Genomic DNA, 72,089 nt, shown 5'->3' on the forward strand with positions numbered 1-72,089 from the left:
GCCATTGTCTAACCGAGGGTGGTGTGGAGTGGAAAAACGATGGATTTGGGCCCAGATCTTTGGACTGGGGTGAATGTGTGATATTGATCCACATTCTGTCCATCATTGTTGTGTTTGCAGGTACCGCTCTAAGTGTACTGGGGATGCTCAGACGTGAGTCCCAGGCACTCCACACCACTGGAATCAAGCTAGCCGGGCTGATGAGAGGTGTTACCTCGAAACCGGGCCGGTCCTCGGATGCTTGTTTCCGTTCTGGGAAGGACATGGCTTTTGTAGTTCGGACTGGACTGTTCCCATGGGGCACAGGGTCAGCGCTGATTTGCATATCGCCATTGTCTAACCCAGGGTGGTGTGGAGTGGAAAAACGATGGATTTGGGCCCTGTCAGACGAGGTCTTCCTCAGGATCTGTCGAGTTGATATAGGGGCCCACCTCTCGATACCTCCAATTCTGATTGTAGTAAATACACAGAATATTGAAGTGATCAAGCGGGGGGAAAAGGGTGTTGGGAAAGGAACAGCAGGGAAGGAGATCTGAAAAGGAAAAGTTAGTCAGGGGAGTTGGGTAGGGAACAGCAGGGAAGGAGATCTGAAAAGAAAAAGTTAGTGCTGCAAGTCTATACTAATATTCTAAGAACTCTGCAACAACTTAAAGAACTAAAATTTCACCCCTCAATAAAAGACCTTTTGTCTTTAACCTGGGTTTAACTCCAAATCAACATATATGAAATCATTCCTTTAAATTAAGCATTAAAAGAAAACACATTTGGGTCTCAGATTCAACACTGACGAAATGACACCTTTCTTGTAAATAACCACTTTACAAAGACAGTCAAAAATGTCTCTTCGCCTAGTAAAACATAAACTTTTACATGGATAACCTCTGATGCAGTTTTTACATAAATAATCTCAAGTTCAAAACCTTCACTTGAATATCCTTTCTTTAACTAAATAATTCTTTCTTTTGTAATGTCAATTCGTACTGCGACTGTTATGAATTGCGACCAAAGAAACCATAAGAAAAAGACCCAACAAGATAGAGCCTAAGCTCTCAGAGAATTATTTCACAGGGAACAAAGAATGTGTAATTTGCGCAGATAAAAGACTCAAAAACACATTTAAACAAGTTTACTATAATGTGCTTTAAATGTTGGCCCAGAAAATAGCTTAAAATGTCCTACCTGTAGAGTACGACCTACTCTACTGATACACAGGGCGTGGCCGAAGAAACCTAGGCCTCAGAGATCCAACTTACTGGTACTGCAAAGGATTCCCAAATACCTCCACAGCAGGTTGCGCCTTCCCAAAGGACCTTCAGCAGGATTGCCAACCACTTCCAGAAGCAAAGTCCAAGAAAATGCTTCCAATACTCTGAACTCCACTCAGAGCTATTGGAAGACGCTGCTACTCCCTCAAAATCCTAAGAATAGTGAGCAAAGAGGTCTGGGCGTGGTCGCGCACGTTAACGTGGCTACGCCCGATGTTAAACGCGACCGCTTACCGTTTCTCACGCATTTCGCGTGAGGTTTTCAATACCGCTTGCCAAACCTCACGCATCTCGCGTGAGGTCGCCAAACCTCACGCATTTCGCGTGAGACAGTCAAATCTCACGCATTAGGCGGACTAAAGGGTATGAAGAGCATGTTCCAAGTACATTTACATTACACATCAGCATATACCTCTACATATGTTTCTGTAGGTTGTGCAGACGAACCACCAGCGCCCCCTGGAGGGAAAACTGTGAATCTTCCCACACAAATACCTCGAGCATGGCTCATGCCGTGGGGCGGGCCCTAGACCGCAAGCCGCCCTACTATTCCTGACAGGCCCAGATCTTTGGACTGGGGTGAATGTGTGACATTGATCCACATTCTGTCCATCATTGTTGTGTTTGCAGGTACCGCTCTAAGTGTACTGGGGATGCTCAGACGTGAGTCCCAGGCACTCCACACCACTGGAATCAAGCTAGCCGGGCTGATGAGAGGTGTTACCTCGAAACCGGGCCGGTCCTCGGATGCTTGTTTCCGTTCTGGGAAGGACATGGCTTTTGTAGTTCGGACTGGACTGTTCCCATGGGGCACAGGGTCAGCGCTGATTTGCATATCGCCATTGTCTAACCCAGGGTGGTGTGGAGTGGAAAAACGATGGATTTGGGCCCAGATCTTTGGACTGGGGTGAATGTGTGACATTGATCCACATTCTGTCCATCATTGTTGTGTTTGCAGGTACCGCTCTAAGTGTACTGGGGATGCTCAGGCGTGAGTCCCAGGCACTCCACACCACTGGAATCAAGCTAGCCGGGCTGATGAGAGGTGTTACCTCGAAACCGGGCCGGTCCTCGGATGCTTGTTTCCGTTCTGGGAAGGACATGGCTTTTGTAGTTCGGACTGGACTGTTCCCATGGGGCACAGGGTCAGCGCTGATTTGCATATCGCCATTGTCTAACCCAGGGTGGTGTGGAGTGGAAAAACGATGGATTTGGGCCCAGATCTTTGGACTGGGGTGAATGTGTGACATTGATCCACATTCTGTCCATCATTGTTGTGTTTGCAGGTACCGCTCTAAGTGTACTGGGGATGCTCAGACGTGAGTCCCAGGCACTCCACACCACTGGAATCAAGCTAGCCGGGCTGATGAGAGGTGTTACCTCGAAACCGGGCCGGTCCTCGGATGCTTGTTTCCGTTCTGGGAAGGACATGGCTTTTGTAGTTCGGACTGGACTGTTCCCATGGGGCACAGGGTCAGCGCTGATTTGCATATCGCCATTGTCTAACCCAGGGTGGTGTGGAGTGGAAAAACGATGGATTTGGGCCCAGATCTTTGGACTGGGGTGAATGTGTGACATTGATCCACATTCTGTCCATCATTGTTGTGTTTGCAGGTACCGCTCTAAGTGTACTGGGGATGCTCAGACGTGAGTCCCAGGCACTCCACACCACTGGAATCAAGCTAGCCGGGCTGATGAGAGGTGTTACCTCGAAACCGGGCCGGTCCTCGGATGCTTGTTTCCGTTCTGGGAAGGACATGGCTTTTGTAGTTCGGACTGGACTGTTCCCATGGGGCACAGGGTCAGCGCTGATTTGCATATCGCCATTGTCTAACCCAGGGTGGTGTGGAGTGGAAAAACGATGGATTTGGGCCCAGATCTTTGGACTGGGGTGAATGTGTGACATTGATCCACATTCTGTCCATCATTGTTGTGTTTGCAGGTACCGCTCTAAGTGTACTGGGGATGCTTAGACGTGAGTCCCAGGCACTCCACACCACTGGAATCAAGCTAGCCGGGCTGATGAGAGGTGTTACCTCGAAACCGGGCCGGTCCTCGGATGCTTGTTTCCGTTCTGGGAAGGACATGGCTTTTGTAGTTCGGACTGGACTGTTCCCATGGGGCACAGGGTCAGCGCTGATTTGCATATCGGCATTGTCTAACCCAGGGTGGTGTGGAGTGGAAAAACGATGGATTTGGGCCCAGATCTTTGGACTGGGGTGAATGTGTGACATTGATCCACATTCTGTCCATCATTGTTGTGTTTGCAGGTACCGCTCTAAGTGTACTGGGGATGCTCAGACGTGAGTCCCAGGCACTCCACACCACTGGAATCAAGCTAGCCGGGCTGATGAGAGGTGTTACCTCGAAACCGGGCCGGTCCTCGGATGCTTGTTTCCGTTCTGGGAAGGACATGGCTTTTGTAGTTCGGACTGGACTGTTCCCATGGGGCACAGGGTCAGCGCTGATTTGCATATCGCCATTGTCTAACCGAGGGTGGTGTGGAGTGGAAAAACGATGGATTTGGGCCCAGATCTTTGGACTGGGGTGAATGTGTGATATTGATCCACATTCTGTCCATCATTGTTGTGTTTGCAGGTACCGCTCTAAGTGTACTGGGGATGCTCAGACGTGAGTCCCAGGCACTCCACACCACTGGAATCAAGCTAGCCGGGCTGATGAGAGGTGTTACCTCGAAACCGGGCCGGTCCTCGGATGCTTGTTTCCGTTCTGGGAAGGACATGGCTTTTGTAGTTCGGACTGGACTGTTCCCATGGGGCACAGGGTCAGCGCTGATTTGCATATCGCCATTGTCTAACCCAGGGTGGTGTGGAGTGGAAAAACGATGGATTTGGGCCCAGATCTTTGGACTGGGGTGAATGTGTGACATTGATCCACATTCTGTCCATCATTGTTGTGTTTGCAGGTACCGCTCTAAGTGTACTGGGGATGCTTAGACGTGAGTCCCAGGCACTCCACACCACTGGAATCAAGCTAGCCGGGCTGATGAGAGGTGTTACCTCGAAACCGGGCCGGTCCTCGGATGCTTGTTTCCGTTCTGGGAAGGACATGGCTTTTGTAGTTCGGACTGGACTGTTCCCATGGGGCACAGGGTCAGCGCTGATTTGCATATCGGCATTGTCTAACCCAGGGTGGTGTGGAGTGGAAAAACGATGGATTTGGGCCCAGATCTTTGGACTGGGGTGAATGTGTGACATTGATCCACATTCTGTCCATCATTGTTGTGTTTGCAGGTACCGCTCTAAGTGTACTGGGGATGCTCAGACGTGAGTCCCAGGCACTCCACACCACTGGAATCAAGCTAGCCGGGCTGATGAGAGGTGTTACCTCGAAACCGGGCCGGTCCTCGGATGCTTGTTTCCGTTCTGGGAAGGACATGGCTTTTGTAGTTCGGACTGGACTGTTCCCATGGGGCACAGGGTCAGCGCTGATTTGCATATCGCCATTGTCTAACCGAGGGTGGTGTGGAGTGGAAAAACGATGGATTTGGGCCCAGATCTTTGGACTGGGGTGAATGTGTGATATTGATCCACATTCTGTCCATCATTGTTGTGTTTGCAGGTACCGCTCTAAGTGTACTGGGGATGCTCAGACGTGAGTCCCAGGCACTCCACACCACTGGAATCAAGCTAGCCGGGCTGATGAGAGGTGTTACCTCGAAACCGGGCCGGTCCTCGGATGCTTGTTTCCGTTCTGGGAAGGACATGGCTTTTGTAGTTCGGACTGGACTGTTCCCATGGGGCACAGGGTCAGCGCTGATTTGCATATCGCCATTGTCTAACCCAGGGTGGTGTGGAGTGGAAAAACGATGGATTTGGGCCCTGTCAGACGAGGTCTTCCTCAGGATCTGTCGAGTTGATATAGGGGCCCACCTCTCGATACCTCCAATTCTGATTGTAGTAAATACACAGAATATTGAAGTGATCAAGCGGGGGGAAAAGGGTGTTGGGAAAGGAACAGCAGGGAAGGAGATCTGAAAAGGAAAAGTTAGTCAGGGGAGTTGGGTAGGGAACAGCAGGGAAGGAGATCTGAAAAGAAAAAGTTAGTGCTGCAAGTCTATACTAATATTCTAAGAACTCTGCAACAACTTAAAGAACTAAAATTTCACCCCTCAATAAAAGACCTTTTGTCTTTAACCTGGGTTTAACTCCAAATCAACATATATGAAATCATTCCTTTAAATTAAGCATTAAAAGAAAACACATTTGGGTCTCAGATTCAACACTGACGAAATGACACCTTTCTTGTAAATAACCACTTTACAAAGACAGTCAAAAATGTCTCTTCGCCTAGTAAAACATAAACTTTTACATGGATAACCTCTGATGCAGTTTTTACATAAATAATCTCAAGTTCAAAACCTTCACTTGAATATCCTTTCTTTAACTAAATAATTCTTTCTTTTGTAATGTCAATTCGTACTGCGACTGTTATGAATTGCGACCAAAGAAACCATAAGAAAAAGACCCAACAAGATAGAGCCTAAGCTCTCAGAGAATTATTTCACAGGGAACAAAGAATGTGTAATTTGCGCAGATAAAAGACTCAAAAACACATTTAAACAAGTTTACTATAATGTGCTTTAAATGTTGGCCCAGAAAATAGCTTAAAATGTCCTACCTGTAGAGTACGACCTACTCTACTGATACACAGGGCGTGGCCGAAGAAACCTAGGCCTCAGAGATCCAACTTACTGGTACTGCAAAGGATTCCCAAATACCTCCACAGCAGGTTGCGCCTTCCCAAAGGACCTTCAGCAGGATTGCCAACCACTTCCAGAAGCAAAGTCCAAGAAAATGCTTCCAATACTCTGAACTCCACTCAGAGCTATTGGAAGACGCTGCTACTCCCTCAAAATCCTAAGAATAGTGAGCAAAGAGGTCTGGGCGTGGTCGCGCACGTTAACGTGGCTACGCCCGATGTTAAACGCGACCGCTTACCGTTTCTCACGCATTTCGCGTGAGGTTTTCAATACCGCTTGCCAAACCTCACGCATCTCGCGTGAGGTCGCCAAACCTCACGCATTTCGCGTGAGACAGTCAAATCTCACGCATTAGGCGGACTAAAGGGTATGAAGAGCATGTTCCAAGTACATTTACATTACACATCAGCATATACCTCTACATATGTTTCTGTAGGTTGTGCAGACGAACCACCAGCGCCCCCTGGAGGGAAAACTGTGAATCTTCCCACACAAATACCTCGAGCATGGCTCATGCCGTGGGGCGGGCCCTAGACCGCAAGCCGCCCTACTATTCCTGACAGTACCTCCCCCTCCCAAGAGCGGTCTAGGGCCCGGCTTAGAAGGATGAAGGAGGTGGAATCTGCGTAACAACTGAGGGGCATGAACATTTTCTGCCGGTTCCCAAGAATCATTCTCAGAACCGTAACCATTCCAGGAAACCAGATACCATAGTTTCGTGCCCCTGCGTTTAGAATCCAATATCTTTTGCACCTCATACTCCCAATTGCCCTGAATCAGGATCGGTGCAGGTTTGGGAGTTACACCTTGTCTAGCTGGCTTTAACAATGACGTATGAAATACAGGATGAATCCGCAAGTTCTTGGGAAGTTGCAGTTTGTATGTCACTGGATTAACTTGACGGATCACTCAATATGGACCAATGAATTTGGGACGAAACATGTTTTTGTGTTTAAACTGTAAGTTCTTAGTGGATAACCACACCTTATCTCCAGAAGAATACACTGGTCCTGCTCGATGACGCTTATCATATTGCTGCTTGTATTTCTCTTTACTTTGTAATAGCCTTTTGTGAATTTTCTGATGAATGTTCTGCATAATTTGCACTGTCTCTTGAACTGCGGGTGCATTGGTCTCTTCTTTGGGCAGATTTAAAGGAATTGTTTTTGGTATATAGCCATATAGGGCCTCAAAAGGAGAGGATCCTGTAGAAGAATGAGGTGATGAGTTATAGGCTATCTCAGCAAACCATAGCAAATCCAACCAAGACTCTTTTGAATCTGTTACATAGCATCGCAAATATTGCTTCAGGGTTTGATTTAATCGTTCGGTTTGACCATCTGTTTGAGGATGATGACTGGTTGACATATTTGACGTAATCTGTAGACATTGACACCATTGTTGCCAGAACTTGGATGAAAACTGAGAACCTCGATCCGATATCATTACTGAAGGCAGTCCATGTAGTTTCACGATATTTTTTAGAAAGATTTGCGCTAACTGTCCAGCTGTAGGCAAACATTTACAAGCTATGAAATGTGCGTACTTTGTTAAACTGTCTACAACTACCAAGATAACTGGATGTTGACTGTTTTGCGGAAGATTTGTAATGAAGTCCAAGGAAATATGTTCCCAAGGTCTGGTTGGAGTGGGTAGTACTTGCAACAGACCTTTTGGTTTACTGTGATCCGTTTTGAATCTTGCACAAGTTTCACAGTTTTGAGCCATTTGAGTCACATCTTTCTGCAGAGTTGGCCACCAGAATAATCTTTGTATTTTCTCCACTGTCTTCCTCGGACCCGGATGTCCTGCCATTGGGTGAGAATGTAACCAACTGAAAACAGTTCTTTGTAGTTCTTTGGTTGGTAGATAGATTTGCCTTCCATGAAATGGTAATCCCTCTTTGATAGTTTGATTCTCTTCCTTATTCTCCCATTTTTTCCATTGATTAGGAGAGAAGTTTTCGTGTATTTTCTCTAGGAATTGATCGGCTGATATCAAGCAAAGTACTTTATCTGGGCTTATGATCGCTTGTGGATCTCCTTCGAACCTGTGCAAAGAAGAATCTTTCCTAGAAAGAGCATCAGCTTTCTTGTTGTCTTGACCAGGACGATAAGTTACTACGAAATCGTATTCTGCAAAGAACATCATCCATCTTAGTTGTCGGGGTGTCAACATTCTGGCTGAGCTCATAAATTGCAAATTCCTATGATCCGTGTAAACGGTTACCGTGAATTTAGCTCCCATTATATAATGTCTCCATTCTCTGAATGCTTCTAGGATAGCTAGTAACTCTTTTTCTGCGATGATATAGTTTTGTTCGGCTGAGTTCAATTTTCGTGACATGTATGCCACCGGATGCATTTGACCAGTTTTAGGATGCCTTTGAGAAAGAATAGCTGCAATTGCCACATCTGACGCATCTGCTTCGATTATGAAAGGTTCTTTAACATCTGGGTGCATTAAAATTGGAGCTGCTGTGAACGCCTTTTTTAGTTTCTGAAATGCATCGTTTGCCTCGGAAGACCATTCAAATTTTACCTTTTTTCTCAGCAATCTTGTGATAGGAGCTACTACTGCAGAAAAGTGATCAATAAATCGACGGTAAAAGTTTGCAAAACCCAAAAAACATTGTACATCCCGGACTGAAGTTGGGATGGGCCCCTCAGCTACTGCTTGGATCTTTCGATCAGTCATTTTCATTCCTGTTGGGGTGAGTAGGACACCTAAAAATTCCACTTCAAATACATGAAAGTCACATTTTGTTAGTTTACAATACAAATTATGTTTTTGTAGGGTCTTCAAAACTTGTTTTACATGACCTTCATGTTCTTCCACAGAGTCTGAGTAGATTAAAATATCATCGATATAGACGATAACAAATAGATCTAAAAATTCTCGTAAGACATCATTGAGGAAGAATTGAAATGCTGCTGGGGCGTTACAGAGACCGAATGGCATTACCAAGTATTCAAACAGACCATATCGAGTTTTGAATGCAGTCTTCCACTCGTCTCCTTGTCGGATTCGTACCAAGTGATAAGCCCCTCTGAGATCAAGTTTGGTATAAATCACTGCTGTTTTGACTTGATCCAAAAGGACAGGGATTAACGGCAATGGATATTTATTTTTGATGGTTATTTTATTCAGCGCCCTATAGTCGATGCAAGTTCTTAATTCCCCATTCGCTTTTGGAATAAAAAACAAAGGGGAGGCAGCTGGAGACTTAGAAGGACGGATAAAACCATTTTCTAGATATTGATCTAGATAGTCTCTCAAATGTTGGTTTTCTTTTTCTGATAATGCGTAAATTCTACAATTGGGTACACATGATCCTGGCAGAAGATCAATCTGACAATCATAGCTTCGATGAGGTGGAAGTTTTGCTGCTTTCTCTTCACTGAACACCTCTTGAAATTCTCTGTATGCTTTGGGTAAAATTGTCTCTTTTTCTTCTGCAGTTGCGATTTTACTTACAATTGGTTCCAAGATTTTTAAACAAGATGACTGACAAAACTCTGAGAGGAATACAAGTTCTCTTTTTTGCCAATCGATTAGAGGATTATGCAAGCAGAGCCAAGGCATGCCCAGAATAAACCCATATTGAGGAGCTTGGATCACATCAAATTGCACTTCTTCTAAATGTCTTTGTTTCTTTGAATCCTCACAGATCATAACCACCTCTGAGGTTTGCATTGTAACTGGCCCTCCAGACAAAACCTTCCCATCGACTGCTTGGACAATTTCTGGAGTTTCTTTTTTCTCGCAAATGATACTTAGTCTCTGTACAGTTTCTAGATCAACAAAGTTCCCAGTAGCACCAGAGTCGATTAAAACTTCCATTTGCCAAATCTTAAGAGTCACTTGAATTTGTACTGCCAACCTGAAATGAGCTTTGTAATTAGACACACAAGAGTTTATGGAAGGGTAAGCGATAGTACCCAAGAGATCCCCTTCTAGACATCTCGGGCAAACTAGTTTTCCGACGTTTGATCTGTTTTTTCTAGGATTGCCGCCTTGTTTGCACTGAAGGACTTAGTTTTTGGCTTCATCAAGCAATCCTTCACGAAATGTCCCTTGCGACCACAGTAAAGACATTGTCCATTTTTGCGTCGGGTTTCTTTTTCTTCCTTAGATAATGGTTGTCTAAGAGCTCCGATCTCCATTGGTTCTGAACTGGATTCGGAGTGAGATAGTTGAGTCCGAGGTCTAGGTTCATTCTTCCAATTTGGCTTCTCGCTCTTTCTTTTATCTGACCTTCTTTCAGAGAGCCGATGATCCAGTCGTAAGGTGAGATTAATCAAATCCGAACATGCAGTTGGTTGTGGATCAATTTGTGCAAGAACATCTTTTAACTCATCCCGCAAACCCTGATAAAAAAGAGCAGCTCTCTTTTCTTCTGGCCAAGAGGTTTCGGCCACCAGTCTGTTAAAATGGGACAAATAAGAAATAAGGTCTCTGTTTCCTTGTCTTAACTGCAGTAATTCCCTGTCTGCAGATAAAGTTACAGTTCGCCTATCAAACACCTTTTCAAATTCCCCTACAAAACGTCTCCAGTTATATAATAAGGCACTATCCTGTCTGACCAACGGAACCGCCCAGGTAGCGGCATCTCCAGACAGGTAGGATATAAGGAACGCAATCCTAGATTGAGGAGTAGGAAAGGCTGCAGGCCTGCAAGAAAAATGCAACTCAATTTGTGTCAAGAAGGTTTGCACCTTAGAAGGATCTCCAGTAAAACGTTCTGGGGATGCTAAAGGAATTTGCGGGGGTACAGTAACAGAGATATTAGTGGAAGCTCTAGAACCTGTATCCCGAACTTCATCAGGCAATGGTGTATTCTGAAGTTGAATGTTATCCACTTTCTCAGCCAATAACGCAGTTGCATTCATGGTTTCATTTAGATCAGTTTGCATTTTTACAATTACCGCCATTAAATCATCTAAGGTGGCCATTATAGCAACTCCGACAGATCAGGAGGAAAAGAATTCGTGGGCTCACTATTCTGTCAGACGAGGTCTTCCTCAGGATCTGTCGAGTTGATATAGGGGCCCACCTCTCGATACCTCCAATTCTGATTGTAGTAAATACACAGAATATTGAAGTGATCAAGCGGGGGGAAAAGGGTGTTGGGAAAGGAACAGCAGGGAAGGAGATCTGAAAAGGAAAAGTTAGTCAGGGGAGTTGGGTAGGGAACAGCAGGGAAGGAGATCTGAAAAGAAAAAGTTAGTGCTGCAAGTCTATACTAATATTCTAAGAACTCTGCAACAACTTAAAGAACTAAAATTTCACCCCTCAATAAAAGACCTTTTGTCTTTAACCTGGGTTTAACTCCAAATCAACATATATGAAATCATTCCTTTAAATTAAGCATTAAAAGAAAACACATTTGGGTCTCAGATTCAACACTGACGAAATGACACCTTTCTTGTAAATAACCACTTTACAAAGACAGTCAAAAATGTCTCTTCGCCTAGTAAAACATAAACTTTTACATGGATAACCTCTGATGCAGTTTTTACATAAATAATCTCAAGTTCAAAACCTTCACTTGAATATCCTTTCTTTAACTAAATAATTCTTTCTTTTGTAATGTCAATTCGTACTGCGACTGTTATGAATTGCGACCAAAGAAACCATAAGAAAAAGACCCAACAAGATAGAGCCTAAGCTCTCAGAGAATTATTTCACAGGGAACAAAGAATGTGTAATTTGCGCAGATAAAAGACTCAAAAACACATTTAAACAAGTTTACTATAATGTGCTTTAAATGTTGGCCCAGAAAATAGCTTAAAATGTCCTACCTGTAGAGTACGACCTACTCTACTGATACACAGGGCGTGGCCGAAGAAACCTAGGCCTCAGAGATCCAACTTACTGGTACTGCAAAGGATTCCCAAATACCTCCACAGCAGGTTGCGCCTTCCCAAAGGACCTTCAGCAGGATTGCCAACCACTTCCAGAAGCAAAGTCCAAGAAAATGCTTCCAATACTCTGAACTCCACTCAGAGCTATTGGAAGACGCTGCTACTCCCTCAAAATCCTAAGAATAGTGAGCAAAGAGGTCTGGGCGTGGTCGCGCACGTTAACGTGGCTACGCCCGATGTTAAACGCGACCGCTTACCGTTTCTCACGCATTTCGCGTGAGGTTTTCAATACCGCTTGCCAAACCTCACGCATCTCGCGTGAGGTCGCCAAACCTCACGCATTTCGCGTGAGACAGTCAAATCTCACGCATTAGGCGGACTAAAGGGTATGAAGAGCATGTTCCAAGTACATTTACATTACACATCAGCATATACCTCTACATATGTTTCTGTAGGTTGTGCAGACGAACCACCAGCGCCCCCTGGAGGGAAAACTGTGAATCTTCCCACACAAATACCTCGAGCATGGCTCATGCCGTGGGGCGGGCCCTAGACCGCAAGCCGCCCTACTATTCCTGACAGGCCCAGATCTTTGGACTGGGGTGAATGTGTGACATTGATCCACATTCTGTCCATCATTGTTGTGTTTGCAGGTACCGCTCTAAGTGTACTGGGGATGCTCAGACGTGAGTCCCAGGCACTCCACACCACTGGAATCAAGCTAGCCGGGCTGATGAGAGGTGTTACCTCGAAACCGGGCCGGTCCTCGGATGCTTGTTTCCGTTCTGGGAAGGACATGGCTTTTGTAGTTCGGACTGGACTGTTCCCATGGGGCACAGGGTCAGCGCTGATTTGCATATCGCCATTGTCTAACCCAGGGTGGTGTGGAGTGGAAAAACGATGGATTTGGGCCCAGATCTTTGGACTGGGGTGAATGTGTGACATTGATCCACATTCTGTCCATCATTGTTGTGTTTGCAGGTACCGCTCTAAGTGTACTGGGGATGCTCAGGCGTGAGTCCCAGGCACTCCACACCACTGGAATCAAGCTAGCCGGGCTGATGAGAGGTGTTACCTCGAAACCGGGCCGGTCCTCGGATGCTTGTTTCCGTTCTGGGAAGGACATGGCTTTTGTAGTTCGGACTGGACTGTTCCCATGGGGCACAGGGTCAGCGCTGATTTGCATATCGCCATTGTCTAACCCAGGGTGGTGTGGAGTGGAAAAACGATAGATTTGGGCCCAGATCTTTGGACTGGGGTGAATGTGTGACATTGATCCACATTCTGTCCATCATTGTTGTGTTTGCAGGTACCGCTCTAAGTGTACTGGGGATGCTCAGACGTGAGTCCCAGGCACTCCACACCACTGGAATCAAGCTAGCCGGGCTGATGAGAGGTGTTACCTCGAAACCGGGCCGGTCCTCGGATGCTTGTTTCCGTTCTGGGAAGGACATGGCTTTTGTAGTTCGGACTGGACTGTTCCCATGGGGCACACGGTCAGCGCTGATTTGCATATCGCCATTGTCTAACCCAGGGTGGTGTGGAGTGGAAAAACGATGGATTTGGGCCCAGATCTTTGGACTGGGGTGAATGTGTGAGATTGATCCACATTCTGTCCATCATTGTTGTGTTTGCAGGTACCGCTCTAAGTGTACTGGGGATGCTCAGACGTGAGTCCCAAGCACTCCAACCCACTGGAATCAAGCTAGCCGGGCTGATGAGAGGTGTTACCTCGAAACCGGGCCGGTCCTCGGATGCTTGTTTCCGTTCTGGGAAGGACATGGCTTTTGTAGTTCGGACTGGACTGTTCCCATGGGGCACAGGGTCAGCGCTGATTTGCATATCGCCATTGTCTAACCCAGGGTGGTGTGGAGTGGAAAAACGATGGATTTGGGCCCAGATCTTTGGACTGGGGTGAATGTGTGACATTGATCCACATTCTGTCCATCATTGTTGTGTTTGCAGGTACCGCTCTAAGTGTACTGGGGATGCTCAGACGTGAGTCCCAGGCACTCCACACCACTGGAATCAAGCTAGCCGGGCTGATGAGAGGTGTTACCTCGAAACCGGGCCGGTCCTCGGATGCTTGTTTCCGTTCTGGGAAGGACATGGCTTTTGTAGTTCGGACTGGACTGTTCCCATGGGGCACAGGGTCAGCGCTGATTTGCATATCGCCATTGTCTAACCCAGGGTGGTGTGGAGTGGAAAAACGATGGATTTGGGCCCAGATCTTTGGACTGGGGTGAATGTGTGACATTGATCCACATTCTGTCCATCATTGTTGTGTTTGCAGGTACCGCTCTAAGTGTACTGGGGATGCTCAGACGTGAGTCCCAGGCACTCCACACCACTGGAATCAAGCTAGCCGGGCTGATGAGAGGTGTTACCTCGAAACCGGGCCGGTCCTCGGATGCTTGTTTCCGTTCTGGGAAGGACATGGCTTTTGTAGTTTGGACTGGACTGTTCCCATGGGGCACAGGGTCAGCGCTGATTTGCATATCGCCATTGTCTAACCCAGGGTGGTGTGGAGTGGAAAAACGATGGATTTGGGCCCAGATCTTTGGACTAGGGTGAATGTGTGACATTGATCCACATTCTGTCCATCATTGTTGTGTTTGCAGGTACCGCTCTAAGTGTACTGGGGATGCTCAGACGTGAGTCCCAGGCACTCCACACCACTGGAATCAAGCTAGCCGGGCTGATGAGAGGTGTTACCTCGAAACCGGGCCGGTCCTCGGATGCTTGTTTCCGTTCTGGGAAGGACATGGCTTTTGTAGTTCGGACTGGACTGTTCCCATGGGGCACAGGGTCAGCGCTGATTTGCATATCGCCATTGTCTAACCCAGGGTGGTGTGGAGTGGAAAAACGATGGATTTGGGCCCAGATCTTTGGACTGGGGTGAATGTGTGACATTGATCCACATTCTGTCCATCATTGTTGTGTTTGCAGGTACCGCTCTAAGTGTACTGGGGATGCTCAGACGTGAGTCCCAGGCACTCCATACCACTGGAATCAAGCTAGCCGGGCTGATGAGAGGTGTTACCTCGAAACCGGGCCGGTCCTCGGATGCTTGTTTCCGTTCTGGGAAGGACATGGCTTTTGTAGTTCGGACTGGACTGTTCCCATGGGGCACAGCGTCAGCGCTGATTTGCATATCGCCATTGTCTAACCCAGGGTGGTGTGGAGTGGAAAAACGATGGATTTGGGCCCAGATCTTTGGACTGGGGTGAATGTGTGACATTGATCCACATTCTGTCCATCATTGTTGTGTTTGCAGGTACCGCTCTAAGTGTACTGGGGATGCTCAGACGTGAGTCCCAGGCACTCCACACCACTGGAATCAAGCTAGCCGGGCTGATGAGAGGTGTTACCTCGAAACCGGGCCGGTCCTCGGATGCTTGTTTCCGTTCTGGGAAGGACATGGCTTTAGTAGTTCGGACAGGACTGTTCCCATGGGGCACAGGGTCAGCGCTGATTTGCATATCGCCATTGTCTAACCCAGGGTGGTGTGGAGTGGAAAAACGATGGATTTGGGCCCAGATCTTTGGACTGGGGTGAATGTGTGACATTGATCCACATTCTGTCCATCATTGTTGTGTTTGCAGGTACCGCTCTAAGTGTACTGGGGATGCTCAGACGTGAGTCCCAGGCACTCCACACCACTGGAATCAAGCTAGCCGGGCTGATGAGAGGTGTTACCTCGAAACCGGGCCGGTCCTCGGATGCTTGTTTCCGTTCTGGGAAGGACATGGCTTTTGTAGTTCGGACTGGACTATTCCCATGGGGCACAGGGTCAGCGCTGATTTGCATATCGCCATTGTCTAACCCAGGGTGGTGTGGAGTGGAAAAACGATGGATTTGGGCCCAGATCTTTGGACTGGGGTGAATGTGTGACATTGATCCACATTCTGTCCATCATTGTTGTGTTTGCACGTTTCCTACTTAAGCATTGCATTTCCTATTAGAGTCCCACATTTCCTACTAAAGCATCATGTTTCTTACTAAGCGTAACATTTCCTACTTAAGTGTCACGTTTCTACTAAAGTGTTTTTCCCTAAAGCGTCACGTTCCCTACTAAAGCATCACCTTTCCTACTAATCTGTTTTATAAACAGCAGGGGTTTACTTAGGTCATAAATCTCGTAAGTGTTGAAACACATAAGGTCTTAGTCAATTTGAAGACCAAACAACACATATTATACCAGGGCAAGTATAGGTGCAAGCCACTACACAAAGTTAAAATTCAATTAATGTATTTAATGCATATTATTAAAAAATGTTGATAGTGTATGTAGATCTAGTGAGCTCGTGCTAGGTGTTGACACACCTTGTTCTGATGATGATCTTAATGCCATAGAGATCAAAACGTCATCGACTATAGACATACCAATGCCTCATTGACTATAAACAAATTATCGGAAGGAGTCAAGCATCTTGTTATTTTAAGTTGATGCATGATTTTAAATGTTCACTTATCACTGCATGTTCCTTTCACCTAACTGTGAGCACTAGATCTAAATTCATTATGAAAAATGATTCAATAATGTGCAATGAACATGCACTGTAAACAGCTTGTGAAGAAAAATCTTAAATATGCTTTGGTTATAGAACTCCAACCCTCTACAGCTGATAAGGGAATTGTGAAAAGGGATTACAGCGGCTTATTTGTGACTAAGGGCCATATATATGAAGGTACCCATTGGCGAATCTCAAATAGCGATTTTTAAGAAATCGCTATTTGAGATTCGCAAATTGGTATGTATGTAGAAAATCGCATTTTTTTTGCGATTTCTTAAAATTCCTTAATTAATTAAGAAATACTTTCCCAGGAGGCCCATAGGAATGAATGGGAAGTTATTCTCAATTTGCGATTCGCAATTTGAGAATCGCAAATTGAGAATAATTCAAGGGTGCAGGGGTGTCCGAAGGACAGCCTGTTGCACCCCTGAAATTTGCATGAGTGCACATGTGGTGCACATACATGCCCTAAGGGCATATATGTGCTTCACAGTGCACTTTGAAAAATGCAAAAAAAGTGCATTTTTCAAGGAATTCGCAAATTACCACCAACTTGAAGTTGGTGGTAATTTGCGATTCCTTAAGGCAAATTTGCATTTTGTAATGCTTCTTACATTGCATTTAAGGAATCACAAAATTTGCGATTCCTTAAATGCAATCACAAGATAAGGAATCACAAATGTTGCGATTCCTTATTTTGCACACAGATATGCTTAATACATACCATTTGGCCAAATTGCATTCGCAAACGCCGAATTTCTGCGAATTTCGCCGTTTGCGAATGCAATTTGGCTTGATACATATGGCCCTATGAACTGTAAATGTCATGAATCCAAGAAACTGTGGCAAGAGTAAAACACGAACTATTGAACAAGGACAATAAATATAATAGTGGGAAAAAATGCAAATCTTCTTGCATATTTCATGAATCCAAGTATGAAGAGAGTATCGGCAAGTCCTCACCAGGACAATAAGTAACACATAGATAAGTGTTAACAGTTAAAGGTGAACTACACTCACAATGTGATTTTAAATACGGTTCTATTTATTTAGGGAGATTCCTCACAACATACCGAATAGGTATTTGAAGCTAGGGCAGGAGTGTATTTTTGCATGAGTGAGGGAGAAAACTAAAAGGAATAAATGCCGCTATCCAAGGACAATTCCAGTCCGGTACCCACCTTCATTTTCCCGCACCAGCCCCCAGTGACATATGTACATACACTGTTACTTCAACTAGTGGACATTGCAGATGGATTGGAGGGTTCTACATCACTCTCACAGCTGCAGGAGAGACCCAAAGAAAACAGGTTAGTGGCCTTGACATCACTGTTTGTGGTTGACCAGGACCTGGGAGTGATTTCAGGCTAACCATGATGGAATGAATGTTGGATACTCCAAACAGGTTGTCCTGGTCAAACATGTTACCTTCTAACTTAGTCTCTGAATGGAAGTCAAAACTGTCCAGTGTGGCAAAGCTGAAGGCAGTATCCAGTGAAGTCCTCCCAAAGTGGCAGAGCGGTTAAACAAGGTCCAGTTGAATTTGTTGGTTTTAGCAGGAAAAGCTCAGAGCAGCAGTATTCAAATTTCACACTCATCAAAGTCATGTTGTCAGTCAGATACTTTTTACATCTTTGCCCAAACAACAATTATACCTTTTCAGCTTAGGGCTAAATGTATATCTTGGCTGTATAGATAGTGCATCAAAACCTTGACGGAGTATCTATAACGCCAAGATAATGGTCGGCTTGCCAAATTTAGACCTTAGGTTAAATCACGTCAGAGACTACTGCTCTTCTACTTTGATTAAACCCCTCCGATGGCCCTGTGGATTAAGGGGTGTAGGAGGCAGACCTCTAGTTCTGTCCACCTAATTTAGACGGTCGTTATTAGAGTCCAGTTTTCTCTGCCTGTCACTGGCAGGAAGACCCTGGCAGTCAGATTCAGTGAAAACTGCTGAAATGCTATCTTTGCTATGGGAGAGCACTGCAATGGAGAGGGGATCGTTTGTTTCTATTTTCAAACAGAAAATCCAACTTAGAAATCCCAATAATAAAGAAAAGCCCCGCACCAAACTGTACACAGCAATGACAGGAACTGATGTGATGGCGCTTCCTGCCAATGCTTTAGAAATTACCGCTGGTTTGCTGGTCATTTCTAAATTTGGCGGTATGAGTAGTCTCAGCCTGGAAGACATTAAGCCCTCCGCTATGGCCAACAGAGATTACTCCATCTGCCAACAATTAAATTGGTACTGCACTGTCTTTTTTGAAGCTCAATAATCTTCTGTGGGGCAAACCTCGAACCTGTACCCAACAACGTCCTCTCAAAATTGCATACCTTTGCCTCTAGGTCACACTGAAGCTCCGAAGGTCTTGTAAGTCAAATACATTTTCTGAGTCCCAACTTTTCAGACTATATGTGGCAGTTACTCTTCATCTCTTCTAAGGCTCCAAGGATCTCATAGACAGCACACTGGGGTATGATTTATTCAAGCAGGAGGCTTCTGCAGGGTTTTTCCAGGTTCAGGAGCTTCTGGTCACTTGATTACTACAGCAAAAGGGCCTCTTGAAGCTTGTTGTGTCTCTGTAGCCACACAATAGTACAGCCAACTGACCCTAGGAATCCATCTCTCAGTACTCCCTGCAAGCGAGAGAAGGCCCATTCCTGTTTTGTTCATTCATAGGTTCACATGTGTTCTGATGAGCTGGGACAAGGAGCCACCTTTGTAGGATTAACTAGCCAATGGTTTGGGTAACTCCTGGACACTCCCTAACCAATAAGGCAAAGGTTTCAAAGGGCAAATCTTCCACCTATTGCAGCATATTCTGCATTATTTACTGTACACTAGACCTCTGTGCACTGCTCTTGGTTAAATCTAACATCAAAGCCTTCCTGCCCTTGGAGGAGGCTGGTTCCAAGCCGGGAATGTGCATAGGGAAATGAAATGTCCCCTCCTCCTCAGCTGTAGCAAACTGTTTTTCAGACTACCTCCACCACCACTGGAGTCGTGCCAAGCTGGCTCCAGCTGGCCCTCAAATCAAAGGGCTTCTGTCCCTGATATTCCACATTATTTTATGCAGATTTGTGGAGTGCACTTTCACCGGGGAGGGTATACTAGTGCTGAACAGGTGTGAGTCTAGGCACACCTAGGGCCTAGTGGGAATACTTAAAAAGCCTTCTTCTTGCGGAGTTCAAGAAGTGAGGAGGAGGCTTCTTTTTGTAGCAGCAGGGCATACCATGCTTTAGGAGCAATCCAGGATAATACTCAACCTCAAAATCTGTTTTTTGTATGCGTGGGATTTGTGCAATTAGGATTCTGGACAACCAGAGGTGTTTGGAAGGCTTGTGAAAGCAGATGCAATTGTTAAAGTATGCTGGGCCAGTGTTATATAGTGTCTTGAAAGTATGGGTGAGTAGCTTGTGCTTGTTTGTGAATGGGGAGCCAGTGGAGCTTCGCCAGGTGTGGTATGATGTGAGTGTAGCAAGAGAGGTTGAGAGTGATTCTGACCCCAGAGTTCTGAATGGTCAGCAGCCTTCTGGAGAGTTTGTTGTTTATTCCAGCATAGAGGGTGTTCCTATTGTCCAGCTTTCTTGAGATCATGACATGCAAGACAGTTTGCCGTGTGCTGATTGGGATCCATTTGAAAATCTTTCTAAGCATCTTCAGGGTATGGAAGAATGAGGCGTCGTTTTGATTTTGCTGTCAATGATTATCCAAAGATTCTTCCCGAAGATCACAATGCAGGTCTTGTCAGTGTTCAGCTTTAGACAGTTGGTCTTCATACAGTGGATTATTTCAATCATGCAGGTATTGAACTTGATCTGTGTACTGGCCATCTTGTCCGTGAGGGAGAGAATGAGTTGTGTATCATCAATGTATGAGAGGACATTGATATCATGAGAATAGAGTATGCTGGCTAGAGGGATCATCTATGTGTTGAAGAGGGTCAGGCTCAGGGAGGACCCTTGTGGAACACCGCAGATAAAGTGACTGGCGTCTGAGGTGCACGGTGCCAGGCTTACTGACTAAGTCCTTCCAGTCAGGAAGCAGCAAATCCATTAGGAGTGCATGTCCCTGGATTATGGTATTGTGTAGGTGTTGGATGAGGTTGAGGGCCTCAGCTTCTCCTCTGTCCAGAGCCATGAGGATGCCATCTGTGGCATCGATGAGGGCCGTTTCCATGCTGAGGATGAGTCTGAGAATGTTGTCGAAGCTAGAAAAGGTGGGGACAAATGTGTTATATGAATGCTCAAATAACAAACATCACCCGTTGTCCAAGGAAATCCCACCTTCTGTAAATCGTCCAGTGGGATCTCGATTAACATCCATAGAGGAAACAGTTTGGATTTTCTCTGGATTGACACAGAGTCTGGATATTTCCCAGAATTCCTACCTCGCGTTCAGTAGAACAGGTAGCAAATCTGCCGGACGTCACAGGTACACCAGGGTGTTGTCAACATGAAGGGAGACAAAATATTTGTTCACCCCAAGCGTAATCCCCCATGGTCCCAAGGTACCTTGCAGGGCCACTTCCAAGGGCTCCATGGACAGGGCAAACAACAAGGGAGAAATAAGACATCCTTGCCTGTTGCCCTGTCTCAGCCGGAAGGACTCAGACACCACACTACCCAAGTGTAAACTGGCACAGGGATCAAATAAAGGAGAGGGACCCATTGAATTAATTTGGGGCCGAAGCCCATTGTACCCAGCACATGCCAATGGTAAGTTCAATTGAGGGAATCAAATGCCTACTTTATGTCTAATTGAGCTAGGGCGTATATGTCGTCCAGGAGCTGTGTCAGTATGGACCAAACCAAGCAGCAATGGAAGTAGATGAACCACCAGCACACTACTAATTAGTTTCACATCGATGTTTATTTATTTATTTAACTTATAAGGTGCACAGATACGCGCAGTGGGTTTCCCGGCGCCAGGCAACAGATTAGAAGGAGGAAAAGAGAAAAAACATAGATCATTGCCGAAAGAGCCATGTCTTGAGTCCTTTACGGAAGGGGACATAGGTGGTTTCAGTTTTCAGTGCAGTGGGCAAGGTATTCCAAAACTTAGGACCTAAGTGGGAAAATGAGCGACCGCCCATTTTCACCCACCTAAATCTAGGAATTACAAAATCACCTTTACAAGAGGATCTGAGAGGACGAGTAGGGTGATAAGCTTGGATAAGTTCCTGTAGGTATGCGGGGGCCGTGGCTTGTTTGATCTTGAATATATAGCAGAGAGCCTTAAACTTAATTCTGCTGGTGATCCTGAGCCAGTGGAGGTCACGAAGTGACTGGGAAATAGAGACTCTCCCCGGAACATGGCATAGGAGTCATGCAGCCGCATTCTGCACAGCTTGAAGCTTTCTAAGAGTATCTTGATCAGCTCCTAAACAAAGAAGGTTAACGTAATCCAGGCATGAAACAACTAATGCCTGGACCACCGTCCTTTGTGTGGAGACGGGTAGCATCCAAAGAATTTTGTTAAGCCATCTTAAAATAGTAAAGCAGGTGGAGGCCACTTTTACTACTTGCTGCCGCATAGAGAGATTCTCATCAATGAGAAATCCAAGGTTGCAAACCTGGGCAACAGGCTGGGGTAGAGAACCCATTTCTTTAGGCCAATGTTGAGGGTCCCATGAGTTCCTCCCTTTGCCCAGGATGACAACCTCGGTCTTGTCCCCATTAAGCTTTAAAAAGTTGTTACGCATCCATTCTGAGACCTTAATCAGTCCCTGTTTAAGAGCTGAAATGCTGCCATCTTCCACAGTAGATAGAGAAAAAATTATTTGAGTATCGTCAGCGTACAAAAATAAAGTGAGGTCAGCTTTCTCCACAATAGTGGCCAGGGGTCTAAGATACATTTTAAAAAGTAGAGGACTCAGGATAGACCCCTGAGGTACTCCGTACGCTGAAGAACAATATTTGGAAGCGGCTTTTGCAGAAAAGATATGGAAGGTGCGGCTGTTTAGGAAGGAGACAAGCCAAGCCAAGGCAAGACCCTCAACTCCCAGAGACCGAAGAGATGCGAGAAGGATGGAATGCGACACAGTATCAAAAGCCGCACTCAGATTGAGTAATATGAGCGTGGATGTCTCTCCGTGATCAATGCAGTGACGCAGTCTCTTGGTGACTCCCAGAAGCGACGTTTCGGTGGAGTGATTGTCCCTGAAACCTGATTGAGAAGGATGTAGGAAGCCCGAACTTTCCACAAAATGGGTAGGCTGGTTATTAATATGCCTCCCCAAAATCTTGGAGAGAATAGGTAGCAGAGAGATAGGCCTATAATTTGATAGTTTAGAGGGGTCAGCTCCAACCTTTTTTAAGAGTGGAATGATCATTGCATGTTTCCACTCAGGTGGGACAAGAGCATTTCTCAATGAAGAGTTAAGAAGGTCCTTCAGAACATTAAGGGAGTCCGGGCGGAGTTGCTTCAGAATTGTAATCGGCAATGGGTCGCGAGGGGAGCCCAATTTAATACTTGCCAAACAAAGTGAAAAAGTTGTGCCATCAAAAGGTCGCCAGCCAGCAAGTTTGGCTGCAGAATCAGGCACGCTTCTATACATGGGATCAGGGAGCAGAGCAGATTTCCCCGGGAGGGGAGGGAAACCCAGAGAATCATAGATAAGCTCAACCTTTGCTATGAAGAACTCCGCAATTGAGTCACATTGCGCCTCGTCTAGAATCGGTGGAGTAGGGACAGTGTCAGAGCCTGACAACTTCTTTAACACCGAGAAAAGCTTACGGGGACAATTTTGGGCCTTTGTAACGGTGTTAGCAATATAAGTGGCTCTTGCCAATTTGCACGATTTATGATATTCTTTGAGTGAGGACCAAAAACTCACCGGATTTTGCCGCCACCGCCACGAGAGTCAGAGGGCAGCCAGCACCTTGCAGCAGCAGCAGCCAGCCACCGCCAAGAGTCCCAGAACACCGGACTCCGCGCCGCCGCTCCGGGAGACCACAAATCCCGGCAGGCCTCGCGGCGGCGCGTCTGCAGTGACGCGGGTCACGCTGCGTGGGGGCGCCAGAGCCCTTCAAAGGAAGGAGAGCCCCGCATCGCGGGACGCGAGCGGGACGCCCGGGGCGAAGCCCGGGCAAAGGGCGGGCCCTCTGAGGCCCTCAGAGGTCACCAGTGGTCGGGCGGGCCACCCCACCAACATTATCAATAAGGTTAGTCTGCCAATAGGTTGTCTACAATGGCTGATTGTACCGCTACAAGTAATAATGTTGACATCCTTACCCAGGACGCAGAGTCCCCTGTAATACTGCTAACGTCGTTTGAGGCATTGATAGACACTGCATTCAACGAGATTGTTGAGACTGAAAGGAGATTTTCAATGGGTCCGACGAGCATTAACCAACTACATGCCACCAGCAGTCTCAATGGTAATGGCAATACCCATATAACTCCTGAAATAATTGTTGTAAAACCCTCACATCCCGCTGTTGAAGTACCAATTGTCTTAGACGATGATGACACTGTCACATATATAGCACCAGAAGTGACTCCTGGCCATGCTCCAGTAATAATATCTACAGAGGCTGCTAACAAGGTATCCGACAAAGTTGCAGCCAAGAGAAAGAGGGGCCCTGCTAAAATAACCTACAACAAACGGAAGCAGCCACTAAGGACTGTTAACCAACCAACCCCACAAAGTATGTGGAATAAGGGGAAGAGACAAAAGTTGGTCCAGCATATAGTACCCACACAGGATCAACCGCATCTGGGTGATATGGTCGTTATAAATAACGAGGGGTCAAATTATATATCTATCTCCACCCAGACTGAGCCCCCCCACGGAATTGACAAATCCAGTCACTATTCCAAGTCAGAGGGGAACCTTATTGAGACTATTGTCGATACAATTTTTAAAAATTTGGAAGGTCAAATGATCAAACAATTTAATAATATTTTTAAAAGACTTGATAAATTGGAGAATATAATTAAAAACGAGGATGCAAAGAGAAAAGGTATAGCGAACTTGGACAAAATGAGAGTAGAACGTCTGCTAAAAGACCTTGAATCCACTACTCGTGTTCTTACTATAGGTGACCATGGTAATACCAGGACAGTGGAACAACAAGCTATTAGCAATCCAGTACAGTCTGTTACACCAAAGGTGTTTAAAAGTAAGGGCATAACAGGCAGTAATCCGTCTGCTTGTCAAACCAACACCCCCTTACCCCCATGTAACCCTACACATGGACATGTCACTTCGTCCAAATCCTCTGTTTCCACTAATGATGCAAGCGGATCATCAATTAATTCTATTAGAAAGAGTAATGCAGCGAAGCAGACCACCTTAGCACAGAAGGGTCCTGTTAATCACAGCCAGCACGATAAAAAGATCATGCATGAGGACAATAGGCCTATCAAACATCAAGGCCCGGCCCTACATCTTCCACCTGAGGCTTGTTCGTATGTTTTAGTTCTGGCTGGAATCCCACCGCTTAAGGAAGGTCAAGGAGAATCATGGGTTCAACTTCACAATAAGTGTATAGACTGGTTAACAAAGCACAAGGGAGTGGGTTATGACATTGCAAAAGAAATCATAACCACACGGCGAGTAACCTGGGTCGGTCCCCTTTACAAAAACATCAATGGGGACTGTATCGTAATTAACTTTAGAAACCCGGGCACTGCAAAATATCTGTTGAACTACAATCCTGGTCGTCATGGCCCGTCTACTGTGGTGACCCCACTACCCTTAAAATATTTTTACCGTCCTCCCCACAAGTTGATGCAACCCCCCCCAGTTTTTCCCCTACAGAATAGGTTTGGAATATTCCAGGACCTGGACTCTTTGGATTGACTGCCTACTGAAATCACCAAACCACTTTTCGTGTGTTTTGAGGCAGCACAGTTAGAGGAATCATCCTCAGAGGTGACCCTGTTAACACTGGAGATCTCTCCACCCAGTCCACTAAGCGGTCAACAAGGCTATGTTATACCTAAATCCGCCCCAAGTACTAACCAGGGTCCCTGTTTGAGGAATAATAAAAACAATAACCTAACAATTCTCAGTTGGAACATTGCGGGCCTGAAGTCCAAGATGGGAATTCCTTCATGGAGGGATTGCGTCAATTGTTATGACATATTGATGTTCCAAGAAACTTGGTGTGTTGAGGACCTATTGTTTGAGGGGTATAGTTGCCATAACAGGACTGCTCTGGTCCCTTTGGCTGGTCGCCCTAGTGGTGGATTGTCCACTTGGATAAAAATTTCTGCTGAAGCTAAAATTGACGAACTACAAACAAATTGTCCTAGTTTCATGGCACTCTCGTATACCCAGAGGATAAAACTGTGTTTAATCAATTTCTATAACAACGATTTTTTGTCCCAACCTAACTCTAATTTTATTCTCTTATTTGATTTTATTAATGTAATCATGGATGGACAGGTATACGGGAAATTCGATGGCATATGTTTAGGGGGAGATTTTAACGCACATGTACATTCAAGAAATCCCCCATGCAAAAGAGGTATAGAACTGTTAGATTTTCTTGCTACTAGTGAACTTGTTAATTGCATGGAGCATGCAGGTATGGAAAACCATGCATCCCCATTCCCCACCTTTATTGGTCACGGGGGTGGTACAACGATTGATTATGTTTTTGTTTCACACGCCGTTGCAAAGGCATTAATAAGGGCAGAAGTAGTGTGTGAAATTCACAGTGATCATTACCCAATTGCCATCCATTTATCAATACCGAAGGGTAAGTGTCCAAGACGTGAAATAGGCGCAAGGGGTCTGGAAGTCTCGACAGATAAGTTGAGGGTAATCTGGAAGGGAGCAGACAATAAGGGAATCCTGGCAGGAGTATGTAAAAAATATCCAACTTTGATTAAAGATTGTCTCACCACAGAGGACCATGAGATCAACGTGGTTAAAGCGTTTTCTGAACTCTGTACCGTAATTAAAGGCGAAATTTCCAGACCAGCCTCTAGTAAGGCTGAGGAAACGCCCAGATGGTTCGATGCCCCATGCTCAAAAGCGAACAGGATGCTTAGAACTGCCTTAAAAGCTGAACCAAGGGACATACTGCGGGTAAGGCTGCTCAGAGCAGAGTATAAGCTTGCTTTACGCACCAGATCAAACGATTTACTGAAAACCCACTGGGATTCCCTGGCACGATCTGCTGACCTAAAAGATACCACTGGGTTTTGGAAGGAGGTAAAGGAAATAAGATCTATCGGTTCAAATTTGACCGAAATTAACTGTAACATTACTGGTCCGACCTGGGTTGCACATTTTGGTAAAATCTACGCAACACCAGATAACACTCCTTTGCTGCTACCCCCTCCACACCCAATGTCTATTTCCACACTTGAGGTATTTGATGCTATTTTAGAAAGCGCCGGGAATAAAGCGCCCGGATCTGATGGGCTCTCCATAGACCAATTAAAATGTGAGCCAGATTTTTGGGCTCCATTGCTATGCAATGTTTTTAACAAATTAACTGAAGGAGAGATTCCGGAAACATGGTCACGTAGCATTATTGTTCCCATCTTTAAAAAGGGCGACAGGCTGGATCCTGGGTGTTACCGCCCAATCTCCTTAATAGATAACACCTTAAAAGTTTTGGGACGGATCTTATTTAAAAGGATAAGAACTTGGACTGATGAGAATAACATCCTACATCCTAGCCAGTTTGGGTTCCGCAGTAGTGTCGGAACGGTGGAACAATGCTTGAATCTGAACCTGATCATGGGAAAATATAATATTGCAAAGAAATCCCCTTTATATTTTGGTTTTATGGACTTGAGCTCGGCTTTTGATTTTGTTAACCGCTCCCGGCTTTGGTCTACCCTTCTTGAATATGGTTTAGATGACCATCTGGTACATTTTTTAGCTTTTTTTACATTGTGATCTTAAAGCTTGTGTACGTGTGAATCAAATGGGTGAAGTTTCTGATGATATTAGCATTGGTAGGGGGGTGAGACAAGGGTGTGTGCTGGCCCCTCTCCTATTTATTTTGTACATTAATAAACTAAGCGGCACTTTGAGCACCCTAACTAGTGATGTGCCTTACATTAATGGAGCCCCTATACCCACCCTTCTTTACGCAGATGACGCGGTCCTGATGGGCCGCACTCCGAAGGCACTGCGTATTTAAATTTCAGGGTTTGTCCTTTTTATGGCCGATTTAGGCTTAACAACTAATTTTAAAAAATCATTGATTATGAGCTGTGGCCCAAAAAATCACAAAATTCCCCAGATTACTTCAGGGTCAAATGTTTTAAAAAGCACCAGCACTTTTCCCTATCTAGGGCTCCTATTTTCAAATAGTGGTACGTGGCATGCACATGTTTCTTATGCCAGGAATAAGTTGGGCAAGGCTATTAATTGTGTAACCTCCTTGAGACAACCCAACCAAGCTGATGTGATAACTCCCCTGGTTAAGATATATCAAACCCAATGTATGCCAACCGGCACTTACGGCGCTGAGGTTTGGGGTTATACCAAGTGCTCCTCTATTCAAATAGAAGAAAATAGATTTTGTCGTAAGGTATTGGGGGGGGTTATTTGTTCTCCAAACTATGTATGTCATAACGAACTAAATATTTCTTACATAGAGGATTTTGTGAGATCAAGACCAGCATTGTTCTGGATAAAGATATGGAATAACACGGCTGCTACATTGACCCGTGACATTATTTTGGACTGTCTAAAGTGTGATAGGGGACACCATATTCCATGGCTGAAATCAGTAAAAGAGTGCCTTGCAAGTGTGGGTTTGGCTTCCCTGTTCACATCACCACACCTAATAAATCGCTCCCATAAGACCATCATTTTAAGGGCATTGTATGATTTATATAGTGAAGAGCGGGACAGAAAGAACCAGACTAAATGCACGGTTGTAAAATATTTGGCCTACTCTGAACCACACATTAAAAAACCTGGCCCACCGTACAGATATTTGCGTTTGCATCTTGGTAGATGGGTAAGGGGTTTACTGTTCCGTTTCCGAGAGGGGAGTATAGTTAATCTACTGAACTTCCCGCTGGGATACAATAAACATCTCGAAACCTTAAACTGCCCCTGTAACCCTGACATGAAGCAAAGTCTTATGCATTTCCTGTTCTTCTGTGGTTTTTATAAAAAACTCACTGTACATTATCTTATGCCCTATTGTAAGAAAAATGAATTGACTAATTTTAAATTGGCACTCCGGTCTTTCCAGGTATTGGGATCAGACGAAGTTATTTTTAGGATGAGCTGTTTTCTCAAAGCTGCTGTCAGATCGAGAGTCACCCTTAATATCGATGTATAATTATCGCACACTGCACTTTCTATTTTGCACTTTCTTGATAAAATTTTTTTAAATCTACTTCTTTTTATCTTTTGTAATTATGTGTAAATAGATAATATTATAACAATGTGATGTTCGTCCTTTTTTAACAAAGGTTTTAAAATAGTGTTTTTAAACAGTGCTTTTTAAATAATACTATAAGATATTCTCTTCTCTTAAAATTTTTTTAAATCTATCACTAGGGAGGGACAAATCTGGTATAGTTGTGAAATTGTAATGGATTTTGATTTGATTGTGCTCGTTTTTCCTCGTACTATTCTCCAATTGTAACTATTGAATTGAATGTTTTTAAAATGTTTTTTGTTTGTACTTTTATGGATGTTTTTTATTCCGAATAAAGATCTTTTGACTTGACTTGATATTCTTTGAGTGAGCCTTTATAATCAGCTTTATGGGCAGGAGAATAGGAACGCCTCCATTTGCTCTCAAGGACCTTACATTTAGATTTCATGGCCTTTAAGTTTTCTGAAAACTATGGGGCAGGAGGACGGTGAGGCATGGAGTAGTTGGGCACCAGGGGAAGATAGGTATTAACAGCAACAGTAAGCCAGTTCGAAACAGCAGAATCGAACAAAGGCAATGGCAAACTGGTGTCCGGCAAGTTCTTGGATAGAAGAGCATTAAAAGCCTCAACGTTAAGTTTGCCCCAACGTCTAAAACTCTTGTGCGTATCTGCACAAACCTTGTTCTCAACCTCCGGGAGAGTCAGATGGAATTGAACCGCAAAGTCGTCAGACCAGTCCAGGGGGAGAGCAGAAGGACTGCAATTAAACGGGAGATTGGAGAGAATAGGATCCAGCAGATGCCCTGCCACATGTGTAGGTCCCGAATTGCATAGGAAAAAATTGAGGGCTTCTAAGTCGGACAGAAAAGTTTTACTAATGTTACATTGAGAATTGTCTAAATGCAAATTAAGGTCCCCAAGAATAGTAACATTAGCAGCTTTTAGCAGGAGGGGGGCAATGGCATCAGAAAAAGAGGCGGCCCATGTGCCAGGATTTCCTGGGGGAGGTATATCAAGAGGCCGGACATGGTCAGCTGAGGATTAACAGTAAGTTTAAACTGACTAGCTTCACATCCTTGGAGAGGCAGAGTTTCAAGTTTGCAGCTACAAATAGCCTTGAAAATTACTGCGATGCCACCTCCTTTCCCTATATCTCTGTCCTTTCTAACCATAACATAATCAGGGGGAAGGGCTACAGCAAGGTCAGGCCCTGAACTGGCATGCAGCCAGGTTTCAGTAAGAAACAGAGCATCGGGTTTCTCCAAGTAAAGAAAATCGAAGATGTTATTTTTATGTTTAGGGAGAGACCTGCAATTAATGCTCCAAAATCTGAGACTGCGGTCAGCAGGGGTCGGTGTTTTAAGACTTGTTCTAGTCGGGTGGCATGCTACCCCCATCAACTTACTGCTAGCCATCCTTCCTAGCGAGAATCCACAACTCGTGCATTTAAAGCCATGCATGGGAAGAACACATATTTAGAAGTGATATTGGCCGGTATGCCAATACCTTCATGGATCCTCTACCAGGCTTCGGCACCACCATGATCAATACCAATCACATCGTGGTAGATAGGCAAAGGATGCACATTGTTTCTTCATTTACCTCCAAGAGCCTTTCAGTCATCATCTCTGCATATTTGTGATAAAACTTCAAAGGTAACCCATTCTTACCTGGAGTTTTCACTGATTTGAGGCGTTGGATTGCAGCAAGTATCTCCTCTTTGGAGAGTGAACTTTCCATGGACGAACTTTCCACCGTGAGGAGACGCTGCATGGGATTATCCGGCAGGAATTGTTGCAAAGTTACTGTGGAGGGGTTAAGCTGTTCATGAATGAATGAATAAAATATTTAATAAAGCGCACGGTGGCCGAATGGCTTCCTGGCGCTGGGGACCTGATCAGAACACAGCAGAGGGAACCCAAGGAGGTTTAGGAAGGGAATGCCTGGGAGAAAAGAAAAGTTTTAAGAGCTTTGCGGAAGTGAGTGTAGATGGGAATGGAACGGATAGAGAGAGGAAGACTATTCCAGAACTGGGGGGCCAGGACTGGGAACCGGGTGCCTCCCGTTCTGGATTTGCGGAAGCGAGGAATATGAAGAAGAGAAAGAGAAGAAGAGCGGAGAGTGCGGACCGGGGCATGAGAAGAAATAAGAGAAGTGATGAACAAGGGTGCGGAACGGAAATGAGCCCGAAAAGCTAGACAGGCCAATTTGAAAAAGGATCTGAAGTGGACTGGAAGCCAGTGAAGAGATTTGAGAACTGGGGTGATGTGGGAGGATTTGGGGAGGGAAAGGATAAGACGAGCAGCTTGGTTTTGAATGGCCTGTAGACGGCGGGATTCGTAAGCAGGTATGCCCACGTACAGGCCATTCCCATAGTCAAGGCGAGAGATGACAAGGGCCATGACTATGGATTTAAGTGCATCGGTAGAAAAAAAACGAGAGATTTTCCGGATTAAACGAAGAGAGAGAAAGCAAGACGACACGACGGCGCTAATCTGACTGTGCATAGATAAGTCATGACTGACTTTAATGCCAAGAGTGCGGACAGAGGAAGCGGGCACCGGGGGGGGACCAAAAGAAAGGGGCCAATGTGCAGAGGACCAAGGATTGGAGGGGCCACCAGTGAGAATAATTTCCGTCTTGTATGGATTGAGCTTCAAATGGTTGGCGCTCATCCAATCAGAAATAAAAACTAAAGTGGAGCAAAACTTAGGAAGAGAATCAGGGGTGGAGGAAAGGTCAAAGACGAGCTGGAGGTCATCTGCGTAGTTGTACACAGAGACCCCCAGCTCAAGAAGGGAGGTGATGAGGGGGTGAATATAAAGATTGAAAAGGAGAGGGGAAAGAGAGGAACCTTGGGGGACACCACAGGTGACTGGGCGGGAAGGAGCAGAGAAACCGGGGAGATGGACAGCCTGGGACCTATCCCGCAGGAAGGACGTCAGCCAGGAAAAGGCTGTGCCCCAAATGCCCGCTGCGCTGACATGGTCGAGAAGGATGGAATGGTCAACCGTGTCAAACGCAGCGGACAAATCGAGAAGGACCAGGGCTTGAGGGAGGATGGAATCGGCCTTCCCCTTGAGCTCGTCCAAGACTGCGAGGACCACCATCTCCGTGGAGTGACCCGGGCGGAATCCCGCCTGATGGGATGCAAGGAGGCCATTCTCCTCTATATAAGTGGAGAGGCAGGAAGTAGTACAGAGATGGGCATGAAAAACATCATTAATTGCCTCTAAGGAGTCAGGATAGGGGATCGGGGCTGCCTGTCTGACCAACCGGCATAATAATGCACCCGTTTTATTTCCTTACATTTGGAGCCTCTGGTGATAGGCCGTGTCAGTATGTTTTCCCAGCCTATGCCAATCCTCCAAGAGTGTGGTTTTGACTGCCCGCCACATAAGCAGCTGCAGTTGTTGAGAAGGCAGTAGAACCTTTGATCTCTTTAATTCCTGTTCATGAATGTCAATGCCACTTTCTTGCTGGTGATGAACCCCGTAGGCGGTCTTATTACAGGCACTTTGTGAGACAACCATCATAGCCTCCCAATCTAGACCCCTAGTGCTTGCCGAGCACCTGTTGTTGGCAAAATACAGCTCCAGCATTTGAGTAACAGACTCTGCAAATGGAGGATCCGAGACAGGGCCTCAGCGCGGAGGCGTCAGAGAGGAATCACAGGATGTCCAGGCAGAACTCACAAGGATTGGGGAGTAGTCTGATAGGTATCCAGCAAGATAGGAGACATTATGGACAGAGAGTATCAGATTAGTGAAGATAAAACACCAATCAAGCCAATAATGGGTGTTGGCCACCAGGGTGTATGTCTCTCCAGACAACCAGACATCACAAAGGTTCAAACCGTCTATCATGTCTCAGAGTGCCGAGGTTAAACAGGCTTAGTGTGGTTTCGGGGGGCTCCCAATTTATATGTCTGCAGGATATTACAGTCCCCAGCAAGATTAACTGTTGCATTTAAATATGGTTGCTGTTACAACCTCAACATAAAAATCTGGGCAGTCAATATTTGGAGCATAGATATTGATAAAAACAAATCTCCTTGCCATCTAATGTTCCAAACAGAATAACATAACGCCCCCCTGGGTCGACAACACGATTCCTATGGCTGAAAGGGAGCCCTGGAGCCACCCAAATTAGTTACCCACAGGCATATCCTGAATATGAGGTAGCACACATGCGCCCTCTCCAACGTATACGCAAATAGGGAATACAATCTCCCCAGACATGAGTTTCTTGGAGGAATGAAATTGACACTCTAATCGTTATAAATAGGCATGAATGTGTCTGCATTTCTTGAATCTGGCTGCATCCCTAACGTTCCAGGTAATCAGTTGCAGTGTACGAATAGCCATATGTTAAATGCACATATATTTGTCCACACATTTGGTAATGTCCCTCAACACATAACCTAACAACAAGTTATATCTGACCATTGGGCAGGACAAATGCACAACAGTGAAATCAGCATCTGAACTCATACCCACAATCATGAATTTCTGTTCCCACAGAACTCCCGTCACTCCTTGGGCAGTGCGACCAACCCAAATCTAGTAGTCAGTAAACGCTGCCCCGTTCCCCAAATACTGCAACTCAATAAGAAGAAAATAGTGCAATGAGAAAACCCACCCCCACCCAACCCACTCCAAAACTTAGTGCTATGCAAGAGGGTAGGGTGTCAGACAAGGCGCAAGGCCAAGGCACTCAAGCCCCTCCCCTGTGGCTACTAGCTTCTGGGTTACGGTATCTCCTGCCGTTAAGGTATAATGTCTGAATTAACAGTGACAAGCATAATGTTTACCAGCATCCGTCAAACCAGGAGTCAAAAGTACAAAGTACCTTATTGTATCACTTCCCCACATGGGGGCCCATCCCACCTTCCGGTAGAACAAGGCTAATCTGCACCTCAAATGTGAGTTGACGTGTCACTGTGTGAACCCTGGTCCATTCTTTGTCCTAGAAAGTCTTCTCCTGAGTCCGAGAGTACATTCATAGCCTGCAGGGTGCCGTTGGGCCAGACTATGATTTTCTCTGACCTGCTGTCATCATCCAGGCTTTTCCATCGACCCCTTTGAGACTTGAGACATGTCGACTGATGTTGTGTATGAGGCAGAGACAGGGCAGACTGACCCTGGCCCCGGTCCAAAGAACAGGGCAGGGCATTTAGCTATTCATTGACATCCTTTGGAAAGAAAAAGAACTGGGCCTTCCCCTCCAGCTGTAATCTCAGTGTTGCCAAGTACATTAGACTATATTTCATATTGAGGTCCTGGATGCTCCTCTTGATTACACAGAAGGTCTTCTGCTGTTCTGTGCTCGTTGCGTATGGTCAGGAAATACAGAGATGGGGTGGCCTTTGAACAACAGAAGGGTCACCACGGGTGTTAGTACTTTGTAGGATGGCGTCATGATCACAGAAATTAAACAATCAGGCAATGATCACTCTGAGGGGCTCCCAGTCGTGGCAGAGGAGCCAGGGCCCTGTGCACCCTTTCGACCATTAACATCTTTAAAAGTCTCTTAGGCATAAGGACGGATGTGATCCAGTTGTCCAGAAAAAGTTCAGTAGATTGACCTCCGCTCTTTCTGGGAAATCCACAAATCTTAAATTATTCCTGAGGAAACGCCCCTCGGAGTCCTCCATTCTTTCATCCAAACAGGTAGTCAGTGTTTTGAATTAGAGGATAGTATCTCGTAGAGTACGAACCTCTTGTTGCAGCAATTCTCTATTCTGTTCCTTGGTTTTCACCCGATCAGCCACCATAAGTAAATCAGTGTGCAAGAGAGTAACATCGATAGCTACTGAGTAAATTTTTTTAACGATTTCTTCTCGTGAGTTTTGAATTGCTGCCAATAAGTCCGCCAGTGACAGAGATGTATCAGCTCTGGATTCCGCATTTACAGGTGTGTCAACCAAGGGGCTATCTCTCGGCCGGCCCTCGGGGGGATGGGTTGCGCAAAGTTAATTATTTTATTTTGCTGAGTGGGTTTGGGTCCCTTGTCTTTCACCATGGTCTCGGTAGAGTGTAGCCCACACTGAAAGGGCAAGATGTGCTGGTCAGTAGTCTTGCAGCTCTTTCCTCTACTTGCAGGTGGTTCAAGCTGAATTCCTAGCGGAAACCCTCGGGCCTTGCCTGCCACAGTAATCCAGGATTACATACTTCTGCCTAGAGGGGGGCTACAGCATTATAAGGCCTGCCGGGAGCGGCCCGTAAAATTCAGGGTCTCACCGCATCTACAGTCAGGCAGTTATATCTTGGAAATTCCCACATGAACCACTACTCAATTATCCCAACAGGCGTGGAGCCCCAAGTTAGGATTCCAGAACTCTGCTCTCTAGGGAACCCCCCCCCCAAGCTCAATACCCTACACCACTGGACCACAGCTACTCACTTTGACATAACCCAATGAAAACGAGCAGTACCTGGGCCCCCAGCTCGTAGATGTTGTCCTTGTTGCTTACACACTAGTTGTCGCAGGGTCATCGCCCAGTGGATGGAGTCCCCGCAGTGTACAGGGAAACATCCATCTTGTTTTCCCCAGGATCACAGCCACCTGTCGTGGGTTCTGGGGTACTTCTCCGCCCCTTTGGGATCCTTATGGGTCTACGCAGGTGCCTACACAAACTGCAAAGTACACCTTCTCCTGAAGATTAAGTGTATTGGCGTGCCCAGCTGCATTGGGCCCCACCCGGTCCCTCACAAACCTGTACTTTGCAGCCTCCAAAAAACCCATGCAGACAACTGGGGGCCAGGCACCACGCAGTCACGAGTGTTTCTATAGTGGCCCAGGAGAATGCTACTAATATTTCATCCACTGTTCATAGGCCTGCAGGATCTTCAGCCGCAGCTGGCGTTCAATAGCAATGGCTGGCCCAGGAGCCATGAGCCATGAGCCCTGCCCGGCTACAGGGTTTTCTGGCAGTCCCCGGTCACTGGCCGCATCCGAGCGATGTTTGGCACAATTTCGCCCTGTAGTAATTCAATTGTTACATCATTTTCATAGAGGCTATCTCTCCCCCAACTTTCAGATTGTATTCAGTACCTGAATACTGAATTATTGATGATCTGCTCATTATGTGGCTGTAGCCAGAATTCAGAGGCAATAAACAGTTAAGTCGATCTGCTCTTGATAATCATGACTTTCCTATTCATGAGTAATGGCAGAGTATGCATTAATTCTTTAGCATTTCAATACTAAATGTATCTGTTATGTCCAACTCATGTCCGGGAGTAACAAAGGGCCAGATGTAGGTGGCTAAATACCTGTCGGTAACGCAGAAGAATTTCTACGTTACCTAATTGCTATTCAGCAACTACGTCTAAATACTTATACCCATTAGAAGGTGTATGTTCTTCCCTTCTCTTAAATGATAATGTGTAGACACGTGTGACTCAAAATATGATGCAAAAGTTACTGCTTTTAACTTTACAGACATACTTTAGGCATGCACGGAGAAGCTTAATTCTGGGTAGCAAAGGTGGTAATCTCACACTCGGTAGAACTACAAAGGATAATAGGAAAACAAGTAATACCTGATGAAAATCACATACCCCTGACAAACACTAACAATGGAAGTGCCCAAATACAGCTCTCACACTGAGCTTCAGCCTCTTTCCCTTTTCAGCCAAATAACGTGGAGCCACACACACTACATACAGCTAATATACTCAAGACCATCTCACACAAGAGAAAAAGTAATGTCTCTGAGGAGGAGCCAGAGATGATAGACAACTTTGCAGTGGGTAACTACAGGGAACTGTAATGCCTATCCTTACGCTCCCTCAGTGGAGCAGAAAGAGCAAACTTCTTGCATAATCTCAGAGAGATTTTAAACCCATTGATGTTGAATATACACATTGTTGAGGATATAAAAAAGAATTGACCAGATAGAGGAGGCAGGTGAAGCAGACAGGTGCAGGACAGAAGTGGAAACGGTTCTGCCTGGTGGCAGACCAGGAACCCGCTTGTGTCTCACACAACTCGAGGAGGGTATTCTCTTCACCATGCACACTGACCAGCTGCATGGCCTCCTTGTTCTAGGGAATCCCAATATCACTGCAGGTAGGAATAAAACACTTCTATGTTTCCACTAGATTATGACAACCCACTCATTCCACATCATCTTCAAATAAGATAAATCTCACAGTTTAAACAGATCCACACACTCTACACTTGCCACTTAGTTACAGCTTTAACACCCCTCTGTGGGAGAACATTGAATATACTAATCTTTCAGCCTTCAAGCTTTCCTTTTTACAAGCCCCCTGTCTCCTTCTTTACAGGCGACAGCAGCAGCAGAGACCTCTCCTGTAACAGGACTTCATCCAGAGTTGGCACACCATGCATTCCTCAATGCCCAGACATATATGTCTTGATTCTGTAACTGTCACAACCACACACTTGACAAGTGACCATAATTGATTATTGTAGCTCAATACTGACAGAAATGTATTTTTATGCATATGGCAAAACATTGTCATTACAGAATAAATGTGTAAGTGATTAAGGTTCAAATATGCTAATCTCCATCTTGTTGTCTCCTTTGCCGGTCCTATTTTCCAGCCTGTTGGTCACTTTCCACCACCTCCTTTGCTGCTGCACTGCCTGTGCAGCCATGTGAAATGTTTACAGATGCAAGAAGGACGACAAAGGCAAGTAATATCTATTTCATTTAAGGCTAAGCATTTCTCCTTCTGCATAACAGTTAAGACAGTGAATATGTGATTCAATAACATGGTAAGTACACCATGTTTAGCATGTTTCACCAAAGGTGTGATGGTGAAGTTACAATTCTAATGTCTGAGTCCTTCGTGCACACATACTTTCATCGTGTTGGCTGTTTGCTTTGTAAGTATATGCATATGTCTCCTGCCACCCACTCAATCGACCCATGTTCTCCCTGCAGCCAATCATTGAGTGATATTATTTCACACAGTACTTACCACTTTCTGAGATCACAATATTGTCTGCCTCTAACTGGCACCATTCTCCCAGTAGCTGTCACACTGGACATAACGCTGTGGATATTAAATTAATAAGTAACCATAACATTTTCACATACCCATATACTGGCTGTAGTGAGATATTACATTACTTTGTATGTGTCTGATTCCAAAACTGTAGTCACCCAAAGTTTCCTGGAATTTACACTATCGCTCAGCCATCAAACCACATTAGGGGACATCTTGCAAGCAACAATTTATCCTTCTGCCGTTCATTGGTCAGCTAAGTCTGTGGCGTTATTCCATATACTATTATGCACATCTATTTTCATCTTAATGAACCCCTTTCTCGTCTCTAACAAATGTATGTTCTTTTATCAGTTTATCGACGAAGGGAATAAGCCATATCTTTTTTGATATTCATCAGCATCGACACGTTGTCACGCCTGTCACCGCTGCCCTCGGTTACTCAGCCAGAATTCTAAAGTTTCTCATTATTCTTTGCAGCAGCTGCTACATCAAGGGACGCATATCAATAGCCACCTTCAGGTAGCGCTGGCCAGCAACTGAAATCACTGAGTTAGTCCAGATAGCAAGCACCTGTGCCATTTGAAGGACTCCAAGGTAAGACACTACTGTATCTCATGCCAATGAGCACATACCAAGCACCAGACATTCATGTATGTCGAAGTTGTGTCTCATTTGTCTCTGTTGACGTGTAATGTGTACCTGTAAGTTACATTACAACATGCCTTACTGTGTGAAACATGCCTCTCACCCCCTGACTGTAAAAGTTCCACCTGTCAATAGACTTCCCTTGCAGTCTCAGCCTGCTGATATTGCCATTGCATCCACAAGCAGAGGACGGCAAGAAATCCCAGGAGAAAACTCGCCACTTCTGCGAGCTGCCATCTTTGGAGCCTCCACCATCACAGATGTAGAGGAGATTGTTAGCCTATGCAGGATCAAGCCCCTCTTGCTATTTGCTTCGCTGCAGATGATGCATTACAAATCCTCTGGGGACTACCTTTAGGTATGTCATGGAACTGAAATATGAGGCACAAGTCTTACAAAAATATAATATTTCATTAAGCAAAGAAAGTTTTCTTTTTGTGCCCCTTACAATTTAAGTTGCTTAATATTTTTGTGCACCCATTTTTTCCTACAGGCATCTCAACGTTATTTGTCTAGAAAGTTATTTCTTACGGCTTGAGGACAAACCTTGACTTTGTGGTGTGTATTGTGCATAACAGGCAAAGAATTCTGAAGCTAAGAGGCAATAGCAGGTTTGTGAAAAGCTTCTTTATTCAAAGTCTCCCAGTTTATCCTTTGAGGTACAACTGCACCTTACACTGAGCATTCTACGACTATAGGAATGTTCCAATAGTGATAGCTGGTGAAGGGGTGACAGCACCATGAAGGGAAGGTACGCAAGTTGCTAGAAACGAGAAGGGAAAGAACAGGTAAATATAGAAAACAATAAATACGGTTAGTAATAACACAACTCCTCTCAAAAGTGAAACAATGGAGAAAAGGAACATTCAGTTCATATCATACAAAAGTCTAATTGCCAATTTGGAGCATACAATCAAGTTGAACAATTTCCCTTTGGACTGAAAAACCTCTTATCACTTCATTCAACACCTATACTGTCACTCAATGCCACCTTTCACACTTGGAACACCTCATTAGGAATACAGATTTTTAAAATAAAAGATTGTTTTAATTAAAAAATCTAAATTGAGAATCACAATGTCAAATCATCACATCAAATACATAGTAAAATCATGTCAAGGTCACACGGTGCCCTATGGCAATTAAAAAACATAATCAAAATACATTATTTCTACACAGAAAATCTCACAATTAAGACAAAAATCAAATACTACATGGAAGGAGCATGAATAAGGCAGTCACACTATGCCTTTGCATGGTTAATTTGAAGATATTGTGAACAAGGCAAGGAACAATAAATTCTGGCCTCTGTGCTTCTTGTCCCAGTCCACATTTAACAAAACTTTATGCGTCGACGCGTTTCGGTGGGACCAAATCGATAATGCCACCTTCTTCAGGACTAGCAAGAATATTCCTTCCTTTTGTTTCTCAATTTCAATTAACATATCTAACATAAAACATATACAATTAAAAATAATTTTTTTTACACAATATACATTCAACAAAGCTGTATTGTACTCAGGATTATTTTATCTACCATAGCATTTATGAAGGGTATGAAAAACCAATGTTTTACACAATTTACATATAACAAAGCAGTGTTATACCTTGGAATATTTTAACTACCATATCATTTATGAAGTTTTTTTTTTAACTGGGGAGAAAAAGGGAAATAAACAGAACAGATACTGTTCTCATCCCTATACTTCCTATACAGGTGTTCCACTTCACGCATGCTTATCACACACCTCCACATGTCTATCCACACATTGTGGAAAGTCTACAATGTGACCCCAAATATATGTTTATATTCAAACTGATTTGGGCTAATTTAATTATTACACCCGTTTCTCTGCGGATGCAAATGCATATTTGGATAGGTCCTTATATCGTTCCATTATAATATCCAAGCTAAATTTATGCACTAGATTGAAAAGGCCCATTACCTTTATTCAGCTTGTGATGTTTTAATATATTTAATAGGTCTGATTGGTCCAGCCGGATATCCGTTTAAAAGGCACAAGCCTGTTGAATTAACAGATATGAACCTCAATTAAGAAAACTAATAACAGTATGAATACATAATCATTATCAAAGTAGAGCCCTTCCTGTGGTCCTCACCTCAAGATGTATGATAAAAATCGCCATGTTTCAAACAACTGCGTCTTCTATCAAAAATGAAAAACTGTGATGTCCAGATCTTCTGGGGGATTTTTAGTTTGTCTATAAATATAGTTCAAATAAAAACATGTCTCAATTCCAACCTAGATCTTCAATTACTGAATCAACTGAACTATCTACCTTATATATCTACAGCTCACAGTTGTGACAGTATAGGTGTTGAATGAAGTGATTAGAAGTATTTCAGTCCAAAGGGAAATTTTAGAACTTGATTGTTGACTTTGGTGCTCTGTCTCTTTGGACTTTTTGACATAGATTCGGAAAAAGAAATTCAGAGGGTTCGTAGAGACCCCTTTAAGTTACATCCCGACAGGAAAGCCCCCAGAAAAGATTCTGATTAACTTTCACACCTACGCCGTTAAGGAACTGGTCCTGGGAAGAGCTCTAACAGAGGCTGCGCTTTAATTCAACTCAGTAAATTACCAAAACTGATCAGATCTGGGGAAAAGAACAGCGCAAAGGCAATAAGAGCTTGGATGTAGAATGCCTGAGTTAAGGAGTCTGGGGGCACATGTCCAAATTAAATTTCCTGCACTACTAAAGGTGATGTGGAGAAACAAGATGCATCATTTTAGTTCCCCTAATGAAGTTGACATATTTATGGCACAAATGAAGAAGTAACCCAGGCATCTAGAATAGGCATCTAGATAGGTATTTATACCTGCTGATATTCAAATCTGACATGAAATATGTCATGAGTACATTAAAGTTCAACAAAAAAAGGGGAAAAGGAGGGGGTATAACTTACTAATCAGAATGGGTGAGCCTTTTCTATATTATTTTCTTCTTTGTGTTTTAGTTTCTTTATAGGATAGGGGCCTCTGCCGTTTAGGGAGGGTTCCGAATAGGCATTTTTTTATCGCCAAGAGAATGGTAGGAGGGTTCCTTATGGGTGGGAGGGGGAGGGGGCACAGGGTGTAGGGAGCAAGAGGGAAAAAAACAAAAAATCAAGTCCTCATACGAGCCTAAAAAAGTTAGAGCTACGTGGGAAGGTCTTTGGGAGCCATGAAAAATAAATAGGTCAAATAAAATCAAGCTAATAACTTGGAATCTGAATGGATTGAGAAATAGGATGAAGATGTCCCGGGTTAGTGAATATCTAAATAATAGCGAGGCCCATATTTGTTTTCTAGAATAAACTCACCTCGAGGCCGAGGAACGTAAGCAGGGTTTTGCTAAGCTCAGATGGGGTTCAGGAGATGCTCTGTTGTGAACAAAAAGGAAGCACAAAGGGAATTGCATTAATTATCAGAGGCAATGCTGGCATAAAGGTAGAAAAATTTGACGCAGATCAGTCGGGGAGATGGCTGGTGGCTACTCTGACAGTCTGGGGAGCACCTTGTTATGGGCCTTATGGGCCTTATGAAGACAATTCAGGCAATGTTTCAAACAACTGCGTCTTCTATCAAAAATGAAAAACTGTGATGTCCAGATCTTCTGGGGGATTTTTAGTTTGTCTATAAATATAGATCAAATAAAAACATGTCTCAATTCCAACCTAGATCTTCAATTGCTGAATCAACTGAACTATCTACCTTATATATCTACAGCTCACAGTTGTGACAGTATAGGTGTTGAATGAAGTGATAAGAAGTATTTCAGTCCAAAGGGAAATTTTACAACTTGATTGTTGATTTTGGTGCTCTGTCTCTTTGGACTTTTTGAGACCCTCTCCTTGTTTTCAAGGTATCCAGTACAACCGGCAGGTTGGAGAGTTCTTTCTTTAGACCGTTTTTTAACAGCATACCCAATTGAAAGTAGAGAGTCCAATTATGAACCCATTCAAAACATTTTGTTTTTCGGAGGACCAATATAAAAAGATCATTGGTTCTACTTTGCAAACGGGTCATAAACTTACAGTTGTGACAGGCAATAATGATAAATGGGGTAAAGCATTTAATCTGTAAAAGAAATTAGCACGGAAGAAAATGCATACTGAGTTCCTCATTGAATATCCTAAAGCCGTAGTAATCAATTGGATTACAAGTGAGAAATAAACCCGGCTTACTTACTGAAAATTAAAAATTTCTCGAGATCTGGACGCATATCACGAACAGATGTAGTCGCGATTGGATCATTCCTATTATAGAAACTGCGCAAGAAACGATTGTGATCGAGAAAAAAGAGATTGAGGAATTAGAGAAGTTTCTTAATGAAAGTACAGCATTAGAAGACACTAAAAAAAGGTTAGATTAACTCAATTTGGAGGTCAATGGTTATAGGGAGTATTTGATTAATAAAAAGACCATCAAACTTAAGAAAGATGTCAACAAATTTAGTTTAGAGTTAGTTTACCCGTACACCACAAAGAAATATTTTCAACAGACAACGGAAAAAGGGGAGCAGACAATCCAAACCTAGACCTATCTACTCTAGGGGTGGCAGGAAGGGAGTCACCTTTTCAGACACTTCTGGCTCCAGCAGCGAGGAGGAAGGAACCTCAAATGCAGATCAAGTAATTCATACTCCTCATAATAATTACGGTGATTTTTTAGATCATCGCCAGGGAAGAGGGACAAGGATAAACCAGGGACAAGGGAGGGGTCAATACAAGCGAAATCCCTCCCAGGAATACAGCGGAATACCCACCAGGAGTATCTCAAAACTCGCAACCAAAGGTACTGGCGTCAGAATGTGAGGTACATAATGCTATTCTTATTATCAATCTATCAGATAGGGTACTCACCAGTGATGAAGTAGAAGTACTTGGAAGAGGGTTCACGTTTGCAGCTACGGCCAAAGTTAACAAATTCACTCTTGAAAAAGATTTGAGAGCATTTTTTAGAAAACTTAGATGAACTAGATTTTTTGAAAATAGGGAATATGTAGCTCCAGAAAACATCTCAGGCCTGAAAGGTAAATCTTCTTTCATACCACCTGTGGGCTCAGTGTGTAAGAATGTAGAAATTTTCGAACATGTTGTAGAAACCAAAGTTAAAGGAATATTGAGGGATACTTTTCCGGATACCAACAACATATCTGGAGCCCTTAGAGCCGCACTGAAAGGTTTATTTTATTTATTTATTTTTAAAAATTTATAAAGCGCCCGTTCACTTTGCAGTTTCATGGCGCTAGAGGGATTCCTGGGGAAGAGAGAATATGGAGGGCTATAGACTGAAAGCCTGCTGCAACAAAAGAGTCTTAAGGGCCTTGCGGAACTCCATGTAGGAGGGGGAAAGTCTGATATGGGGTGGGAGGGTGTTCCAGAAGGTGGGCGCAAGGACCGCGAATTTCTGGCCTCCCAATCTTTGTTTCTTGAAGTGGGGAATGACTAGCAGGGATTTGGTGGATGAGCGAAGATCTCTAGGAGGGCAGTAGTTGGTAATGGCGGAGTTGATAAAGGCAGGAGCCGTGTCCGTCCGGGCTTGAAAAGTAAGGCAGCCAAGTTTGAAAAGGGCCCGTTGCTTAATGGGAAGCCAATGAAGAGCAATGAGGAGGGGTGACGAGTGATGAAATTTAGATAGGCCATGTACCAGGCGGGCTGCCTGGTTCTGCACCAGCTGAAGGCGTTGAAGTGCATAGGCGGGAGCACCATTATAGATAATGTTCCCATAGTCGATCTTAGATAAAACCATGGCCATTACGATCAGTTTGAGTGCGGAGGGAGAGAAAAACCGGGATACTTTCCTAATGATACGGAGGGTAAAGAAGCAGGAATAAACAACAGAACTAATGTGGGAGTGAAGTGTCAAATGATGATTAAGTGTGATACCAAGGGTCTTAACTGAATGAGAGGGAGTGGGGGGTGGGCCAAGAGAGGGGGGCCAAAATGAAGGAGACCAAGGGTTGCCACTGCCACCCGTCAGAATCAGCTCTGTTTTATCCGGGACGAGTTTGAGATGGTTCGCATTCATCCAACCCCAGATAAACAGCATGACGGACTGGAAGGCAGTGACACCTAATGAGGGAGAGGAGAAATTAAAAATAAGTTGGAGGTCATCAGCGTAGTTGTAAACTGTGACCTCCATTTGTTGCAATGCAAAAATAAGAGGGAAAATGTAAAGGTTGAATAAGAGGGGGAGAGAGAGGAGCCCTGAGGGACGCCGCATTGCACACTGCGGGGTGGGGCAGAGAATTCGGCCAAGTGGACGGCCTGAGTGCGGTCAGCCAGGAAGGAGCCAATCCAGGCCAGTACTTGTCCTCCTATGCCCGCCGCCTCGACACGGGACAAGAGAATGGAGTGGTCCACCGTGTCAAAAGCGGCGGACAAATCCAGGAGGATCAGGGCCTGAGGGGTGTTGGTATCGAGCCCCTCCCTAAGTTGGTCCATGACCGAAATAACCACCTTCTCAGTGGAGTGGCGGGGGCGAAAGACCGCCTGGCAGGGTGCAAGGTAGTCACTGTCCTCTATGAAGGCGCTGAGTGCCTGGGTGACATGGGACTCAGCTACCTTACCCAGGTAGGGGAGAAGGGATATCGGACGGTAGTTTGCCGGGGAGGAAGGGTCTGCCCCCGTTTTTTTTTAATATAGGCAGGATTATTGCAGTCTTAAAAGAGGCAGGGACGACGCCATGCATGAGGCAATCATTAAGGAGGGTAAGGGCAGGGGATGGGCATTCGGTAAAGATCTGACGGAGAATACGTGCCGGGCAGATGTCAGCTGGAGAGCCCGACTTGACATGACTAAGTAAAGGAGGCAGGGATTCTCTAGTAAGTGGGGGGATAGAGGTAAGGGACAAATTATTGCCGGGAGGAAGGGGGTGGGAAAAACTGGGCGAAGGGTGGGGAATGTTGGCTTTAATACAAGCTATTTTGTCAATGAAAAATTCGTTAAGCGAGTAGCATAGGGCCTGAGAGGGGGGAATCTTGGGCAGAGTTCTGTCCGAAGATGCCAGCTCGTGGACGGTGGCAAAGATCTCACTCGGCTGGTTCTCTGCGGCTAGAATACGCTCCGAGAAATAATCTGTTTTAGCTGCTAAGATGGCTTGTTTGTATTCGCTAAGAGTAGTGGTGTAGTATTGTTTCCGGGTTGGACCATATGCTCTTCTCCAGGCTCGTTCGGCCTGCCGTAACTCCAGTTTCTTGGCTTTGAGGCCAAGGCTGAACCATTTGTTGGCATTATGGGTGCCGTTGATGGTAATCCGCTTCAGGGGGGCCACTGAGTCGCAGGCTTTGGTAAGCCAGCGATCTAGGATGGAAGTCTGGGAGTGAGGGGTCAGGCCCGATAGATCCGGGCATGTGACAGCTAGCGAGTTGCACAAGGATGGAATGTCGACTCGATTCCAATTCCTTGCCCGGGTGTTTTTAGGGCAGGAAGGTGTTGTTTTTTAGCTCAAATCCAAGGAGAAGGCGAGCATGGAGTGATCAGACCATGGACAGGGGGAGATAGTTGGAACGGAAGTCAGGATGTTTAATGTCCATATCTGATCCAGGATGTGGCCCCGGATATGGGTAGGGCCTTGAACATGCTGGGTAAAGTTTAGGCTAAGAAGTAGTTGTGTAAAGTCCTTGGATTTGGTATCCTCAGCAGGGTCAGTGGGCCAGAGATTAAAATCTCCCAGAACGAGAACAGAGGCACTATTGACTGCTAAGGTGGCCAATAGGTCCTGGAAGGCAGAGAGAAAGCCTGGGGATGGTTGAGGTGGCCGATATGTTAGTACGCAGGTAATTGGGATCTTGAAAGAGGTAGAGCGAACTACGAGGCAATCGGCAGCTGGTATCGTGTGCGATGTGAGTGTCTGGAAATGGAGTTCCTTGCGGGTAATAAGGGCTACCCCGCCACCTGCTTTCGCCTCCGAGCGATCTGCGCGGAGCATGGAGTAGTGAGGCGGGAGGGCTGCCAGGATGCTTGGTAGGGAGTCGGACCTATACCATGTTTCAGTTAAAAACAATAGGTCCCGGGAGTCACAGTCTAAAAGATCAAATATTTGCGGTCTGGTGCTTGACGGCTGACCTTGTGTTTAGAAGGAGGGCAGCAATGGGGGTGGGGGGAGGGGCGGGTGTGATAGCCTTAAGCGAGGCAATGCCAAGGTGTTGAGCATGAGACAATATTGCGGAATTCAGTGGCCAATTTTTATTGAGGGCACACAGTTGTTCGGGAGTATATGTTAAGAGTTGCGCATAGTGGCGTGCCCCTGGCCCTGGTCAGCTGTGGACAGGCGCAGATGGGCTTGCCTTTGGCGCGCTGGTGGCGCGCCCGCTGCACCTGCCCGCTGCGCGACCGGGGGAAGCACATTGTATATAGGGAGGAAAGCGGAAGGGGCGTGGCCTGAAGTGGTGGGCGTGGCCAGTGGCCTCCGGGGAATGACGGCGGCAATGTGATGGCCCGCAGCAGCGATAGGATCCGCTGTGCGGGGCTGCCCAGAGCGGGGAAATGCTCAGGAAGGAGCGAGTGAGCAGGTAAAAACACAAATAATCATACAATTTTAAAAGTGCAAGTTCTAGCGTTCTCCCAGCTTTCCGCCTCAGGAGATGGTGTGGCCTCTCTGATTTGAAGGAGGATGTGAGCCTCACAATCAAACCAGTGGATAAGGGGGGTGGGGTGGTGGTTTTTAACACTATAGATTATGACCAGAGGATGATGGCTCTGCTTGGAGTATTAGACCACTGTACAAAAGTTCCCCACTCTAAATTAGAGGCCCTTAAGAAACAAGTGAAAGAGATTCTCCATGAAGCGGAATCCAACAATTGGGTAAGCGATGCAGATTTAAAATTTCTTACTAATGATAATGCCATGACCCCTGCGATCTATGGACTTCCTAAGATACATAAGAATGCAGCATCACCACCAATGCGACCAATAGTGAGTAGGATTGGTTCCCTTCTGGAACCTTTTAGTCACTATGCAAACTAATTTTTAAAGCCCCTGGTAGTCAAACAGAAAACGTATGTTAGAGACTCGGCGCATATGTTCTCTATGGTCGAGGGCACCAGCTTTGATGACAATAATCAGTGGCTGGTGACCCTCAACATAGAAGCCCTGTATATAAACATCCCACAGGATGACACTATTAGAGTTATCAGTGAACTTTTGACCCCGGATGTTGTCAGAGGCGCTAATGTAGATTTTATTATCAAGTGCATGACTCTGGTTCTTAAGATCAATTTGTTTTTATTTAAAGAGGATCTCCATATTCAATGTAAAAGCACGAGCATGAGTGCTACCTGGGCGCCTAGCTTGGCATGCCTGTATGTAGGTAGTTTTGAGGAAAGGGATATATAAAATGAGGCGGCGACCTTCTATGAAAACATCTTGATGTGGCGCCTGGAGGTTGGAGAAACCGCACTTCTTGAATTTTTCGAGTGGTTAAATTTGAGAGATTCAAATCTTAAATTTACAGCCCAATATGACAATACAGCAGTTAATTTTCTCGATATTACCATCAAAAACACTTCTGGTTTTCTTACTGTGGAACTTTTTAAAAAACCCACAGACAAGAATACACTTTTACACTACAGGAGCTATCATCCTCGAGCCCAGAGAGACAACATACCGTTTGGGCAATTTCTCAGCTTGTGGAAAAATTGCACATCACTGGATGATTTTTACAAACACTCTGAAAATCTGAAAAGTAAGCTTTTAGATCGTGGGTATCCTAAGAAGCTTATCAAACAAGCATTCAAATGCGCTAGGTTTTTACAACTGTGAGAGCATGTTGGAACAGAATCATCTTGAAAGCAAGAAAAAATATGAGGTCACTGATAAACGTTTAGAATGTGTGACACAATTCTCAAATGTCAGTAATAAATTGAACAATGCGGTTAACGCCAATTGGAGCATCCTGAATGAAGGACAGGAAATTAAACTTCCTAAACCCCTGTTTGCTTTTAAGTGTAATGACAATATTAGGAAAAACTTGGTGAATACCTATAGAATCAACAGACCCCAAACCCAGGTAACACTGCAAATGGACAGAGCCCCAGGAAATTATAAATGTGGTATGTGCAGCATCTGTGACCATTGTTTGGTCACTAAGTCAGGGACCCACAATGGATTCACCATTTCCGCTAAAAGAATAAGCAACTATAAAAGCAGTAATGTTGTTTACCTCTTGCGCTGCCCATGTGGGCTAACGTATGTAGGAGAAACAGGTAGGGCACTGAGACTACGTATGGTGGAACACAGGTCAGCCTTGAAAACATAGAAATTGAATGCTCCCTTGGTGGAACATTACAATTCAGCCAAGTATGAACATACTGATTTTAAGAGGTATGTAATTGAGAAAATCACAGGGAACATTAGTGGCGGTAATATGGAAATCGAAAGAAAGAACAGGGAACAATGGTATATTTCTATTCTTAACACCATTTTTAAGAGGACTAAATTAAAAAGAGGATTGGATGAAACTTATTGTATAATTTTTTTTCATTCTAGCTCTATCCAGAATGTTGATATATCAGTAGAATGCTCTTCTTTATTACATCACTTTATAAATGGGTCTAGGAGTGCCATTATCTGGGAGTTTACTATACGAAGTAACTGTGTATACCGATTACAGTTTCTCCATTCTTGCATTATAGATGGAGTCTGAGTTGGGTGATTGACTAGAATAACCAGCAGGTACTCTACTTGCTCACGGACTGCTAGTGTTATGCGGCGCCAAATGTGTGTCATTTAAATTGTGAGGGCACTCCGATAAAAGAAAGTGGACATTTTTGGTCTCTATGTGGACAGGGTGCTAGAGCAGACTTTTTAATATTAGTAATACATCTGTTTTTTTTATACAAACACTAAAAGGGTAGGTTTTGCTTAAGTTCATCGTATACTAACTATGTTTAAATACACCTTATAATGTGGCACCGCCATCGCAGATGTGAGGGAGCCCGTCTGGGGACTGATTTAGACGTCCTCGCTTTTAGTATTTGATGCGCACGCTGTGACTTGTATTTATTGCGCTGGCCTCTCGGCGTTAGCGTTTACCCTGCCGGGAAGAGAGACGTTGTGAACAGCCCCTCGTATCTTTAGACCGTTGGAGCTATATAGGTAAGAAGGCGGCACAAATCTGAGGGGGGGGGCAATAAATAGCTTATGTCGGGCACAGAGTATTTAAAGTTTTTTAAATTTGTATAAAATATTGAATGGGGCACGCCATCATGAATCGATGTTCAGGAGTAGGCAATATTTTCTTTTAGTTGTAATTCATTGAGTTTGAGGCAAAAGATGGGGGCACAATCGCTTTGGCTATAAAACGGGCCGCCGTGTTGGCTATAAGGGATAATGTACACTATTATGGACCTGTGGTCTAGCGGGTTGTGCTTTGAAGATTTTAAGTGGTGCACAACCATTCGGGTGGGTTACACTTGCCCTGCAAACTGGGAAGCTCGGGCAAAAAACATGTCGGAGCGAAATCGGGCCAACGTGTGGGACTATAGAGTTTGATGTCCATACTGCAGGACATGTGGCCAAACGGGTGGGATATGGAACATGCTAAGCGGTGTCCAGACACCTGGGTGGTTGCACTCGCCCTTTAACACCGTAAAGACCTTTTGTGCACCCGGTGTGGGGGGACATTTCTAAGTCCTTTTTTTATCTCTCTTCCCTATAGCCCATGCTTAGCTACATGAAATACGAGGTAACGTCTTAAGTACATCTGCCCTTCTCACAATTGAAACTGAGAACAGCGCTACAACTGTAAGGTGAGCTGTAGATATATATGGTAGATAGTTCAGTTGATTTAGTAATTGAAGATCTAGGTTGGAATTGAGACATGTTTTTATTTGATCTATATTTATAGACAAACTTAAATCCCCCAGAAAATCTGGACTTTACAGTTTTTCGTTTTTAATAGAAGACGCAGTTGTTTGAAACTTGGTGATTTTTATCCTACATCTTTAGGTGAGGACCACAGGAAGGGTTCTACTTTGATAAGGATTATGTATTCATACTGTTAATAGTATTCTTAATTGAGGTTCATATCAGTTAATTCAACAGGGATGTGCCTTTTAAACGGATATCCGGCCCGACCAATCAGACCTATCAAATATATTAAAACATCACAAGCTGAATAAAGGTAATGGGCCTTTTCAATCTAATGCATAAATTTAGCTTGGATATTATAATGGAACGATATAAGGACCTATCCAAATATGCATTTGCATCCGCAGAGAAACGGGTGTAATAATTAAATTAGCCCAAATCTAATATATAATATAAACTTATATTTGGTGTCACATTGTGAACTTTCCAAAATGTGTGGATATATATGTTGAGGTGTGTGATAAGCATGCGTGAAGTGGAACACCCGTATAGGAAGTATGGGGATGAGAACAGTATCTGTTCTGTTTACTTCCCTTTTTCTCCCCAGATTAAAAAAAAAAACTTCATAAATGATACGGTAGTTAAAATATTCCAGGATATAACACTGCTTTGTTATATGTAAATTGTGTAAAAAGTTGGTTTTTCATAACCTTCATAAATGCTATGGTATATAAAATAATCCTGAGTACAATATAGCTTTGTTGAATGAAAACTGTGTAAAAAATGTTCTTTTTAATTTTATATGTCTTATGTTAGATATACTGATTGAAATTGAGAAACAAAACGAAGGAATATTCTTGGTAGTCCTGAAGAAGGTGGCATTATCAATTTGGTCCCACCGAAACGCGTTGATGCATAACGTTTTGTTAAATTTGAACTGGGAGAAGAAGCACGGAGGCCAGAATTTATTTTTCTTTGCCTTGTTCACAATATCTTCAAATTAACCCTGCAAAGGCACAGTTTGACTGCCTTATTCATGCTCCTTCCATGTAGTATTTGCTTTGTGTATTTTGATTAAGTTTTTTAATTGCCATAGGGCACCGTGTGATCTTCACATGATTTTACTATGTATTTATTGTGATGATTTGACATTGTGATTCTCAATTTAGATTTCTTATTAAAACAAACTTTTATTAAAAAATTCTGTATTCCTAATGGAGGTGTCCCAAGTGTTAAAGTGGCACTGAGTGACAGTATAAGTGTTGAATGAAGTGATAAGAAGTATTTCAGTCCAAAGGGAAATTTTTCAACTTGATTGTTGACTTTGGTGCTCTGTCTCTTTGGACTTTTTGAGCCTCTCCCCTTGTTTTCAAGGCATTTTGGAGCATAGCCAAATCTCTTCATAGAAAGGGTGCTTTCTTCATTAGACTGTGTCGTTGAGGATCTTTCTTTTACCCCACAAGTATTTTCAATTATAGCAGGGCATTTATCAAACCTGTCCATGCTCCACCTTTGTGCATTGTCCATGATAACAACGTTGCATTTGACTTCAACAATATGCTTTGGTTTAGAGAACTTAATTCCACCGCCCTCCTGTTGAACAGGTCTTTTAACCAATGCATACTCACCCACAGACTAATGTTGACATTTCTCACCATGTTTATGATCACACTATTTTTATATTTCCTTTGGTGACTTATAATTCGGTTTCTATACTTTTCCTTGTCAAAAGACACCGGCACAACTTCACTCAAACAACTGGAGCATAATTTGGGGCAAGGTTTACTTCCCTTGAGAGTAATAAACAGATATATATCTGTGAGCAGGTTGGGAGTAGTGTGAAAAGGCCATAAGATTTCCTGAAATGTTTTTACTACAATGTGCCCATTTACACTGGCAAATTGTATACACTCCTTTCCATCATTCTATTAGCCCTTTCTCAAGGTTGTTATTCCAAGAACTATACAAAGCACTTTTCAGGGGTTCAATAGATAGTCTGGATAAGAACTGTCTCATGGAATTTGAGTTGAATTACACCCCATTATCTGTGATTAAAATGGAAGGAATTCCTCCAAAGGAAAAGGCGTTTTAAATGGTCTCTGGAGGTAAATGGGAACTTCAATTCATTTTGATCTTGTCACTTAGAGCACAACTGGTACTCTCTTTTACTTTTTATTCAACCAATGATTTCCTTCTAGTGAACCAATAATGCATCTAACTCCAGTCTTGGTATAGCTTCTTTCTAAATGACCCTCATATTATAGGTCCATGATCTTGTTTTTCAACACCATAAGAGCTATGACATTGTCCTTTCTTAAAACCATTTAGTCCACCAAGTTCAACTCATTCCTGACCTACCAGTAGAGTTTTAGATCATCACTAAGGGCACTACACTTAGAAGGCCATCACTGAACAATATAGGCCTTAAGCTGATTTATTACCCCATCCTTATTCATACCTTGCTTCCACTCATCCATGGAAATAGCAGAATTTGAAATCTCTAGTACAGGGTATTCAACTGTATCAAAGTCATCCTCAAAATCTAAAGGGGCTCTTGAAAGAAAATCTGATGCTAGGATATGTTCACCAGAACATACTTAACCCTGTAACAAAAAACATCTTACTCCAGAACCCACTTAGCAATGCGAAGAATGCTATTTTCTGCAGTCTTGGTTGTGAACATGTAGATAAGAGGTTTGTGGTCTTTTTGTACAGAGAACAGTAGTCCCCACAAGAATAAATAAAATGTTTAATGTCTCAACAAGAGGCTAAAGCTACTTTTTCTACTACAGAAGAGTTTAATTCTGATTTGGAAAGTGAACGAGATACCAATGCCACTGTTTTCTTTCTGCCCATTTGGTAGAGTATGGCCCCCAAGCCATTCTATAGATTGAATTGTACCCAGATCTGTGAGATGCTTAAGTTCCCTCTCTAGTGGTTCCTTCTTTAAACACCAGCTTTGCGGACCACAGGAATAGTAGAAGAGTTGTATTTTTTTTTATGTAGATACCCATACAATAAGCCTAGTTTATCATTAAAAAGTTCAGGAAAGTCTTCACATATTTGTTTACCAGTCATTGACCTGTTTACAACTAGGACCTGTTCTGGATTTTTGGGATTTAAAGTGATACATAGTTCTTTTTGGCGTTGCTACCTCAGGAGATTTGAACCATTTTCTACAACATAGACTTTTCCAAACACGGACAGGTGTGTAAAAGAAGTCTTTATCATCCTTATCAGAGGAATGGGATCCCTGTTGCACCCACTTTGGGAAATATCAGGGGTTTCCAGAAGTGAATCAATATGCAACAAAAGTAGCTTGTAGTCACTTGTTGCTCTGATATGAACTTTCCTTAAGTAAATGAAAAGATAAGAGATGTTTGGCAAAACAGGAACAAGTTGGTTTAATTAAACTCTATGGCCAGGATAGCCTTGACAGAGTGCGTCTGCTCAAAGTCTCTCGGTGTACAACTTTTTGCCCACTGTTATATAAGGTTAATGAGGAACAATTAAGCAATTTTCTACATTCCCAAAAAGCATCCCAGTCATAAATCAAAAAATATGGGCATCTGATAAACACACAGATGGCTCTTGACCTCGGGAGAGCTAGTGTGGGCCAGGGTGTATGTGTCTAGATGTCTGGCATGAGTAGTACTTGATCGCTACATATGGTGTGCATGTCATGTCCTGATTGGTTAAGTGTTTCTATCTACTTGTGGCATCTAGCTTTCTGGTAGTTTGGTGCACGCAAATCCTTGGCCAAATGTGTTTTATTGGGTCCAAATTCCTCGATCTGAATGTGGGGCTGATATCTATCTGTGGTATCAATCAGGGTTTTCCCTGGGTGCATGTTTGTCTTTAGGTTAAGAGAGACCCCACCTATGACCTGGTATTCAATAGGCGTGGGTGTGGGTCATAGAACTTGTCTAACCACATATCTCTGACTTAGGGTTGATTGGGCGATTCCAACAGCAATCATATAAGTTAATTGGAACTCTTTAAAATAATAGTGCAGTCACTGGTATAAATTGTATCGACATCCTTACCATTGTGTATATGATATATGGTTGTCATAGCATACATTGACATTGTTCTATACTGGTATTGACACTGTTACGTTTTCTTCAGTCATAATATGCATTGGCATTGTTATTACTAGTAACAGTATCGTCACTTGAGCATGGATTATGACATGCATTGATTTCGTCATTGCTGGTGTTGGCGCTACTGTATGGGTACAGGTTATTACATACATTAACATTACATTGACGGGTACTGACATGTCGTGCGGGCACAGGTTATGGCACACGTTGATATTACATTTATTGGTATTGCCATTGTCGGGCCTGCACACATCACTGTAATCACTGACATCGTATTCACCTATTCCAACACACTGTCTGGTTCTCCATTTAGGTGAATATAATATTCAGAATACACCGAAAAGCATTACGAAAACCCTCATTTATCTGGAAGACAATTTTGCTCATATTTATTTACTTAATACTTTATTTCGACCGAGGGTCATAAAAGTTTCATAATAATACAATCACTCAAAATACAATCTAAAATACATCCAAACATATATAAAAATATTGTCAATAAAAAACAGTCAACAATTTTATATAAAACAATTAAAGACAAGCACCATAACATTCCGTTATTAGAATCCTAATTAGTTCTCTTTTTAGAATTAGTTAAAAACTTCTTATAATACAATAAAAATAAAAGAAGTGACTAATTATTTTGTGCAATTAAAAGAAACTTTTGCAGTGATAGATGCGTTGGTCCTTACTACATCATAGCTTTAGCCCTGCTTTTTTCCTTATCAGTCCCACTATAAACAAGTACCAGTATAAGGCAAATATGACGTGTGGTACCGTGCTAGTTGTCAGTACCCTCAGTGCATCTTGATGCTTTCTAAATCCCATTGAATTAGACAACGGTTGGATCCATTTCCTCCTTGCCCTAAAATACGCAGGACAAAAAAATAAGATATTTGCTGCATTTATTGTAGGGCCTAACGTGTGTGTAGTTCATAGAGTGCAAAAGCGATCTCCCTTGACCCCCCAGTTGCTGTGTGGCTCTTAGTCTGTAGAATATTGTACCTTAGCTTTAGGTACAAAGTTCTTGCTATATACGGCTGTATATTATCGAGAGATTCTTCCCAGCTTGGGCTTGGTTTAATGGTGAGGAATTGAGATGTTAGCCTTCCTAGTGTCGGGTCACAGTGGAGTACGTTCAGTGTGTGTTGCCAATAAGTTCTCTTTTAATGTATATTTACAGCTTGGTGGTAGGCTGTGCGGTTCAGTCCAATATGTTCCGAGACCTAACTCTGTGAGCCATTTCCTTACGAATCTTAACCAAGGGAAGGTGAGGTGTGTATCAATGGCCAGTAATTCTTGGACATCTTCTCTATATGCTACTAATTCCAGTGTGACCCACAAGCATATCCAGTGAAGCTATGGTCGCAAGGTTATGAGATGCCCTATGCGCTTCATGTCTAAATCTTGGACAATTTAGCTTATTTCTTGGTTGCCCTAATCCAGACACTTTACCTGTTTGCTTTCAATGTCCACAAAAACCCTTGCAAAATGCTCTTCCTTATTGCATTTGAGGCAAGTAACATACCTAGCCTGTGAATTTACATTATTGGCTAAATGGTTGCTACTTCCACATCTGAAATATTTCATTTGTTTGATTCAGTATGTGCTTAGTACAATATCCAGCGAGATTAAACATTCATCTCTATCAATTTTTTTTATCTCTTTTCTCTGCAATAGTTTCTCATGGTGTCTTCATTTCCTTAAAGAATATGGCTGTGTGTTCAACTTTGCAATTTGTATCGTGGCCTGCAAACTTGACATCTTAGCTGGTGTATGCATTCATTATCCATACAACAAACCAATTGGTCGCAAATTAAAAAATCATTCAATGGCCTAAAGTCACACAGTTTGGTAGGCCATGAGGAACAGCAATGCAAATTACAAGAGTTTCTTGTTTGCCTTGCATTCTGCTGATAACCTGCGTCTTTCCAAAACAACATTTATCTTGTCACTGTTGGACTCAGCCCTTTCTGCAAGGTCACACCAGATTTTTGCTGAACTCATTTTTGTTGGCTTTTAGGACTCCACTTAATCAGAAGTAAAGTTCTTCTGCTCTCTCAATTAATCATGGTACAATTGGTCTACACCTGACTGGTACATTTAATTTACCTATAGGTCCCTAGTATATGGCACTACATGTAACCTGGGCCTGTTAACTAAATATTAGAAGTGGGCTATGGCTCACCGTGTGCCACCCACTAAAGTAGCACTGTAAAACATATCTCAGGCCTGTCACTGCATCCTGTAAGGCAGTTTTAAACTGCTATTTCAACCTTGCAAAATACATGTTGTGCCATTGCTAAACCTTCAGTTTTAATACTTATAAGTCACTTCTAAGGTAGGCCCGAAAGGCTCATAGACCAGGGTGCGTGGTTTTTAAAAAGTAGGATTTGGGAACTTAGGTTTTACATGTCAAGACGATGAAAAACTCCTAAAATCGTTTTTCACTGTAGCAAAGCTATCTCTCCCATAGACAAACACAGGGTTAACGTATTACACTTAAAACATGTTAACTTCAGTTTGGGAATAGATAGAGAAATACTTCATTCACTCATTTGAATTGTAAATTAAAATTCCCTTTAATGGTAAAGATGGATTTTAAGTTACTATTCTGAAGTTTGCATTTTCCTGCTTAAATCAAATGTGCCTATCTTCCAGTGTCCAGGGTCACATGACTGTTGACAAGGGGCAAATGGGGCCATTGTGTAGAGGGAGTGGGTTTTCCTGCATGGATGACTGGGGAGCAGTTGTGCCCTGCCTTGATCACCCTTCAAAGGATCCTGTCTAGAGAACACACAAAGGGACCTGACACCAGGCCTGCCCTTGCATTTGTCACCCTAGACAGATAGAGCAGAGTAGAGCAGAGCTTTTCCTCTTCCATAATTGTGACAAATAAGAAAAAAAATGATTGCGACAATATTTTACATGAATGACGGCAAACGTGTGTTAAGCTCCACGTTTCTGGAGAATGACAAAATGCAACTCTGATTTAGAAACTGCATCGTAAATGCATGCAGAAGGCTAAAATGATTCTAAATTATGTTTACATTTACTAAATAGATGTGAAATTGTAAACACTTTAATAATTCTGATCTTGTGATTAGAAAATGTAATAATGTAGTGACTAAGATATTTTACATGCAAAATTAAATGTTCTATGGGTTAGAAATAAATAGTATTTTATGTGTAACATGTACATTGAAAATGACAAAAGTAGGTGCTACATGAGTTTTGGTTAAAGTAACAAATGTGAATCCTTTATCAAACATACTTATAATTGTGTATTCTCTAATAACATATACACCGAAGAGATTTATATGTACCATTTCCATATAAGTGAAACTGTTAAATTTTAAAATGTTATGAGTACCCTATATTTACCCTATATAGTACCCTATATTTACATGAAACAATTATGATACAATTTAAATGTTTTATTAATGCGCTTAGTTGTGGGGTTAATATTATTTGTTATTCAATGTGAAATTCGTAGTTTAGCTAAATTCATAGTGACTGAACTGTAATCCACGAAGGCCTCTAATCTTGCCTCTTGTCCCAAATGTGAACTCATGAACAGAATAGGCTGAAGCTATAGGATGTTGCCACTTGTGTTCAAACCCTCAATCGTCTCCTTTCACATCTACAGCACAGCTTGATCGAACTTGCAACAAAATGCTAGAACAGATGATTCAGAACTAACTGTTGGAAATACGAAAGCATGATCTTGCTTACTCTTTGACATAATCGTATTGTTCATATTACTAAAACTTGCAGTTGTTTAAGGAAGCTATGTAACCTGCATTTCTTTATTCTTCTGGATTGTATACTTTTTAACTACTATCATCCTCATCCAATAGAAGATGACCAGTGGTACAGAGTGGTCTGACATTCTTGATGATGTTAAGGGGTGTTACACCGGAACCCATGGAGTATAATTACACATATTTTGGAACTGGACTAAGCTAGCACTTACACACCTATGACGCAGCCTTGGGCTTTATTGTTTGGACATCAAAAGACAACGTGAACTGTGACGTAATACTGCAATCTGCTACTGCCTGGTATGCTAGCAAAGTGGAACCTTTTCAGCTGAAAGAGTTCACGTCAGGCTGCTGTGACTTTGCAGTGACAGTGACGGACTGAGACAGATCTCTGTCTCTAACGAACTGAAACTGGTGTCTTGGAATTTATTGACGTCTTCTCAGGGTTTGTATGAGGCTTAGGTGCTTTCCTATTGAACCGATTGCTATAGCTATCTACAATCTCCCTCGGCGGAGGAAGATTTTTCCTATTATACTTGGATCTATCAGAGTTTGATACTGCTTTATTAAACCTACTTAGATAATTCTAGGGTTTTATGCCATTTATTTAAATGTTATTTGCCCTTGAAAAAATACTAAACCTCAAGATTTAAACTACACTCGGCTGATTTTTACTCATTATTTGTTGTGGGTAAATCTATAATTAATATATGGTTAATCTGAATATTGAATTACCTGAATTTGTGTAATAACAATTTTGAGTGCAGAAATGACCTTATTCTTGATCCTCATTAGGTAGTTGCACATCCTCCAAATATCCAGTCCCTTTCAGCAAAGAACAAGATCCATCGGATGACCAAGTGAGTATGGTGGTAGTCAGAGGCCAAATGAATGAATAAATGAATGAATAAAATATAGACAAAATAAAGGAAGGATACATAAAGAGCCATTTTGGGAGTTCGACAATTATTACAGCTGAACAAAGGTTAGCACTAGATACAAATGAGGGAAAGAATTGAAAAGAGGAAACTTGATGAACACTCAGAGATTCCTTACTGTGAAGTTTCAAAGTCATTCTGCTGACTGGAGGTCCAGTCATGAGTTAGGATGGATGGTAGGAGGCCACGGTGAGCAGCACAGAAAGCAGAACTGCCAGGGGATGAGACATTTAGGCTGCCTCCTTCGCAGCAAAGGTCTTCGTCCTCTGTGAATTAAAGAGGCAATGGCAGGTAAGTGAATAGCTTCTTTATTCAGGTCTCCTAGTTCTCCTTTGAGGTAAAATGTCACCTCACACCGAGCATTCTAAAACTATAGGAATGTTGCAATAGGGATAGTTGGGGAAGGGGTGACATCATCAAGAAGGGAAGGTGGTTAAGTGAGAGGGAGAATAAAAGGTACAGATACAAAAAAGCATGTTATTCTAACACTTTCTACATGTTTTCAAACCCTCCCCTCTTGTGAATCTATACCCCACCAGAGAAGGAGTGACTTTTTGAAGGCCTCTGTGAAGGGTGAGGATGTATATTAATGTGAAGAATGGCAGATTCTTTTCCCTTCCGAAATCAGAAATGTTTTCTTCACTCTTGGTATCTCCACACGATATGAAAGACAAATTTGTTACCTCTATGTGTCAGTAAATACGAGTGGTATGCATCCAAAAGCATAATCGTGTATCACATATGTGAACAACAAAAGGACCTGATTGACAAAGGGCTTCACACTCTTGGGAAGGCTCCGCACTCGGGACAGAATCTCCTCAATGAGAATTCTCATTGTATAGATTCTGTCTAGGGTGGAGATGAGTGCTGCCACAAGTGCGAATGCCCTTTGTGAATCAGGCCCAAAATGTGCTCACAGTTCCCTTTTCTGATAGATTGAGTGCTTTAGCATTTTTGCTCACCAGCACAAAAACTGAACACAGGGCTCGCATAGAAAACTGAGATGAAGCTGACCTTCAAGGAAGACAAACAGAAACATGCAGAGAATGGAGCACTGTTGGTGGGAACAAACAGCAGCCTCCATTCGAAAAATGGAACGCAGGCAGTGATATGCTGGGCTCATAAGGTTAATCAATGTTATTTTAATTGGGTTGCAGTGGACACACACTATGTTGTATTTGTTGTTGTATTTATATATATTTTGGAGAAACAGTAGAGATTTTAAGAATCGTTCACACAAATAAAGAACAACACCAGAAAAGACTGATATTTAATAAGTGTTGTACACATCAAGAGGGTGCCATAATTTCAAAGCAAAACTCTTCATCTTATTTTAGCCAATAAATAAAAGATTTCCTTCAAAGATGATAAGGAAGTGGAGGAGGGGGGAGCGTGTTTCAGAAAAAAAAATGTTTGTGCAAATGTCAAGTTTCTTTATGTGCCAAGAAACCATTCTATTGCAGTACCAGCCTACTGTGTTGCTATAGGTGATTCTGGGTTCCCATCTTGTAACTTATTTCATTCTATTGAATCCAAAAAACTCAGTAAATCCTTCATCCATCATATTTATAGATCTTGGAAGGCTATTGCATTTGGTGCCTTTTGAAATTCCACTTTACGTGCTATGATATGAATAACACTTAGCGCTTGATTTTGAGTTTGGCTGAGAGGGTACTGCTCCACAAAGTCGATGGAGTGCCTTCTGTACCAAACTGAAGGTCCGCGGACCTTCAGTATATATACAGTGGGCACTACTCTGTAGCTGCTGCCTATATACCCCTCCAAAGTAAGGGTCATCACCCGCCCGATTTGAAGGGGGCGCGCTCATGGCCAGTTTTTCCTTTTCCATGTCACCACACTTAGAGGCCGATTATGATGGCGGACGGACCTGAGTCTGTCCGCCACCATAGAGGAGGAGGGACCATCCGCAGGGGCAGCGGCGGTCCCTCCGTGCTAATTAGGATGTGACCGCCACCCTGGCGGTCGCATCCTGTATTTTTATAATTGCGGCGGGTGCTGCTTGAAGAAGCACCCGCCGCAATGATAAAAATGTATGTTGTGCATTTGCATGCACAAAGCGGTAGGCACCTTGCGGTGCCTGCCGCTTTGTGCAGGCAAGTACACCCCCCACCCCCCCTTCACCCCTGGGGGCCCGCAACGGGCCCCCAAACACAAATCCGTATGCCTTTACACGGCGGAAATGCCGCCGTGTAAAGGCATCTTTCTGCAGAAATCCTAATATGGCTGGCGGTGTCTGATAGACACCGCCAGCCATGTTGAAGCTTTTCCGCCGCGGACGGAAGGCGTCCGCGGCGGAAAAGCTGCGGACTGAAAAACGATCCCCCAGCCATCCTAATCTGGCGGGGGGTCTTTTTCAGTACGCAGCGGTTTTCCCGCATCCTCCGGGCCGGTGGTGGCTTCCGCCAGCCGGGAGGATGCGGGAAAACCGTAATCGTAATCAGGCCCTTTATGTGGCAGTATGTAAAAATAAAAAACTTTTCAGTGACCCCACGCCATGTGAGAAAACTCCCATGGTGAGTGGATCATTGGTTTACTTATTTTCAAAAACAAATTCCTGCTTTGGGAATTTGTTTTGAAATTTAAAAAAAGAAAAAAAAGAAAGTGTTTTCGGGAGCTGCACGGCACAATTTCAATGTATTTAAAGGAACTGCCTTGATGGTGGTTCCTGTTAATGCAAGAGATGTTTTCTGAACCTGCGGGCATCTCTAAATTTGGCAGGGGGAGTACCATCGCCATCATGACAAAAGTACGCCGCCATGGCACAGTACTTACACCATACACCAAAGTCAAAATCAGGTCCCTTAATAATACTCATTCTGGTACCAAAATTATTTGTACTACAAAATAATCGACTTCAACAATGACATTTAAACCAGTATTTCTTATTGAGCAACTGTACGTGACCCAAATAATGTGGCAAGGCATTCAAGCATGGTGCAAATTACATATTATTTGCTCTGCTGAAATATTGACAGCCTTTCACATTCTGTCGGTAGCATATTGACTGCACTTAGTATGTTCTTCAAATTATGTGCTAATATTAGCCGATATTAGTTTCTACAAGAAGAGGAAATGGATGAAGATTACCAGTAATTAGTTTCCATTCTCTTCTGGCCTGTCACATACCTGTAATGCCACGCTTAAAAGATGCCGATTAAAAGCTTATTTGAAGGAGGCATTTTATTCATAGCAGTTTTTTCTGTTTATAATGGAGAGACACTTGCTACAATGAGCACATTAGCGTCTGTGGAGAAAGATGACGAGGGTAAAGGGTCAGTTGGAATCTGAGAAAATGAGATCCGCTCGGCGCGCGCGCTGCATTTCTGTGCATTTGAAGCGAGGCATCAACATTCTCCTCACATTCTCTGATAAATACACATCTTGAAAGCGAGGTTTTTTTGGGTGGTGCAGTGCTCGAGAAAGGCGCCACCACTTTCTGCACTGAAGCTAAATAAATGTAATGTCAGAAAAATGTGAGATGGTTTATCAGCAGCTACAGCAATATTGAATGTATAGTACTTACAGCTTGATTTTCAAAATAGCATCTCTACAACCTTCCGGGTTTAAACATAAAGCCTTTTCTAAGTAGGTGTTTTGAGAGATGCCTCTGAAATTATAATGAATACTTTCCTTCCAGTTCACACAGTTTTTCCCCAGATCGGTGTGGAATTATTTCGTTTAAGCTAAAACGGCTATCTGGCCCATTGCAGGCATTTCTTACAATGCCCTTTTAACGAAATTCCCCATCGTGCTATTGATACAATATCACCATTTTTCAGTCTGGAAAGGCTACAGCTTATTGTAGAAACATGGTTTCTTTAAAATACTTTACACAGCATGCCACACAAAAATTCTGGCGCACAAAGAGCAACATTACTAGGATTGTATACATGGAATTGTGTATAGCTACTACAATTGATGTCTGTATCTCTAAACGACCTTGTTGCTTTTATGTGCTTGACTAAGATAGTAAGTTAAAGGTTCAATTAGAATAATGTCTGAATATACTGTTCCTGCAGAGAGGTCTTGAGAGTATAGTTTGAGGATATTTCATTTAGCTGTCTTTATTTGACATTCAACATATCTGTTGTACATTGCTATGGTCAAGCTCTAGTGGCTTTGATCCATAAAGATAATTACTGTTTAAGAACAAGCTGATGCTGCAGGAACTGCAATGCTCAGAGCAAATGTTATTTTATATTGTTTACAGGCCACATTAGATGCCCTGTACAGTGGACATGTGCGGGGTGAGCTATGCCAGCATGTTTGTAGTTCTGCTAAAGTAATATGGCCTTAAGTTGTTTTAGGGATCATAGAAGAAGAGTGTTTGAGGGAAAAGTATGTTTTGCTGTTTGTTTCTCTGCTCCATTAGGCGCAAGAAAAACCTTTTAGCTTGCTTTGATCTTGTCATTTTCTACTGTCTTATACGTCCAATATGTTCATAAAGACATAGCGCCTGATTACGATGGCGGACGGACTTCTGTCTGGCCGCCATCGTCCTTGGGATGGGGACCGCCTAAGACGGCAGTCGCATATTTGCAATTACAATGTGGCCGCCACCACAGCGGCCGCAAAGGGCATTTTTTCAATTGCGGTGGAAGCTGCTGGCTGCAACATTTGCCGCAATGGAAGAAAGGCAGGTTTTGCTTTTCCCTGCACTACGTAGCAGGCACCAGGCGGCGCCTGCTACATGGTGTAGGGAAATGTAGGGGGGCACCAACGGTGCCCTCCAAGTGCACAAACTACCCCTGTCCAAGGGGGCCGGCAATGGGCCCCCAAAGGCCATCCACACCAGCCTTTCCATGGCATTTGAACCGCCTTGGAAAGACTGGTGGGGAGCCAGCATCATAATCTGACCTGTGGTGCCTGCTAGGCACCGCCGGCATGCATTGCATGTTGACAGCCTCCGCAGCACCGGCGGGCCCTAGGAGCCTGTCAGATACGTGGCGGTCGGTGTTTCCGACTGCCAAGGTACCGCCCGCCATCATAATATGGTGGGCTGAAAATGGCCTCATGTTGGCGGTGAACCCGTCACCGCCATTGTAATGACCCCCATACTATCTTTGTAAAATAACATAATGACAAAATACGAAATATTCTGACTATATATATTTTTGATTGGCGGAATTTCTCGCCATCTTAACACTGCTTGCTAGGAGTCCCAAGGGAGCCCAGAAATGTGACCAACTGTCTATGCATAGTTTGGTAATTAATTAGTCAAACAATTTTGTATAGAAATATCAACAATAAAAACCATGAAAGTTGAAAGTTTTTCAATTTCTGCTTTTCTGTTTAATATATGTGTATTTACCTTAGCTGAGGGACAGTGGTTCATGTTTCATGGCTCCCTTAGGACTCTATTGCGAGCGGTTTTAAGATGGTAAAAAATTCCTCCAACCAAAAATATATATGAGGAGGATATTTCGTATTTATTCATTTTTATTTTTTCCCTGATTTTCCAGCCTGTCATCATTTCCTCACAGGGGCCCTAGTTTTGGTTGCATTTATCTTAGTAAAGTAACATTTACATTTCAACAAAAAGATCTGACTGGTCACTTAAGGGCACATTAATGAGCTTTATTGTGCAGTCTAGTGCAGCAAGTCACCTTGCTGCGCTGCCCTGAATCACAGGGATTGGGCAGGAATGTGCCGTATTTATCCAATACTGTGTATTCTTATCCTTTTTCCTCGCACTAGAGCCGTTTTGGCAGCCTAGCGACAACACATTAACCGTTTCACCATGTTACAAGGGTGCCTGTGTTGTATGCAGGATACATTTTGGCAATACATTTGTCCGAAAGTTCCTTACGTACAGCTGCCTACCTTGCCTATTTGACCTAGATAACTTTGCCAATCGCACAACAGGATTAACTTGATTATCTAATTGAAGAGAGATATTACCTGAGGCCCTAGGAACCTGGAGGAAATCACAGAAACCACCACACATATTGCCAACGAACTCTGCCTTTATCTCTTGGCCCTGCAAAATCCCTCAAAGCCAGTCTTTATTGGTAGTCAGCAGTTATGGTAGGATGGGGAGATGCAACCTAATTTCCTAGAACCTGAAATGAGGTTTGTTCATGGGTTTTGACTCAGTATATGGTAGTGCAGGTCTGTCTCATTAACGTATACTCAGAGGGAATTGCAGTATTCTACTCCCTAGTATATAATTGATTGTTTTAAGGTGACTGTGAGAAATTGGGTTACTGGTTAACAAGTTAAAAAACCTGTATGTTGTTTGTTACTGGCTAAGCGATAATGTCCCTCAGTAACTGTAACCTGTCAGGGGAACCCATACATTAAAAAACCTTTTTTGGAGTCCCCTAGCCAGTTTTAGCCATTCACTCACTCACTCACTCACTCTCTCTCTAACTAGAAAATCTCACAGTCTCACTCATCATACAGCATTATAAAAAGATCTCTGCCAAAGCGACCCTTCGGGGGACCTGTAGGGCATTGCAGCACCGGCCCGATGAGGAGCAACCCCCAATGATGAAGCATGACAAACCTTGGGATGTGGGAGGGCCGCAAGAGACAATATCTGTGATTGTCTCTAACTCGTGAGATTCAGACCTAGTCCTTTTCTCAATGTCTCTCTGTGGACAATGAGAGTGTCCACATAGGAACAGTGACCCACCTGTTTGGTTCTATATTATTACATGGATCACAGGCGCTGGACCTCAACTAGCTCCTAATACCCCTCTCTTTTTTTTATTTATATATGGAACGTATAGCCACCGTGACTTCTTCTTTATCTCTGCCTTGGCAGTGCATAAGGTCCGGGATGTCTTTTTTTTGGCCCACTACATTTCAGACCACTCACCACTGCTGGCCACATTTTCTTTGCAGCGTGCTCACCCTAGAGTGCCCTTATGGAGACTCAGTGTTGAATCACTTACTGATCAGGCTTTCACTGGCACGCTATGGGGTAGCCCTGGTCCATTCTTTTGGGAACAACTGGAAGAGTGCTGGCAGCAGGGCAATAGAATAGGGTGCACTAAAAGTAGTTATGCATGGACACCACAGTTGGTATCCGATGGACATTATAAGGGAATCTTACTAGACAGGAAGCTGGGCTGGCTTCCCTGGAAAAGGAGATGGCAGATTCTCCTGAATCCATGGTGGAGTGGGAAAAATAACACTGTAAAGTATGTCAGTTAAGGTACCAGCTAGAAAGGCATGTTCGTACAGTGGGGAGCCACCATTGGTACATGGATGGGGATAATGGGTGGGATGATTGCTGGCCCGCTTGTTGAGGTCTGAAGCTGAGGTGCACTCCATAATGGTGATTTGTGAGGGCTGAATGGTGCAAACACAGCTGGCTATTAACTCTGCATTTGCGATGCATGTGTGGACGGTATATAGGGAAGCCCTAGTACTCATCCTGAGGATGAGCTTCCTTCATATCAGCAGTCGAGGTGGCTGCTGACCCTTTCATCTGAAGATCATAAACAGTTGAATGCACCCTTCGTAAAACAAGAACTTCTAAATGTGGTACAGGCGCTAAAGTTGGCTAAGTTATTGGGAGGTGATGGACTTCTGGCAGAATTCTATAAACTCGTCCCTGATAACCTGATGGACAAGTCTACATGGAGGCCCACGAGTACAGTGTTTTCCCGAAGTCTAATAATAGTAATGATGCCAAAACCTGGTAAGGACCCCCTTAAGGTATCTTCCTATAGACTCCTCTCCATGTTAAATGTGGAGCAAAAGGTACTTAGTCATGCCCTTACAACTAGATTGCTCGCATACATGCCGCGCCAATTGGGTTTTATCCTGTGTCGAAATACATTGCACAATTTGCACCATCTGACTCTGAGTTCTTGCATGCCCCAGAGCTACCTGGCGATTCCTATGCGCTTGCCTGTCTTGATATTGCACAGGCATTTGACTGGGTGAGGTGGAAATATGTCTGGGTGTGCTACAGTGACTGGTACTAGGGCACAATTATATTAAATGGATCCAGCAGCTGAATAGTTACCCCACAGCCAGGGTCAGGACGGGCCAGGTTGTTTCTGGGATCATATCTTTGCACAGGGGCACCTGCCAGGTGTGTCCCCTGTCACTGTTGATCTTTGCTATTGCGATGGAGCCCTAAGCCTGTCGACTCTGGCAGGCCCTGCATGGTTGGGGTATTCACGTAGGCAAAACGGAACACATAATGTCTCTCTATGCGGACGACACCACGGTTTATCTGCGGCAACCTGAGTGTTCAGGCCCGATATTGCTTAACATCTTGGAGGAATTCTGGGAGTATTTGGGACTGCAGGTTAATAGGGCTAACTCAATGATTTTCCCTTTGAGTCTCTTGCAGACAGCTCCCTTGGACTGACTCCCTTTGGAAGGACTGCCCTGGAGCATTGACCAAGTGAAATATCTGGGCATGTCATAGTGCTTGGCTAACAGCACTTGCTTGACTTAAATATTGGTCGAGCGCTCCAAGGTCTTCAATCCTAAATCTTGTTCGGAAACACTCTGAAGATGCCCCTGATTGGAAAAATAGTGTTGATTAAGATGGTGGTCTTACCTAGGTGTTTATATGTCTTCTTGAGGGCCATGTCCGAGATCCCAAGAGCAGGGTTTCAAAAATTAAGCTTTGGAATAGAACTGTCAAACAAATATTCCGGTCCACGCTGTATGCTCCAGACCTAGATATTTGCATCATGCGCCATTTTGCCCAGATAGCTGATGTCATGATGGTTGATCAATGGCAGGCAGGTGGTGACATAAAGCTGTCTGACCTTTACCCGGAAGGCCGTTTTACCATGATTCAAAAGGTGGCGGAATTGTTTGGTGCAGAAAGGGGGCAATGTGTGCAGTATGCTAAAATAGCGGACACAGCACGTAAATTATGGCCCTTCTTTCCCAAGGCTTCTGACTCTTCACACACTCGTGGTGGTGTTGCTGATGATGGCAGGTGGGTGCTGATTCATCACGCATATATAAAGAGCAATCTGCACCGATTGGAGGTTGCCAAGGGTTCGACTGGAGGAGGCATGGCAGGCGGTCAGTGACGACCCAATAACCCTTAAGGACTGGTCAAAGATTTATGATGGCATTCGAAAGGGTTCAGTTTGTGCCAGATTCAAGAAACCCACTACAATGTAATACATATGGTGTATTTGTCCCCTAAGAGTCTATGCTTCATCTATCCTGATAGAGGGCACTGATGTCTCCATTGCGCTGCAGTGGCAGCGGATTTGTTTCCACATAATATGGCACTGTATGGCTCTTACACCCTTTTGTAATGGAAGTTCTGTCCAGTATTAAACATGTTAGTGGCTGTGACATTCCCAACCAGATTCTTAGTTGCCTGTTAGGGCCCCTCCCCGATAACCCTAAAAAAGTACACTAAGTAGGAGATACGCACAGCTGAGGCTCATTGTGACAAGTCGGAGAATAGTGATCCATTGGCTTAGCCCTCCGCTCCAGATACGGAGGCTTGGAGCCTGGACCTTATTGAATGGGCTGGTGCTGAAGAGGCACATATGAAAAAACCTGCAGGGATGAAAGGGCTGCGGAAGTCTTGTTGGCCTGGAGAGCTATGACACAACTTCTGCTTGAACCCCCGGGCGAGTTTGCCACACTGGAGACTATTGGGACAGAGGGGGAGGGATAAGGGACACAAATACTTCAAGACTTTATTCCTTGCCTAACCATTGCTTTGACTTAATGGTACAATTCATTGTCCTTTACTGACTGTGGGTGAGGTTGGACTGGGGGGTGTTGATCCAGCGGGCTATAGAAAATATATCATAAACTACGCTACCCAACTTCATAACCTATAAACAAAATTCTATACTAAACATGGACCCATTTATGAACCTGATATATTTTGGGCCTACTGAATCAGGTGGTCAGAATAAATCTATATACACATTATCTACACAATATATACATTTTTATACATTTGCAGAAGGAATATTGTCATTAGAATAAAACCCAACCATTTAAACGACCACCATAGGCGACGTGATCTAGCTAATGGTAACCTATACTTCTAAATAATCAAGACCAGCTTGTTTGTCAAAAGTAAGATTTTATTTTCTAAATTATGGTATATATGTTGTAAGTTTTATAAATGAAATTTATTTGCAATAAAGCAAGCATGATAGTAAGAAATATGAGAAAAATACAAATTAAGCAATTGAATCAATTTAAAGAAATTATATAAAGTTTAGCATTTCTAAAACCTATTTCCCTAACTGAGCTAAATAGACAGAAATTAAAGTAAAGATCTTTGAGGATTCTTACGTGCTCCACGCAAAGTCCAGCAGCACATCACCCTCATCGGAAAGTCAGAAAGCAGCAGCCAGCCCAACCCTAAGGGCATGACTTTTTATACCTTTCTACGCTAACTAAACTAGCAAAGGAAAATTTTCAGAAATACTCGACGTCCCATTGGCTGAGAGTGACAAGTGACATGTCACCCGATTCTTAAAAAGTTCCACAAAATCATGTCTTACAAAGACCATTGTCTCTTCCACGTGAAGCCAGAGGCTTCCTGCGATTGCAACTTTGTTTTAAGTCATCCTCGCAGCTTCCATAGTCTTACAGTGCAACTTCCGCGGATGCCAAGTTAAGGACTGACAAAAAGTTCACTTTCGACCTTGGCCATGTCCGACAGAATGATGTCAGCTCATCAGTTTTTGCTTTGTGAATGTAGCTTCAATAAACGTTTTAATTCAGAATGGGCGTCTCGTGACTTTCTGCAGAATTACAGATCAGCTTTTATTTTGCGGCTCAAATAGCTAGGCCTCAAAAGCAGGCAACTTATGATTTCTAGTATAAAACAAACACAAGAAAAGTATTAATGTAAGAAATAAAGTATATTCTGTATCCACCCCATGGTTTACTAAATAATTAACCCACCCGATTAATCAAATGTTACCTAGCCATTGCAAACAAATAAAGCAGCGTTTATATTTACCAGTCTCCGTTTTTCTATGAGACCCATATGCACCTAGAATAGTAGAAATGACATCACACAGACAAGGAAAAGCAAAACAAGCACATGCTTATTTTAAATATGCAGCAGTTAGTAATGACAAAAACGAAAACAATAAATTATTTTATTATTTAGCACGAACAAAAAGATGCAACATTTATGCACGTTTATGAGCACACATGTTAGTCCCCCCACGTGTAAAGTTTAATCTAGGTTGTATTAGCACGACATATCACAAATCATTAATAATTTTATTCATGTTATGGAAATGTGACTTTGCGAGTTTAAACAAAATTTTGTTTTCTATCTCGCTCCATCAACTCCCTCATCTGGTGATTAACAAATCACCACACCAGCACTCAAAATTTTGGTAAATTTATTTTATAAGAAATCGATTCAAATTCATTGTATTAGTAAACCTAAAAGTCTGTTTCAGCATAATCCTTGCAATTAACATGACGCTCTCTATGTAACTCCTGCAACTCAATCTCCCTTTCCTCTTCTTTTCTGAGTTTATAAATTCTCTTCTTTTCTCTCAAATGCTTCTTTCTTTTATGCAACAAACAACCTACTTTAGTCAAAATAAAAATGAATATAATTATAATCAAAGGTGCCAGAATCTTGCCAAGAATTGAACTTCCGATATTATGAAACCAGTTTTTAATTGCTTGAAACCTATTTGAAAGTTTCCCAGTAAAATCTTCTTCTTCTAAAGGAATTATTTCAGAATGCATTTGTGTAATATTCTTAATATACATTTCAATATTTTTACTTTCATCCGGTATATATGTACAGCAATGTTGGACATGTAAAATGCCACAGACTCCTCCCTCCTTTGCTAGGAGTATGTCTAAAGCAAGACGGTCTTGAATTACCATGGATCTAATTGCAATAACTTCAACATTCACTAATTGAAACCCATCAGCAGTGTCAGTTGATAATCTATCAACTATAGTGGACAATTTTCTGATTCTTCCTGCATTTAGGGTTATACCAACAAAAGGTATTACAGCTTGGAAAATATCTCCCAGAACTTCAGTAAAAGTTTCTCTTTTAGCTCTATTTACATAATTATGAATTTTAAATAATCCTTCTGAATCTCTGTCAACATGAAACACTTTAGGAAAAACAATTCCCACATAACAAGTTCCATACCAATGGTCTGGAAGGTTGTAGTAGGCTTTGTCACCACAAACAAAATAAATTCCAGGAAAGATAGGATCTTTTCCACCTTTAAATCCCCAACCTCCCATAATCTGATAAGTATCTTCACAGTTGCTTGCACCTACAAAATAATTATCAAAAAGTGTGTTATCTCTTCTAATACAAAGCTTTCCACTAACAGGCTTGTCTATGTGAATTGCAATATTTTCAAGCATTTTGCCATTTAGTTTCTCATCCTCTTTTTGCCAGAATGATGACTTAGTCTGCTTGACTAATTCATTTCTCTTATAAATTGCTCTTCTCTCCTCAACCATATTCAGAAATTTCTTCCCTTCAGCACTTAATTTACATGTTAGATTATTCTTGTAAGCATACTCATAAGTGAGTTCGTTAGTAACAAGGAAATATTCTCTCATTTGTTTAGCTTTCTTATGCTTATTTAAAGCATTATCAATCTTGACATTAGCAAAAATCTCATCATAATTTGAATAGTAATATTCTAAACGACCAGTTTGATAAAATAAACTAGTTAATACACTACATGTAACAGCATAAGTGAGAGGAAGCATATTATATGTTACTCCCTCAGAAACAGAAGCGGGTAACTTAACGCATACATAACAATCCTTTGCATCCATTACCTTTACATATTCACTCAAAAGCTTTGTGAAAGTATTGCTTGAAAAATCACCTATTGATTTATCTTGATGAATGTTAGGCTGATGATCAATTACTTTTGCAGATGCACTATGTTTAGTTTGGCTAACCAGATCTTTGCTTGTTATGTTAACTTTATGTAATTCTCTATTCATTTCTAAAGGTATAATCACAGCTAGTACCAACCAGAGCAGAACTAAAATGAGCAGACACACCAGAGTCATCTTACAGCATCTTTTAAAAACAGAGCATTTTGAAGTGCTCTCCTTAATGTAAGGCATTTTTAGGTTAGTTTTAGCCTCAAAAATAAAAATAAATTTTAAAATTTATATACACCCCCCTTTTAAAAT

Source organism: Lissotriton helveticus, chromosome 6, assembly GCF_964261635.1.
Source record: "Lissotriton helveticus chromosome 6, aLisHel1.1, whole genome shotgun sequence".
Classification (NCBI taxonomy): domain Eukaryota; kingdom Metazoa; phylum Chordata; class Amphibia; order Caudata; family Salamandridae; genus Lissotriton; species Lissotriton helveticus.